This window comes from Magnolia sinica, chromosome 18 (assembly GCF_029962835.1).
Source record: "Magnolia sinica isolate HGM2019 chromosome 18, MsV1, whole genome shotgun sequence".
NCBI lineage: Eukaryota > Viridiplantae > Streptophyta > Magnoliopsida > Magnoliales > Magnoliaceae > Magnolia > Magnolia sinica.
The window spans coordinates 48,068,791-48,140,879 of NC_080590.1; the positions used below are offsets into that span (position 1 = coordinate 48,068,791).

Sequence of the window (72,089 nt, forward strand, 5' to 3'; positions counted from 1 at the left end):
ACATACCTAAACTCTCCATCTATCGGGTTCGGGTTGGGTCGGGCAACCCGAGACCTCAACCAGAGCCCGGCCAAGTTTTATCGGGTTGGTGTTTGTATAGCCCAAACCCAAGACTAGACCGATACATTCTGCCCGAGCCCAACCCAATGTCAGGTTGGTCACGGTCGGTCGGGTTGAACCCGCACAACTTTCAGCCGTAGCTCTACAGAGTTTCACGCTGGATAGGCTCTGACTCGTGTTCCACTGGGCTAGGCCTGAGCAAGCTTACTATGGGCTTAAACAAGCAGGTCCAACCTTTCCCATGATGTTTATCAAAGGCTCCAGCCCATCTGTCTACCTCTGTTCAAGATCTAAGCCGTTCAATAGGCAAACCCCTCAGATGTGCAAATGCAGAACCTACATGCAAGATCAGGCCCACTCATCAGGTGGATCTCACCATGACCACACCGTGGCAATCGTGACGGTTCCCTTTCTAGCACGTGCATGTAAAAGGGAAAAAAAAAATATCAGTCATGTACATAGGATGAATTAGAAGAATCTGGACTAAGTGATTTTATTAGTGCCCTTGGCTTTTTAAGTTTTAGATATGTGGGCCCATTGTTCAACGATCAGCAGTTTGCTTGGCCACATTGTAATGAGATTATGCCGAAAACATGTCTTCCATGGGACAATCCCAACCCTTCAATTGTTGATTGGGCCAGGGATCTTCCAATTCAGGAATTTTTTCAAGCATGGTCCATTTACAGTGGGGCCCAACAAATGAACGGTCTTGACATGAACCATGGGTCCCACTTGTACCATTTTAAAATAGCTGTTGGTCAAGGATATCCCCAACAAAGCACCACTTGATTTTTGTAATGAGTTATTATATTATCCTTTGAGTTTATTTAATTGAGAAACAAAAAACTATTTTTCATGGAATAGTCTTTTATTTGCACATATATTTACATTTCATTATCCAAAGCCACACATGCATGGCATGTATGTTAGACGACGACGATCATTGGGCAGACCTTGTAGGAAACATTCAATGCCTTAAAATAATTACCATTGCCATTTTAATAAAAGATTCTTGCTTGTAACTGATGATGAACCAAAAAGTATATTTCATTTAGATATGCAACTATTTTCTCACTCGAAATGAAAAATAATTAAAGCCACCTTAAGAAATATTATTTAATTTTAAATTTTGCAAAAGGAACTAAAAATGGGAATTGCGATGGATGGGTGCAATTGTTTATACTTATGTGATTGCTCACTTCCACTCCTTCCTTGAGTGTGTTCTTGTTCGATGAAAGTATGATTGGATGAAAGTATGATTGACTTGAAGTCACCGTTAGTTGGTGAAGCTCAGGATCTATAACGAGCTAGATACCATAAACATTGTTATAATTTCAAATTTTGATTATTCATTGACCTGATTGACTCCTATAGTTGGTTTAGGAGTCAAAGAGTCCAAATAAGGGTGCCACGGATGGAGAAAGAGTTAGGCTCCCTTATCTGCTGGTACCAAAATACAATATTGGCTTTACGAGATTTTATGATTTTCTTTAAGAATTATTTAATTTTAAAAGCATAAGGTAAAGAAATAAAAATCCACTTATTATGATCACAATCATAGAGGTGTGGTGCTCAACATTGGTATATGACCTAGTGGGTGCCCTCATTTTAACAAAGGGGAATAGCAAAGGGCTGTGGGAAAACGATTTTTTAGCAAATATTTAAGAAAGAAAAACTCTATGGTGTGCCGAAGATATGAGGAAAGAAATGGGAAACCCAATACTCTTAGGGGGTGTTTGGCGCATGGTATTGGGAAGGATTAGGTGGGATGGAATTAAAAAAATGTAATTATTACGTATGGTAGGGATTGTCCCCAATTACCATGGGATAAGCTTAATTTCACGATATGTTTGTAATACGGTGGTACATTGAATGGTTATACCCACCATCATTCGAAACTATTGAGAATAACACGTGTTATATCCAAACCATTCATCCATTTTGTAACCTCATTTTATGGCATGGGCCTAAAAATGAGGCAGATCCAAAACTTATGTGGCCCTAAAGAAGTTTTCAACGGTAGCTTTTCCATTCTTCCCAAACATTGAGTGGAATTGGCACGGGACTAAATGCAATTACATCCCACCTAATCCCATCTGATACCATGCCCCAAAAGAAAATGCATTTGTTGCCACAGAGATGACAATGCCAATGATGACAGGGAATAATTACTATGCGCGTAAGTAGACCTTGGATTTGCAATCCTCCCCGTGTGTTTGACACCCTGGAGTGTGAATCAACTTTAATCCAAAAGTACCTATCCGTAGTATATTTACAGTGATTTGAATTTAATTACTAAATCAACTTTAATATCTCTAATTAGTGAGATATATAATTTTTGATACAATGGTTCTGATAAGCTCGCTAAAATATATGTTTTGCCCGAAAATGATGAAATTCCAAGTCTCAAATGGGCCACAAGCACAAGATCATGTCTGAGTGACTAACCAATGATTTTTAATTGTTGATTTACATGGACAATGTTTGGATGGTGCTGGACAATGTTTGGACGGTGCTGATTTACATGGATAATGTTTCGATGGTGCTGATCATCATTAGTGGGCCATGTGCCCAATAGAATGATAGTGTATAGTGACACACATGTTACACTTGCAACTATTGAAATGATTTTAGGTGTAATCCAAGCTCACACCGTGGATTGCAAACCCCTTAAAGAGGGGATTGGAAACCCCCTGGATTTGAAACCCCCAGTTACTTTAGGCTGCCAAACAACCAGCCGATTGGAAACCCCCTCCAATCCACGATGCCAAATGACCCCTAAGAATAGGACCCTCTTCTTTTTTCTTTTCTTTTTTTCCTTTTTTTTACTTCCCTCATTTCCTTTCTCTTTTTTCATACACGCTTCGCTTCTCTCTCTTATGCACTTTTCTTTGAATCCCTTTTTATCATCTACTCTATTCCTCCCTACTCTTTTCTTTTCACACAAGGGTTTGCTTACATAGAAGTATAAGAGGAAATTGGATTTTCATCAGTTGTTAAACTAGTTCATTTCAAACTCCGAGGCCCCACTTACCAAATCTCAATGCATTTTAAATAATTTTGCTTACTAGGGAACAACATGGTAGCCACTGGTCGGAGAGTGGATGTTGGTGGAAATTTAATTTCTATTAACTCCCTTTTTCTATTACCTAGCCCGATTGGTGGCATGTGAGCTGTACAAGGCTTTCAAGCTAGCCAGGGATAAGTTCAGTGTGCTCCCAAGGTCTGCTTTGTTTGTCAATCCATATCAAGTGAAGTAGGTTTTCCTAGTCTATGTGTGATGGGGTTTCCTCCTTAGTTCAGGGAGAGACAGTGCACCAGGTTGAAAATTCAGAGTATTTTACCATGCTGCTTAACCGGTCGAGCGGGTTGTTCGACCGGTCGTGGGTGGCGCTCGACCGATCGAGTGGGGCTCGACTTAAAGTCCAACGACCATCTGATGATTTTTCTCCGGGGTGCTCAACCAGTTGAGGGAGGTGCTCGACCAGTCGAGGTTATGCAGATTCTAATCCGATTTTGTGCAAGATTCAGAATTTTGAGGCGGTTTTCACACCCATGCGAAAGGGAGTTTCCTAAACTATAAATAGGAGGTACCTAGGGCTTTCTAGGTAATGCAAGAGAGTTTCCTAAAGCTTTGCAAGGGTTTGCTAAAGGGTTTAGGGCTATCAAAGGTGTGAGAGAGAGAGAGAAAGAGAGAGAGAGAGGAAGCTTTTAGAAATGAGGTTATACTCGTGGAAGTGATCTACTGTGCAATCAACATCTCAGCACTTTTACATCCTCGTGATCGGTAAAATCTCTCTATTTTTCTTTTATTCCCTTATTATTTATCCACTCCTATGTGAGTGAAGAAGGTTGTAACGTTCTACTTCATAGTGGATTGTTGATCTGGACGAGGTCCCGTGGTTTTTACCTCTTGAAGGGTTTTCCACGTAAAATCTCTTGTGTCGTGTGGTTTATGCTTTGATTTATTTCATTACTTTATTATCCCATAATTCTGGTTTGTTTTGGGAGGCTAGATCCTAAGGTTTTGTGCAAGGCCCCCAACAAAGTGGTATCAGAGCGTTAAGTTCATTGAACGGAGTGGGATTGGTTTTGAATTATGGAAAGTGACTCATCAAGGATGATCAGTCTCAATGGTTCTAACTGGACCATATGGAAGGGTAAGATGGAGGACTTGATTTATTGCAAGGACTTATATTATCCAATTTTAGGCATATCAGCAAAATCCAAGGATATGTCTAGTGATGATTGGAAGAAGTTGGACCGGAAGGCGGTGGAGTTTATTAGACAATGGCTGGATGATTCTGTGTTCCACCATGTGTCTACGGAGACCTCAGCCGCTAGCCTATGGCTGAAATTAGAAGGGTTGTATGAGAGGAAGACAGCCGGTAATAAAATCTTCCTGATAAGACGACTTGTGAATCTCAAGTTCAAAGATGGTGGTTCTGTGGCTGAGCACATGAATGAGGTCAACAATATAGTGAACCAGCTCTCCACTATGAAGATGGTCCTGGATGATGAATTACAGGTTTTGCTATTGCTTAGTTCGTTGCTTGAGTTGGGAAACTTTGGTTGTGTCTCTAAGTAACTCCGCGCAGGAAAGATATCCATGAAATAGGTTACTACTGTCTCTTCAATGAGGAGACAAGGAGGAAGTCTCAGGGTCTACTCAACAAGAGGCTTTTGTGACACAGAATGAGGGAGAGGAAAGAACAGAAGGGAAGGAAGGCCCGAGATAAATCAAGAGGCAAGTTGAGTAACAAAAATGATGTTGAATGTTGGAATTGTGGTAATAAGGGCCACTACAAGCATGAATATCGTAAGAATAAGAATGACAAGAAAGGAAAATGAAAGGAGAAGGAAGATGAATCGGATTCCACGGTCGCTTCGGATGGCGACGTTGTAGTTATTCTTTCGAGATCATAATGTATGTCTCACTACGAGTTAGGACACCGACCGGGTGATAGACTCGGGAGCCTCGTTTCATGCGACTCCACGCAGGATTTCTTCACAAGCTATAAGTCGGTGATTATGGGACCGTGAAGATGGGAAATTCTGGGCATATCGAATATCATAGGGGTCGGTAATATTTGTGTGAAGACCGATGTGGGTTGCACATTGGTTCTCAGGGATGTGAGATATATCTCAGACCTTCGCCTCAACTTGATGTCAACGGGAAGGCTGGATGATGATGGCTATGAAAGCCGGTTTGTCTGGTGGGCGCTGAAGCTCATCAAGGGTTCGTTGATCGCAACCGAAGAAAGAAGTGTTGCACTCTTTACAAGGCAAGTGTCAGTGTGTGCAAGGGTGTATTGAACGCAGCGGAAGATTCAGATATTGACATATGATACAGGCGTCTAGGGCACACGAGTGAAAAAGGGTTTCAGATACTAGCAAAGAAGCGGCTCCTTCCAGACGTGACAGGTATACCTCTCAAAACCTGTATTGATTGTTTATCAGGGAAACAACATAGAGTTTCATTTGTTAAATTTGCTTATAATGTTAATAAAGTGTATGCATTATATTTGGTTTATTCTGATGTTTGTGGTCCTATGAGGACAAAAATCTTCTGTGGGGCATTGTATTTTGTCACTTTTATAGATGATGCATCTAGGAGGGTTTGAGTTTATACTTTGAAATCCAAGGACGAGGTCTTTAGTGTGTTTAAATTGTTTCATATTATGGTTAAAGAGAGAGAGACATGTAGATCATTGAAGTGCATCCGCACCGACAATGGTGGTAAATATATCGGTGACTTTCATGAGTATTGCAAGTCCCTGGATATAACGTATGAACAAACGGTTCTCAAAACCCCCCAGCATAATGGTGTGGCTGAGCAAACGAATCGCACCATTGTAAAGATAATCAGATGCATGTTATCCCATACGAAATTGCCCAAGACGTTTTGGGGAGAAGCGATGTACACAGCAGTGTATCTGATAAACACGTCTCCATCAGCCCCGTTGAATGGAGAAGTGCCTGAGAAGGTGTGGACTGGACATGATTCATTGTAGAATCATCTTAGGGTGTTTGGATGCAGGGCATCCGTTCACGTACCAAAGGACGAGAGGTCCAAGCTTGATATGAAGATCAGACAGTGTGTGTTCTTGGGGTACGGTGATGAAAAGTTCGGTTACAGATTTTGGGATCCAACCAAGAAGAAGCTCATCAGGAGCAGATATGTAGTTTTCTTTGAAGATCGGTGTATATAAGACATTGGTAAGCCAGAGAAGAACCAGCCTAGTTTAGGTGAGTTAGAAGACATGAATCCGATTATGCCTCTCGTGGTACCTAATTACGAGTGCAGCAAGGTGTAGAGGATGAGGGAGTTCCTACAGAAGATGGACCGGGGGACCAGTCCCTACTTGATCCACCTATTGAGCCATAGGTGAGGAGGTCATCTAGGGACAAACAACCATCTAAGAGGTACTCGCCGCATGAGTACATTATGCTCACTGATGGGGGAAAGCCAGAAGATTATTCTGACGCCCTAGCCGATGAGCATAAAGGGGAGTGGTTGAAAGCTATGCAAGAGGAGATAAAATCCTTGCATAAGAACCACACCTATGATATGGTGAAATTTCCTAAGGGCAAGAAAGCTTTGAGCAATAAGTGGGTGTTTAGAAAGAAGGCTGAGCAGAAGAATTCACAGACGAGGTTCAAGGCCAGACTTGTGGTGAAAGAGTTTGGTCAGAGGAAAGGCATAGACTTCGAGGAGATATTCTCACCAGTGGTGAAGATGATATCCATACGAGTGTTGCTTGGGTTGGTGGCTAGCATGGATCTAGAGATAGAACGGTTAGATGTTAAAACTGCCTTCCTTCATGGTGACCTGGAAGAAGAGATCTACATGCACCAATCAGAGGGGTTCGAAGTCAAGAGCAAAGAGCATGTGGCGTGTAGGCTGAGGAAGAGCTTGTATGGGCTGAAACAAGCTCCATGTCAATGGTACAAGAAGTTCGACTCGTTCATGTTACAACATGGGTATGACAGAATGGAGTCAAACACTGTGTATTCATGTGCAAGTTCTCAAATGGTGATTTCTTAGTTCTGCTGTTATACGTTGATAACATGCTCATCATGAGAAAAGACATCAAGAAGATTGACAGGCTGAAACAGGAGTTGGGCAAGTCGTTCACGATGAAAGACTTGGGCCCAGCTAAGCAGATCCTAAGAATGGAGATAACCCGTGACAGAAGAAGCAGAAGCTTGGCTATCACAAGAGCGGTATATTGAGAAAGTTCTAAAGCGGGTCAATATGAATGCAGCGAAGCCAATACTCCATTGGATGGTCACTTGATTGAGCGGCAGACAATGTCCCAAGACGAAGGCAGAGGTGAAAGAGATGCAGAAGATACCTTATGCGTCAGTAGGAAGTTTATGTATGTTATGGTGTGTACACGCCCGGACATAGCATATGCGATTAGTGTTATCAGCGGTATCTTGTCAATCCTGGTAAAGAGCATTGGGCAGCAGTGAATGGATTCTGCGGTATCTAAGAGGCTCATCCAGTTGACTATGCTATGGTGACGAAAACCCTGTGTTAGAGGGCTACACAGATGCAGATATGGCAGTGACATATACTTCAAGAAGTCTACATCGGGGTTCATATTCACATTTGCGGGGAGTAGTTTCTTGACAAAGCCGATTCTGAAGGTCATAGCATTGTCGGACGAGGCCGAGTATATTGCGATCATAGAGGCATGTAAAAAGTTGCTTTAGATGAAAAGGCTTCCTATAGGAATTTAGCTAAGCGAGGAGCAACACGTGGTCTATTGCAATAGTTAAAGTGCTATACACTCGAGCAAGAATCCAAGTCAGCACTCCAAGTCAAAGCACATAGAGATTCGATATCACTGGATTAGGGATACTTTGGAACAGAAGGTGTTAAAGCTTGAGAAAGTCCACACGAACGATAATGGGTCAGACATGATGACCAAGGCTTTGCTCAAGGGCAAGTTTGAGGTTTGTAGAAACCAGGCTGGCTTAAAGAAGGTGAATCCTTCCTGAGTCGACAAGGGAGAGATTTGATGGGGATTTTCTCCTTATTGCTGGATTCGATGAAATCGAACCATTTTCGAAATCATCGATAACGTTGACCCGAACTCGACCCGACTTGGTACCAAGTCTAGTATGCCTGACTTGACCCAAGTCTAGCTTCAACTTGGACTAATCCAGACCAAGTCCAACCTGGTCACAAGTATCAAGTCAGGTTGAGTCGGAACCGAGTTGAGCCGAGTGCAACAGGTATCCATGAGTTGAAATCACAACTCAAAACCTAGGTGCACTTGCTAGAATTGCAGCCTCTTCATCGGCCACACAACATCTCATATCTGAAATGTCAGGTGTGTGTGTGTGTGTGTAGAGAGAGAGAGAGAGAGAGAGAGAGAGAGAGAGAGAGGAAGCTTGTAGAAGGGAGGTTATGCTCGTGGAGGTGATCTACTATGCAATCAACATCTCAGCGCTTCTACGTCCTCGTGATCGGTGAGATCTCTCTGTTTTTCTTTTATTCTCTTATTGTTTATCCACTCCTGCGTGAGTGAAGAAGGTTGTAACGTTCTACTTCATAGTGGATTGTTGATTTGGACGAGGTCCCGTGGTTTTTACCTCTTTGAGGGTTTTTCACGTAAAATCTCTTGTGTCGTATGGTTTATGCTTTGATTTATTTCATTGCTTTATTATCTCATAATTCTAGTTTGTTTTGGGAGGTTAGATCCTAAGGTTTTGTGCAAGGCCCCCAACAAGGTGGGTATCTACACCTGGACTTAGTAGTTACCTATTCAATTCAAGCCAATGAGAAGGGAATAGTAGAAGATAGAAAAATGTAGCTTTTTCACCCGATACTAAAATTTTGAGTTTTTTTCTTTTCTTTTAGGAAGGGGGTTGTCATGAACCCATGGTTCCTAAAATTAGATTAGTTGAACAAACCTAACCTCTTCTTTGTGGAGACTTAGTGCATATCTTTCATTTTTAAACGTTCAATAAATGTCCATTAATCCAATACTTACTGCCCATTTAGCATCTCTAATCTAATACAATAAGAGCTTTTTAATTCATAGATATTATAATAAGACTTTCTTCTAGCTCTTGTTTTACAACAAGCTCGTTTTGTAAAATCACTTTTTCATAACTGAAAAAGTTATTATTTGAATAAGCACGTTTGGTAAAACATTAAAATAAGAGCGTTTTTAGCGTTAATTGTTTTCATTTTAAAAATTACAATAACTCCATTATGATTAATGTGGACTATTCATTTTTTTCTAGCTATTGATTGGATGGCTAAAATCATCCAATTAAGAGGAATGAGTAAAGGTGGAAGGTGTGGCCCACCTTCAATAAGGGTCATTCATCACGTGGGCCCACTTTCAATGTCAACCATCCATCACGTGGGTTCCCCTTCAATGTCCACCATCCGTCATGCGGGTCCCACCTTTGATGTGGTCCATCCATCATTTAAGGTCCATTATGTGGGCCCACCTTAACTTGGACTATTTATCACGTGGGTCCCCACCTTTAATATGGGTTGTTCATCTTGTGGGCCCTTTGATGTCAACCTTCCATCATGTGGGCTCACCTTCAACTTCCACCATCTATCATGGGGTCCCACCTTTGATGTGGACCATCCATCAAGTGGGGCCCAATTGATGTGGATCATCCATTGTGTGAGGCTACACTTTGATGTGGGTCATCCATCGATCATTTGGGGTCTACCTTTGATGTTAACCATCCATTATGTGGGCCCACCGTGATGTAGACCATTCATCATGTGAGGTCCCATCTTCAATATGGGTCATTCATCATGTGGGCCCGCCTACATTTGATGTCAACCTTCCATCATATGGGCTCACCTTCGTCCACCATCCATCATGGGGTCTCACCTTTGAGTGGACCGTCCATCAGTTGGGCTCACTTCATGTGTATTGTCCATTGTGCGGGGCCTTACTTTGATGTGGGTCATCCATCATGTAGGGGCCCACCTTTAAGGTTAACAACATGTTATGAGATCCTCCACCTTTCAATATGCAAAATTTGGAAAGGATAATGACGGGTGGATGTTGACCATGACGGAGGAGATGAAATCTCCACACAAGAATCAAACATGGGAGTTTGTGGAACTTCTTAGAGCTTAACAAGCTACGGGGTGAAAATGAGTCAACAGGGAAAAAAGAAGCATTAATAGAAACAGATGGTGAAAATTACGAGACAAGGTGTATAGCGAATGGGTACTCACATAGGAAAGCAGTAGATTATAATGGAGTTTTCTCTCTGGTCATGAAACACACCTCGATCAGGTGCTACTAGCGACAGTGGCATAATCCTTTGCTCCATCGTCTAGAATCAATCCAAACGTCTCCAGTCTATATAGTCTGGATTTGGAATATCCTTTGCTTTATTGACGACTATGCCTTCTAAAGTTGAGACGTGAGCTGCATGCATGGAATTTTCTCCATTGAGAAATCCTTAAGGGGGTGCTTAGAGCATCGTATTAGGACAAATTATATAGGATAAATTTTCTAATACCACGTTTTAAGCTGAAGCTTATGTTTGGTCAAGCAGTCCGTCAGTGACAATTTGAAACTTTGGAAATTGTGCTGAAGTGTTGATGATTAAAGAAGGATCTGCTGATGATTAAAGAAGGATCTGCTGTATCTATTTTGGATTTGCAATATCCACGACCATACTCAGTAATGAAAGTTAAAAGAGAATTTCGGTGACGTATTGCATGGTGTGCCATCATGACGAATGTGTTATATCCATACCATTCATCCATTTCACGAGATCATTTTAGGCTATGTGCCCAAAAAAAGAGAGATTCAGTGCTCAAGTGGACCACACCACAAAAGGCAGTGAGGATTGTATGTTTACTATTGAAAATGTCTTGGGGGCCACAGAAGGTCAGAAACAGTCTGATATTTATTTTTCCCTCTTCATACAGGTCTATGTGATCTCATGAATAAGTTGGATGACAAATAAGCATAATGGTGGGCATAATAAGTTTTAACGGCAAGAATCATTGTTCCCATTGCACTTTATGGTGTGGTCCACTTGAGCTTGGGATCTGCCTCATTTTTATCCTCATGATCTAAATTGATCTCTCCAAATGGATGGATGGTGTAGATATAATACATAAATCATGAGGGCCCCATAAAACTAGGTGATGTAAATGCACCATGGAGGTTGGTGGTGTGTGGCACTCCACGCAATCCACTTTGAAAAGGTTAGTCTGTGCAAATGACACATCCAAAACATGTATTCCTAATATCACTGGATTACGACTTTAAAGCTACATATTCCAAACACGAAGATGAGATTTGGGATATCACTCTCAATCCACTAACAATACCTAACACTCCATAATCCTTATACTGTGTCAATTTCATCCCACTTATTTCCATATAATCCATTGTACCAAACAGCCCCTGAAGGTCTTGGCTTTCATCCAAGGCATTTAGCTATGTTTTCGACAACAAGTAGTTGGATTGAGTAAGTTTTAGGAAGAAAATTTCCGACATTAAGAGTGATTGAATATGGGTATTTTTGAGTATGGGTTGACGCCATTCTGAAAATGAAGAAACGGAGTTGGATTTGACATAGGGTAAAAGGAGTGGATGAAAATTGTTGATGCAAAAATCTAGTTAGTCTTCTTTGGACCTTCGTGTACCTGCACAAGGAACAGATAAAGGAAACCCTCTGATGCCTAAGTTAGATATAGAATCTGGGTCTGGTCGAATAAAGGATTTTTGGCTAAAGATTGTGCGTACCTTTCATCATTAGAGGCGTCTCTATTTATAGATTAGGAAACGCGGTGGCGTAAGAGGGATTTCCTCATTTAGTAGGATATCGCACAGTAGGATTAAAATTCTATTGGGAATCGTGGTGATCGCCTTAGATTCTCGGCCGAGATCTTGGACGAATCTATATTGCGACAGACTTTTGGATCTTCGGCTAGGATCTCGGGTGCAGGGGGTTGGATGTTGATAGGAGGCAGTCAATACCGACCTGAAGTGTATTGGCCCCGGACGTGCTGACTTGAGGCCTGCCGACCTGAAGTGCATCGGCCTGGGACGTGCTGACCCGGGGACTACAGACCTAGGTTCGACTGAGCTGGGGTACGCTGAGCTAGTTCCTGCCGAGCTATTTCCTTAATCGAGTCTGCAGATTCCTTTCATTGGGGTTTGCGATCCCTTTTGCTAGTGGGACGTAGAGTTTGGGTTTGGAGTTTCTATTATTGTGCGGCTCAGCTGAATGCATCGGGTTCGACCTAACGTGTTCCCATTGGTCGGTCCGTTTTTCCCTATAACTAAAAAAATCTCTCTTTTCTCTATATTTTTTATTTTTTATTTTTTTATTAACCTTAATTCTCTGGTACCATTAAAAAGGTAAATATAATAGATGGATTCTCTCTCTCTCTCTCTCTCTCTCTCTCTCTCTCAAGTGAGATCTGAGAGCTCACTTCATATGTATTTAAAGAGAAGCAAGATTTTTACAATATGAGAATGATCTCCATGATTGAGGGATTTAAAGATTCTCTTCCAAATAGAGGAGAAGATGCACATAGATACAAAAATAGTTTTTCAAAATTTTAAAATTAAAATCTCTTAATTTAAATATTTTGACAGCTTGGTGTTGCAATTTTTGACACCTCATGTGATGGCCATGATTTTGACTCAATCTAGGTCATTGATGAGAAGTTGAATCTTTGACGGTTTCATCTTCTTTATCAATGATAAGCTTATTATCTTACATGTTACACAAGTATATCATGTTAGAGTATTTGAGATGTTTTTTTTTTTTTTTTTTCATTATATTTATTATCACGTATGTATACAGAAATTTATTTTTAAAATATTTCTTATAATTCATTCTACCAAATACAATTTTTAAACTTAAAAAATTTAAAAATTCAAAATGCTAAACACGACTACATGTGGACGCTCCTCGTACTCCGAGTTGTACGAACGGTTCAAAAGATATCAAAGTTACATGGCCCCACAGTTACGTATTTATTATATCCACAACGTTCATCCATATTTCGAGATCATTTCGGAGCATTATCCAAGCAAAAAAAAATTCATATCCAAAGAGCAACTGGACCACACCACAAAGAGCAGCAGAAAATTGATTTTCACCGGTGGAAACTTTTGTAGGGCCCACCATAACATTTATTTTCCATCCAATCTATTCATAATGTCACAAATACCTGGATGAAGAGGAAAAACAAATTTTGGAAAAACAAATTTTGTAATGATCCAAAACTTCTGGGACCCTAAAAGGGTTTCAATGGTAGACGTTCAATCTTCCACTGCCTTTTACAGTGTGGTCCACTTGATAGCTAAATCTATCTTATTTTTCTTTCCAAGTGTTAGTACGAGTTCGCCAAATAGATGGATAGTTTGGATATAACACATACCTCATAAAAGGACCCACAAAGGCGGTGGGGATTACAACAAGGGAAAAAAAAAGCTTGGTATCTATGGCTACGGATTATAACCGTAGAGATAACCGCAGCCAATGTGTTTTCAATATGTCGTCTACTATGCATCGAAGGTCTTTCGATATGTACTTCGATATATCGAATGTCTTTCGATTAATCGAAAAAGGCCCAAAACTGTCCAGCAACTTTGCATAAAAAATCCTGCAATTTTCGATTAATCGAAGTGTATTCGATATGTATCAAAGATATAGCTATAGATTATAGCCATAGCCATAACTGCAGTTCGTAAGAGTCTATGCAAATTTTTTTATTTTTTTATTTTTTATTTTTTACATGGAGAACTTTATTCTACCTACAATTTTCTCTAATACATATTTATATAAATATGTATATATAAGCATATAAAAAAAAAATTCTCTCTTTTTTTCATTTATTTCTCTATTCATTTAATAAGAATATCTTCTAAACCAAAATTAGTTACTTGATGTACCCTATATGATTTTGGGGTAGGAGAAGATACTTTAGCCAACTAACCTAGTTATTTTCCAAGATTCCATCAGGTCGATGGTCGAAAATCCATTTCATTCACTTTGTGGTCAATTTCAATCAGTTCGTGGTCATTTCCATGCATTTCATCGTCAATTCCCTCCACTTCATGATCATTCCCATGCATTTCAGGGTCATACCAAACTATTCAGTGTTGATTCAAGGTCATTTCGAGGCATTTCACGGTCAATTCCCTTCACTTCACGGTCATTTGCATGCATTTTGTGGTCAATTCGCATCAATTCGGCGTGAAGTGAAGGGAATTGACCGCAAATGCCTCAAACGACCGTGAATCAACACAATTGTTTGGGATGACCGTGAAGTCCATGGGAATGGATGATGGTTTGAAGTGAATTGATCGTGAAATGCGAATTGAATGTAAAGTGAAGGGAATTGATTGCGAAATGCATGTAAATGATCGTAAAGTGAAGGGAATTGTTTGGGACGATCGTGAAGTGGATGGGAGTGATCATGGTTTGAAGTGAATTGACCGCGAAATGCATGCACCTGACCGTGAAGTGAAGGGAATTGACCGCGAAATGCATCCAAATAATCGTGAAGTGAAGGGAATTGACCGCGAAATGCCTCCAAACGACCGTGAATCAACACGGAAATGTTTGGGACAACCGGGAAATGCATGAGAATGATCATGGTTTCAAACAATTTGACCGCGAAATGCATGCAAATGATCGTGAAGTGAAGGGAATTGACCGCGAAATGCCTCGAAACGACCGTGAATCAACACGGAATTGTTTGGGACGACCGTGAAATGCATGGGAATGATCATGGTTTGAAGCGAATTGACCGCGAAATGCATGCAAATGACCGTGAAGTGAAGCGAATTTACCGCGAAATGCCTCGAAACGACCGTGAATCAACACGGAATTGTTTGGGACGACCGTGAAGTGCATGGGAATGATCATGGTTTGAAGCGAATTGATCGCGAAATGCATGCAACTAATCGTGAAGGGAAGTGAATTGACCGCGAAATGCCTTGAAACGATTGTGAATCAACACGGAATTGTTTGGGATGACCGTGAAATGCATGGGAATGATCATGGTTTGACGCGATTTGACCGCGAAATGCATGCAAAATGACCGTGAAGTAAAGGAAATTGACCGCGAAATGCCTCAAAACGACCGTGAATCAACACGGAATTGTTTGGGATGACCGCGAAATGCATGGGAATGATCATGGTTTGAAGCGATTTGACCGTGAAATGCATGTAAATGACCGTGAAGTGAAGGGAATTGACCGCGAAATGCCTCGAAACGACCGTGAATCAACACGGAATTGTTTGGGATGACCGTGAAATGCATGGGAATGATCATAGTTTGAAGCGATTTGACCGCGAAATGCATGCAAATGACCATGGAGTGAAGGGAATTGACCGCGAAATGCCTCAAAACGACCGTGAATCAACACGGAATTGTTTGGGACGACCGTGAAATGCATGGGAATGATCATGGTTTGAAGCGAATTGACCACGAAATGCATGCAAATGACCGTGAAGTGAAGGGAATTGACCGCGAAATGCCTCGAAATGACCGTGAATCAACACGGAATTGTTTGGGACGACCGTGAAATGCATGGGAATGATCATGGTTTGAAGCGAATTGACCACGAAATGCATGCAACTGACCGTGAAGTGAAGGGAATTGACCGTGAAATGCCTCGAAACGACCGTGAATCAACACGGAATTGTTTGGGATGACCTTGAAGTGCATGAGAATGATCATGGTTTGAAGCGATTTGAGCGCGAAATGCATGCAAATGACCGTGAAGTGAAGGGAATTGACCGCGAAATGCCTCGAAACGACCGTGAATCAACACGGAATTGTTTGGGATGACCGTGAAATGCATGGGAATGATCATGGTTTGAAGCGATTTGACCGCGAAATGCATGCAAATGACCTTGAAGTGAAGGGAATTGACCGCGAAATGCCTCGAAACGACCGTGAATCAACACGGAATTGTTTGGGATGACCGCGAAATGCATGGGAATGATCATGGTTTGAAACAATTTGACCGCGAAATGCATGCAAATGACCGTGGAGTGAAGGGAATTGACGCGAAATGCCTAGAAACGACCGTGAATCAACACGGAATTGTTTGGGACGACCGTGAAATGCATGGGAATGATCATGGTTTGAAGCAATTTGACTGCGAAATGCATGTAAATGACCATGGAGTGAAGGAAATTGACCGCGAAATGCCTCAAAACGACCGTGAAATACATGAGAATGATCATGGTTTGAAGCGATTTGACCGCGAAATGCATGCAAATGACCGTGCAACTTAAGAAACTAGAAGAAGCACACTGTGAACACAACTTGGATAACATGGAGTGTGTACCGACATGGGTGTGTACTGACAAGCTAACCTAAAAAAGAAAAACAAAATATATATATATATATATATATATATATATATATATATATATAAAATAATAATAATAATAATAATATGTATGTATGTATGTACACTTCGATATATCGAATAGAACACGATATATCGAAACTCTTCGATATAATCGAAACCTAATCGATTAATGGTAGAGTAAGTTGTCGATTATATCGAAATCTAGTCGATATAATAGTAGTAAGTCATCCTTACAACCGACCGATATATCGACTATTATTCGATTGATCGAAAATGGTCACACACTGTCCAGCGACAAAATGCTTTTTAAATTGTATTATCGATATAATCGAGTAGATGTCGATATATCGGGGTATCGATATATCGACTAGATTTCGATATATCGAAAATTGTCAGAAAATGTCCAGCATCAAACTGTTTTTTTAGTGCAATTATCGATTATATCTCTGATATTTCGATATATCGAAGTAAGTATATATCGAGTAAATATCGATATATCGAAAATGTACCTCAATGGTCCAACAACCAGAATCTTATTGACTGGGGAAAGGTTTCAAGTGGAGGAGGTGGGCCACCATTCACTGATTGAGAAGCTCGATTTAAATGAAGAAGGGGGAGGAGATGGTGATGGAATCGAGGGTATGTTGTTGTATGGGTCAATTGAGAATGATTGTCCATTATCATCTGGTAAAGAATCTCTATTGATCGAAGTGCTCAAAGAAGGATATGATAATGGACTGGAGGATGTGATATTACATCGGTCAATAGCGAAATCATCAGGTGAAGGATTTGAAGTGGAAGTGGACCACCATCCACCGATCGAAAGGATTAATTTGCATGAACAAGGGGTATGAGATGATGACAAACGCGAGGATATATCATTTGATGAGTCAATAGAGAGAGGGCCAGTTTCATCATCTGGTGGAGGATCTGAAGTGAAGGAGGTGGGCCACCATCTTAAAATTGAGGATATCTATTTGCATGAAGGGGGAGAAGGAGATTGTAGTGATTTAGAGGGTGTGTTATTCCATGGGTCGATAGAGAACGAACCACTATCATCATCTCAAAAAGTATTTGAAGCGGAGGGAAGCCACCATCCACCAATCAAGGGTCTTGATTTACATGAAGGGGCAGAAGGAAATGGTAATGCACTGGAGGGTATGTTACTCCATGGATTCATAGATAAAGGGCCGCCATCATCTTCTGGTGAAGGATTCCAAGTGGCGGAGGTTCCCTACCATCTGCCTAACAAGGAACCCGGTTTACATACAGATAGGGGTACAAGAGATGTCAATGGGCGAGAGAGTGCATCATTCAATACATCAAATGGGAAAGGATCCCAACCGTTGCCTAGTACAGGAAGTGAAGTTGACAAGGTGGGCCATCATCAGCAGATCGAAGAACTTGGGTCACATTTAGCAACCACAAACGGTGTGGTAACACAACCAAGGAAATGTTCCCAATCTGACCAACAAAGGCATTGGATGACAGGAGGTAGTCGATCACAGACAATTTCGATTTCTTTCAAGTGTGGGAAGGTTGGACACTCGAAGTGCACGAAATTGTCGGAATTGACCATGAAATGCATGGAAATGACCGTGAAGTGAAGGAAATTGATGGTGAAATGCATGGAAATGACCGTGAAGTGAAGGGAATTGACGGTGAAATGCATGGAAATGACCGTGAAGTGAAGGGAATTGACGGTGAAATGCATGGAAATGACCGTGAAGTGAAGGGAATTGACCGTGAAATGCATGGAAATGACCGTGAAGTGAAGTGGAATCGTCAGAATTGACCATACATTGCATGGAAATGAGCGTGAAATGATATAGTAATTGATTGAAATACTTGAAAGAGAAGTGCCCAGTGTATATTCTCTCAAGTCAGACAAAACGTTTGCTAGGGTGATGCCGTTGAAACCAATATCGATATCTGTACAATTATTCTATAATCTTAAGAGAATAGGGGGAACGATCACCACCTACAACCAGTGGTACGCCACAACCTAGTTTCTACCTTCAGAAATTTGTATGTGCATATGTATCTCGGTTGCAGGTGATCAGTCCTCCAAAAATAAAGGGAATTGATCACGAAATGCATGCAAATGACCGTGAAGTGAGGGGAATTGACCACGAAATGCCTCAAAACGACCGTGAATCAACACGGAATTGTTTGGGATGACCGTGAAATGCATGGGAATGATCATGGTTTGAAGCGATTTGACCGTGAAATGCATGCAAATGACCGTGAAGTGAAGGGAATTGACCGCGAAATGCCTCGAAACGACCGTGAATCAACACGGAATTGTTTGGGATGACCGCGAAATGCATGGGAATGATCATGGTTTGAAGCGTTTGACCGCGAAATGCATGCAAATGACCGTGAAGTGAAGGGAATTGACCGCGAAATGCCTCGAAACGACCGTGAATCAACACGGAATTGTTTGGGATGACCGTGAAATGCATGGGAATGATCATGGTTTGAAGCGATTTGACCGCGAAATGCATGCAAATGACCGTGAAGTGAGGGGAATTGATCGCGAAATGCCTCGAAATGACCGTGAATCAACACGGAATTGTTTGGGATGACCGTGAAATGCATGGGAATGATCATGGTTTGAAGCGATTTGACCGCGAAATGCATGCAAATGACCGTGAAGTGAAGGGAATTGACCACGAAATGCCTCGAAACGACCGTGAATCAACACGGAATTGTTTGGGATGACCGTGAAATGCATGGGAATGATCATGGTTTGAAGCGATTTGAGCGCGAAATGCATGCAAATGACCGTGAAGTGAAGGGAATTGATCGCGAAATGCCTCGAAACGACCGTGAATCAACACGGAATTGTTTGGGATGACCGTGAAATGTATGAGAATGATCATGGTTTGAAGCGATTTGACCGCGAAATGCATGCAAATGACCGTGAAGTGAAGGGAATTGACCGCGAAATGCCTCGAAATGACCGTGAATTAACACGGAATTGTTTGGGATGACCGTGAAATGCATGGGAATGATCATGGTTTGAAGCGATTTGACCGCAAAATGCATGCAAATGACCGTGAAGTGAAGGGAATTGACCGCGAAATGCCTCGAAATGACCGTGAATCAACACGGAATTGTTTGGGATGACCGCGAAATGCATGGGAATGATCATGGTTTGAAGCGATTTGACCGCGAAATGCATGCAAATGACCGTGAAGTGAAGGGAATTGACCGCGAAATGCCTCGAAACGACCGTGAATCAACACGGAATTGTTTGGGATGACCGTGAAATGCATGGTAATGATCATGGTTTGAAGCGATTTGACCGCGAAATGCATGCAAATGACCGTGAAGTGAGGGGAATTTACCGCGAAATGCCTCAAAACGACCGTGAATCAACACGGAATTGTTTGGGACGACTGTGAAATGCATGGGAGTGATTATGGTTTGAAGCAATTTGACCGTAAAATGCATGCAAATGACCGTGAAGTGAAGGGAATTGACCGCGAAATGCCTCGAAACGACCGTGAATCAACACGGAAATGTTTGGGATGACCGCGAAATGCATGGGAATGATCATGGTTTGAAGCGATTTGACCGCGAAATGCTTGCAAATGACTGTGGAGTAAAGGGAATTGACCGCGAAATGCCTCCAAACGACCGTGAATCAACACGTAATTGTTTGGGATGACCGCGAAATGCATGGGAATGATCATGGTTTGAAGCGATTTGACCGGGAAATGCATGCAAATGACCGTGAAGTGAGGGAAATTGACCGCGAAATGCCTTAAAATGACCGTGAATCAACACGGAATTGTTTGGGATGACCGTGAAATGCATGGGAATGATCATGGTTTGAATCAAATTGACCGCGAAATGCATGCAATCGATCGTGAAGTGAAGGGAATTGACCACGAAATGCCTCGAAACGATCGTGAATCAACACAATAGTTTGGGATGTCCGTGAAATGCATGGGAATGATCATAGTTTGCGATTTGACCACAAAATGCATGTAAATGACCGTGAAGTGAAGGGAATTGATCGTGAAATGCATGAAAATGATCGTGAATCAAAACTGAATAGGGGATTGCCGTGAAATGCATGGAATTGATCGCAAAGTAAATGAAATGAATGAAATCGACCGCGAACTAAGTGAAATTGACGCGAAGTGAATGAAATAGATTTTCAACCATAGATCTAATGGAATCTTGAAAAATAACCAGGTTGGTTGGTAAAGTCGCTTCTCCTACCCCAAAATCATATAGGTACGTCAAGTAACTAATTTTGGTTTATGAGATATTCTTGTTAAATGAATAAAGAAATAAATAAAAAAAAGAGAGAAATTTTTTTATATGCTTATATATACATATTTATATAAATATGTATTAGAGAAAATTGTAGGTTGAATAAATTTATCTATGTAAAAAAATAAAAATAAAAAATAAAAATAAAAAAATAAAAAAATTCATAAACCAGCACGCTACGCTTATGGCTACGGTTATAATCAGTAGCTATTGGTCATATCATTTTCGATACATATCAAATACTCTTCGTATGTATCGAAAATTGCAGGATTTTGTATGCAAAGTTAGACGGTTCTGGACCTTTTTCGATTAATCGAAAGACTTTCGATACATATAAAAGAACATATCGAAGCGGCAAGGGCTACGGCTATGGCTACGGTTATAATCCGTAGTTATAGAAAACACCGTAGTCATAAGTTCCTAGCTTATTTATTTATTATTATTATTTTATTTTTTACTTTTGTAATCCCCACTGCTTTTTGTGGGTCCTATGATGAGGTATGTGTTATATCCAAACCGTCCATATATTAGACGAACTTGTATTAAGGCTTGAGACGAAAAATGAGATAGATCTAGCTATCAAGTGGACCACAATGTAAAAGGCTGTGGAGGATTGAACGTCTACCATTGAAACCCTTTTAGGGGTCATAAAAGTTTTGGATCATTATGAAATTTGTTTTCCCTCTTCATCCGGGTCTTTGTGACCTTGTGAATAGATTGGAAGGAAAATAAATGTTATTGTGGGCCCTACAAAATTTTTGTGACCTTGTGAATAGATTGGATGGAAAATAAATGTTATGGTGGGCCCTACAAAATTTTTAACGGTGAAAATCAATTTTCCCGCAGCTATGTGGTCCAGTTGATCTTTGGATATGATTTTTTTTTTGATAATGCTCCCAAATGATCTCGAAATATGGATGAACGTTGTGGATATAATAAATACGTAACTGTGGGGCCCATGTAACTTTGATATCTTTTGAACCGTTCGTACAACTCGGAGTTCGACGAGTGTCAGCGCTCGTCTTCGAGCACCGCCGATCCCTTGACGGAACAACCAGGGGCATTTTCGACCTTTGGCCAGCCATCCGTACAGCTGGGGAGTAATCTCGCAAAGGAAAATGAGGTGGGCTTAGTGTCGTAAATGGGCCATAAATGGGTTGTACAGTCGCAAATTTCTCGCCCCTTTATTATCACGTATGTATACAGAAATTTATTTTTAAAATATTTCTTATAATTCATTCTACCAAATACAATTTTTAAACTTAAAAAATTTAAAAATTCAAAATGCTAAACACGACTACATGTGGTTTGAATTCTCAGGTTTAATAAAATGAGCCTTGAGAAAATATGGATATTTTTAAATCATTTGGGGAATGATTAAGAACCAAACTCACTGGCTGTCTCTGCTAGGTGATCTTCACGATGGCCCCACCTTGTAGACAACTCAAATGTCTTACATGTGTCACGTAGGCCTGTGGGGCACCTGGGCCACTCAAATGTCCTACATGTGTCACATACGCTTGTAGGGCATCTTGCACTGTAATCTTTGTGATGGCCCCCCCTCAGGGAACAACTCTTCTATGACAGCTTGTAATGGTGGGGTCATTTAGGTTTGCAGGCATGGTTGGTAGGTGTGTCAATGGCCCGCGCGCTCGGGCCCGACAAAATCAGAATTTTGAATAAGCTTAGACATGAAACAGTTATATATCCAAGACGAGACAAACCGGATTGCTTACTGAGTATACCAATACACGTTATTGTACTAAGTAAACTCTCTAAGATCCACCATAAATGTATGTGGCTTATCCACGCCGTCCATTCACTCTTTCAGCTCATTTTAGAAATTGAGCCCAAAATTGAAGCATATTCTAAGCGCACGTGAATTCAACCATAGGAAACAGTGGAAATAATGATATCTACGGTCAAAACCTTCTTAGGGCCCACTGACTTGGATGAAGGAAAACACAAATATCAGCTTGATCTAAAACATTTATGGCCCTGGTTAAGATTTCAATGTTAAGTGTTCAATTCACACCGTCTCCTTTCAGGTGGTCCACTTGAGCTTTGGATATACTTGGATTTTGGGCTCATAACTTAGAATAAGTTGGTAAAACAGATGAACATATGGGATAAGATATATAACTTATGGTGGGCACCACAGTGTATGCGAAACACAAATATTAGCTTGATCCAAAACGTGTCCCTAGTTGAGATTTCAATCTTAACTAAGTGTTTAATGCACACGTCTCTTGTGATGTGGTCCATTAAGCTTGGATGTACTTCGATTTTGGGCTCATACCTAAGAATAGACTGTTAAAATGGATGAACAGAGAAGATAAGACACATAAGTTATGGTGGGCCCACAGAGTTCATGGGAAGACACAAATATCAGCTTGATCGAAAACATTTGTGGTGGGTTACTATGTCAGTGGTATCTGTTCAATTCACACAGTCTCTTTTAATGTGGTCCACTTGGGCTTTGTACATACTTTGATTTTGGGCTCATACCTTAAAATAAGCTGGTAGAATGCATGAACAGAGTGGATAAGACGTAACTCATGGTGAACCCCACCGAGTTTACCCCGTACGATTAAAAGCAATTCTATTTCCTCTTGGGGCTATCAACGGCTGGGCTCTGGGTTAGCTTCTGCCTAGATTTTTAACCCTTATCCGGGCTCGACAGGTCTATTAAAAAATTTGATTTTCTTGACCTGAGCTCGGCACCTCATGGGCAATGTGACGGAGCAGGTTGTCCAAACAAAGTTGAACTAGAAATTGATTTTCAGGACTACCGTTTCCAAAACACTTTGTGGATGGAGAGACATTCTAAATTCAGAATTTTTTTCTCCTTTTTTTTTCATTGTTTCTAGTTGAACCATCCATATGGGAAATCCTTAATGAACGGTCCTGATCATTACAGGTAGATAAAAAACGAAGACCCGATTGAGAGGGTCTTTATTGGCCAACCATGCTAGCAAGCTTGTTCCTCATTTTTTTTTTATTGGGAAGCTTTTTGGTACCCTGGCAGAGCATGATTCTTGCATTTCGGTTGAAATGAGATCAAGGCACATATTTACTTTTGACCGTCCAATAAATGTCCCACAATCTGATAATCGGATACTCAAATAATAGTATTTTTTTTTTTTTGGATTCATTACAATCTAAACCAGGAATACTAATTTTGACAGTTTAACTTTATTATCGCATTCCACCTTTATAACTTCCGCGTATCTTCCATCACTCTCTCTGCCAGAGTATTATAGTGTTTTTTCATTTTCATATATTCTTTGAGTGTTCCACGGACGATCGAAAGCCAGAGAAATTGTTTACCAGATTCGAATAAAACAAGAAAGAAAAGACACAGAGCCAAGGGACGCGGATTGCGACCTACTCCACCCGTCTGCATCTGGAACGGGCAGGAGCTTTGAGCGGCAACGGTGATGTATGGTCTTATCCACACTGTACATTCATATTTTGGTATTATTTTACGGCATAAACTAAAAATTAGGTAAATCTAAGGCCCAAGTTAACTACACAATGCGCATTAAACTCTTATTATTGAACTTTTTTTGGGGCTACATAAGTTTTGGATGGAGCTGATATTCATGTATTATCTTCATCCAGGTCTGTAACTTTACGAATAGATTGGATGAGAAATAAACATCACGGTGGGCTCTAGAAAAGTTTCAATGGTGAGAATCATTATCACCGTTGCTTCCTGTGATGTGGTCCACTTATCCTTAGATCTATCTCATTTTTCGCATTAATCCTTAAAATGATAAAAAAAAAATGGATGAACGGCGTGGATAAAACCCATAAATCATTGTGGCCACTCAAAGCTCCTCCCCGTTCCCAGCTGGAGACGAGCGGGGGTAGGACGCAATCCGCGTACTCTGTGTATACGGCGTACGCGAATTCAGCTCAGGAAGTGCGGAGCCGGGACTAGCCGCTCCCACGTGCGGAAAAGAAATATGAACTAGATCTAATCCGTTCATGATGTAAGAACCATCAGTTAGATGGCTGGGTAAAAAGGTCAGGTAAATCTGCTATTTAGGTGGGCTACATATGCTCCTCTAAATCAGTGGGCTCGTGCATCAAGCAGCTCGACTACCTCTCACTCACGGCACGTGTGCGCGCGCGTGCCGAAAGTGAAGTCACGCGGTCTCGCTAACGAGGACTCGGGTATCTCCGAAACATCTAGAAGAGAGGTTCCCAGCCGTCCGATGTCACAGCAACGGTTACGATATTCAAGAGCTTCTTCAGAGGTGGAGAGTATTCGAGATTCTTCTATTCTCCTACTCCCCATCTACGGCCCAGAATCTTTCCTCCCACCATGAATCAGTCTCAACCGTTGATATCCTATGTTGGAAAGGCGTTCGCCTCCTTATAATCGTCCGTCTCTTCGCGTATACCTTGCTTTGGTGTTTTCTAAGCAATAGGGGTAGCGGAGTTCCCTTCCGACCTTTCGTTTTCTTTGGCCAGGAAACATCTCAGCCGTTGATCTTAGGTGATCCGGTTAACTTCGTCGAATTAGGGGCGAGATCTCGATTTCTAGTCCGTAAATCGGTTGATTTCTGGTGGGCTTTTGAACATTCAAGCCGTTGATCTTGCTTGATCCGGGTTATCTGTCTTCAAATTAGGGTTGTTGGTTGAAATCTGCAAATATCTGCCATCTGGATTTCTCGTCCTTTAGATCGGTCGATTTCTTGAGGATTTTTAATCTTTTGTGAGAGAAAAGGAAGGGAGAAGATGTTCGGGCGAGCGCCGAAAAAGAGCGATAACACGAGGTACTATGAGATCCTCGGAGTGTCGAATACCGCGTCGCAGGAGGATCTAAAGAAGGCTTACAGGAAGGCAGCGATCAAAAACCATCCCGATAAGGGAGGCGATCCTGAAAAGGTATCTCTCCTTCATTGGATTCTCGAAGACAGTCGTTTGGCTTTGTTATTACTGAATTTTTATTATTATTCATTATTATTTTTATTATTATCATTTTAAATATAGTTCTGTGGAAATTGTAAAATCTGGTCTGTTGGAAATGGCCATTGCCTTCTTGAATCTTGTATTGATTTTCCAAGTTTTTAGGTTGCTTCTCTTGTTATCACGAATCTGTGAATTAATATGTGCTTCTGTTAGATAAACTGCAGCTTGTTCAATGCAAAAGGATGTTTTCTTTGATGAATTCAATTGCTTTGATGTCTGTGACGAGGGTTTCATGTAGAACGCCAAAACAATTAAAAAAGAACAAACCCAAATAGGATAATTTCTTGATTGCAAAGTACTTTGGAATCTCATACAAATTTTCTAGGACTCTATTTATACACCTGTATGCATGTATTAAGTCGTGAAACAATAACACACACGTGACATATAAAGATTGAAACATCCAATTGGGTACAGTCAATAATGGAATTTGTACAGGCAGGAGGTTATGGATGATCTAGGCATGCATTTTTGCATGCATTAGTATCCAAAAAATGTGCCTTTTTTGGGTGGGGCATTGGAGCCACTGCAGATCGAACACCATGGTTAGGAGACTTGATCCTGGCTGCCGCTTGGGAGCGGGTATGCTGCCAACTCATTTACCAAGCTTTGTTTAACAAAATTGGGCCTTTGGTCCTTGCAATCTTACCTCCCTCCCAATTAGCAGGGAGTTACACCATGTGTGGGTACGAAACGTGTGTGACCTTACTGAAAGTTTGGGTAAGATCCAAGTCATTCAGCATGCGGACCCACTCTTAACATGCACTGGCCCAGGAATCAGGAAAGGGTTGATAGCTTGTTGGCATTAATCTCAATGTCATGTTGAAGTGTGTGCTTGTATAGTTTGAGTACTTTTGTCGAACTAGGACATTGAACTACCTGTGAACACACCGCTTGAACAGTGCCCCCACACCCCAACTGCGTTAACAGGGTAAGAGAGAGCCGAAGAAGGACATCGAACTACCTGTGAACACACCGCTTGAGTAGTGCCCCCACACCCCGACTGCAGTACTGCACTAACAGGGTAAGAGAGAGTTGAAGAAGTAAGGGCACTGCTTGCGCGGGGCATTCACACTACCGAAACTCCATGTAGTTACTGACACACCCATTAGAGACTGAAGTGGTTACGGATAGAGATAGAGAGTTGAGGTGTTCTTTTGTCCAGAAATACCTAGGGGCTGTTTCAATTGGAGTAAATGGAGTTAAATGAGGTGAATTTGGAGTAAATAGAGGTAAATGGCCTTTGATGTGTGTTTGGATGTTAGTAAATGCATGGAAATGAAATGGGAGTAGACGTGCCTGTAACTGAATTTTTTTTTTTTAATTTTTTAATTTTTTAAGATAACAATTTATATATTAAAAGGAGAAGGAAAAAAAACAAAAGCTGGAGCAGCTTTCCGTTGAGAAGGCAGAAACAAACCAAACTCCAAGAAAAAGAAAATCAAAATCCTTTAAAACATCTACTTGAACAGCCCATTCTAACAACAAACGCTTTGCTTTAGAAGCAATAAAAACTGCAAAATTAGAAACATCCCTAAAGCATCTGCCGTTTCTTTCTCCCCACACAGACCACCAAATTGCAAGGATCGCCATTCTCCAAACTTGAGTCTTTTTCTTTCCTATTCTAATCCCATGCCAAGCTTTGAGAAGAAGGTCCGCCGATTTCGAAATACACCAATTAATCCTGAAGCAAGAAACAAAATCTACCCAAATACTAGCAATGTAAGGACAATGAACGAGAAGATGATCAACCGATTCTTCATCCTCCATGCAACATAAGCAGATATTTGTTAAGACCATCCCTCTTTTTCTCAGATTATCTGTCGTCAGGATTTTCCTTTTTCTGACCAGCCACCCAAAAGCCACAACCTTCGGAGGGGCTGAATATTTCCAAATATGATGATAAAGGTGATCTTCTGAAAAACTATGATTGGAATGAATCAGATTGTATAATGATTTAATTGAAAAGATGGAAGACTTTTCCAATCTCCATATGATTCTATCATCGCTCAACTGATTTGGATCAGATTTATAAATATAGCCAAGCAGTTGCACGAAATCAGCAACCTCCCAGTCATGGAGATTTCTCCTGCACGGTAGATTCCAAGCTGTCTTACCATTCATAACCGAATAGCAATCAGCTATAGCAATGTTTTGATTCAAAGCCAAACGAAACATGTTCGGGAACCTGTCTTTGAGAGTCATTTCTCCCAGCCAAATATCTTTCCAAAAAGGAATTCTATCTCCTTTACCCATCTCAAACTCTAAACCTTTGATCATATCTTTTTTCATATGAAGAATTCCCTTCCAAATGGCCGAGGCCCTGTATGAGGAAGAGTCTTTTGTCCACCATCCACCCACCGAAGTACCATACTTGCTTTTAATGATTTTTTTCCAAAGGCATTCATCTTCCGTCCCTAGCCTCCAAGTCCACTCTCCAAGGAGAGCCTGGTTCATCACCTTTAAATCTTTTATACCTGCTCCTTTAAATTGCTTACAAACCTGATTCCATTCAACAAGATGAAATCTCTTCTTATCCTCTTTCCCATGCCATAAAAAATCACGTCTAAGCTTGTCTAAGGAGGCCAAAACTGAGTACGGACATCTATATAAGGACATAAAATGCAAAAGTAAGTTGGAGCATGGTATTCAAAATCAGTTATGTAATGGCCGTTATGTAATGGTAACGGTCATAACTGTTATGCATTACAGGGTTGAAACGGCTGTTACAGAAAAATGGGCCGTAATGGCTTCATAACGGTCCCGTAATGAACCGTAACGGTCTGGTAATAACAATTTTCAAAAAATAAAAAACGGCCGTAACGGCTGATACGGAGCTGTAATGGCTGTTACGGCTCATATCATAACGGTAACGGTGGTAGCTGTTACGGCCACCGTTACCGTTTTGGAACACCTTGAGTTGGAGAGGGTAGCCTTGATACGGGTTAAACGGCCTCCAAGAATAGCGACATGAAATCTTCTTTGTAAGGGAGGATTTGGAAGTAAATGAGGTGAAATGCCTTATCGAGCTCCCTTGGAGGGTCGCACAAGTAAACAAAGCGCTACTATACACATGTCCACCATACATGTGGCATGCTGATGATACTCTGAAACAGTCCAATTATCAGCTATTTCGCTAAAATTACACCAATAGAATGATCCAACCCATCTAAAGGTTGGCCATTTAAATGGACGTCTTAAAAACGGTGACAAGTTGCTTGTTTGTGATCCTTACATTTGTGGCCCACCCGAGGATCATAATTTCCTCATTTTTGGTTGAAGTATATATTTCAATGGGCTTGTTACAAGCATTCTGTTAAATATCATATATGTATACTAGTTTGGGATATTAAAGCTGACTTGGGATGTTACATATGTTCCGGTGAATATGTTGAAAAATTCCAATACTTTCCAATTCCTCCCATTTACTCCCATCCAAACAAAATACTTGGATTTCAAATGCATTTCATTTACTCCCATCCAAACACAGCTGAGTAAGCCATTTACTCCCAATTCATTTACCTCCAATTCCATTTCCCATTTACTTCCATGTACAAGCTTCCGAATGGGCTGTTAAATATCACATATGTACACTAGTTTGGAATATTAAAGCTGATTTGGGATGTTACATATGTTCTGGTGAATATGTTGAAAAATTCCAATGCATTCCAATTCCTCCCATTTATTCCCACCCAAACAAAATACTTGGATTTCAAATGCATTTCATTTACTCCCATCCAAACAGAGCTGAGTAAGCCATTTACTCCCAATTCATTTACCTCCAATTCCATTTCCCATTTACTTCCATGTACAAGCTTCCGCATGGACTGTTATTATTTGGATTGGATTGGGTTAGGAGAATCTTTCTGCATGCTTCTGGTAAAGTTTAAAGTGCACATCTTTTGGCTGTTTTACTCTCCATTATTTCTTTATTTTTTCTTCAAACTCCTCGCTCCTTCTCAAGGCTCTCCATATGATGTAGGGCTGCCCTCCCTCCTTGATTGCTTGTGTGGTGTTCCAGTGATGCACAAATTCCCATGACATGATAGGCATAAAATGTCTTGGGGATTGATGTTGTTTCCCTCCAGTGCAAGGAGGTCCTGTTATGGATTCCACCTGATAGTGGCCAAATATTGGTGTATGTAACACGTGTTCCCTCTATCTGATTTTGGAACCTTTAGTCTCTGTATGCTATCTGACAATCTTTCTTGCAGTACCGTCTTCATTGTCTTTCTACTCACAGTGGCTGTTCAGTGTTCACCTCCCCACCCATGAGCTGCCTGTTTGCACTGTATGATTCTGCATCTCTAGCTTTCTCACATGATTGAGTTGTGAATCCGGGTATAATTCTGCCTCTCCAGCCAATTGTCCTGTAGTGCATCAGAGGAGTCAAAGGGGCCTGGCCTGGGTCAGGTTGTGTTCAGCTTGAGTTTAAACAAAAAGACAGGCAAAGCCTGAGGCTACTAAATGGACTGTCTTTTTCTAATTTTGTTTTGACTAGGGCCTGACACTTAAATTTTTTATTTTTTTTTCACTCGAGCTGTAGCCCAACCTGTTAATCAGTTTATAAATTTATAACATATATAATGCAAGCAGCTTTTTGACACTTTGCCCCCACAATTAGTTCCTTAGGGTGGGAAAATATGAATGTTCAAAGGATATGGGAAACATTTTAAATGAAGTCAGGGGTATTGCAGTTCAGATTTCACCTGCAAAAGGTGTTTGAACAGCTTAGGTTTCATCTGCAACCAAGTTTTTTTCTTTTTTCTTTTCAGTTCTAATTTTTTGATGACAGTGTGAGTGGAAAGAAAAGAAGGATGATATGGCAGTTGCCCTTTTTGGTCATCACATGGTCAATTTGGTGAGAGCACAATTCTAGAACCTTTAGGGTCTGTTTGGACGGGTAATTCAGGCCATAAATAAACGTGAGTAATAAATGCTATTTTCCATACTTGTCCCCATGGCGTCAGCAGAATTTGACCAAAAAAAAATCTGTTTGGGAATGCGGGGAAAAATGCAAAATTTACTTGTTTTCGTACACTCCACTGTTTAGACTGACCAGGGTAAATCAATTTTTTTTGACCGTTACAGTTCCGGTGCTCCACACAGACATGCAATGAGCTTGGTCATGGACAGCTAATACAGATGACTTCTTCAGGCCTAACCATAACCACTTCCACTACTTGGACGAAAATCATCTATCGGCCTTTGGATCATAAAAACTATTACGATATAAACATGTTTAGCATTGTCAAGCTTTTAAACATAACAAAGCGAAATATATATCCAAAACTGATAACAACTATTCAAAAGAAACACGACCTGAAATATTTAATCAGGATAATATTAACCATCCAAAATAATTCTCCCGGACAAGAAAACCAAATCCACGCTATACAGTAGGAGGTAGAAGAGACGGGATGCAAGAACCAAACATGCTAACCATGTGTGATGAAGCTCCATGAGTGCAGAAGACGGATGCGCTGGAAGGTTTGGGGAAGGAAATGGATAGTGGAGTGAAGGGATCGCTCGCGGGTAGTGAGGATGGAAATGGGAGCATGAGAGCTGGAGCGAATGGGGTTTTTAAGCAGAGAGTAATGGGTAACCATGTGCACTGTAGTCTTGTAGAATACTATAATGTTTTCAGAGCCATTAATGCAGCTCTCCCTTGTCAACCGCGCCATATTTCTCTTGGAATTCAGATAATTTACCCTGATGACTGTAGGTGGTATTTGATGAAACAAATTTCGTATTCTCCCACACATTGCACAAACACGGCTTTTGTATGGTAATGAGGTATTTGCTGGTAAATAAAGCGTTAATTACCTGTCCTTTGGCTCTCCAATTTCCTAGGAAATGCAAAGTAAATGAGCCATCATTATCATTATCATTATCATTTCCAGGTGTTTGTTTAAACATGAATTATGGCTCGTAAATCAAGGGTCAAATACACTTGTAAAAGAAGCATATAAAGTAAATTGTGATCATTACATTTTCACAATATAAAACTACCATTTTTATTGTGATTTTTGGGTGAAGCAAACAAAGCAGTAAAATCATCATTGCAATCAATTGTAAGTGATGTCACCACAATTACGAGAGTAAATAATCATTGCCCATTTACAGCCATTTACCGTTGTAAATAGAAAACCAAACAGGCCCTCAATGACAGGGTGCATGCCCAAATCAAGTGTTCCACAAGGCTAAATGGTTAGTCACTGAATGGGTTGGAGCTGAAAAAATATTCAAGGGTTGTCCATTAGAAGATTTTCAGAGTACTTGGCATGGTCCCTTGTATTAACTGGATGACTCGTCATCATCATCTCTCTCTCTCTCTCTCTCTCTCCTGCTTCAATAAAATCTTCAATTACCATTTAAAAAAAGATTTTATATATATATATATATATATATATATATATATATATATATATATATATATTGATCTTGGATGCGTGCTTGCTCAAACTTCTCTCGTCTTTGCATGTTGCCGACATGGAGCATAGTGGTAGGGAGAACTTGCAACAAAGGCTTTGTGAAGCTCACCATGGCGAATGTGTGAAATCCTTAGCATACATGTGTTGTGCTGGCTCATACTGGGATGTTAGTACATCTAAAGCTCGAGTAGGCCACACAACACACGAAAATGTGGAAATGGATTGACTGCCAAAGAAAACATGAGTGCCCTTCTCACTCTTTCTCTATACTTGTGACTTTCACTTTTTGTACAATAGCTCCCCTTTTTCTTTGCCTTACCAATTTCTCGCACTTTGACTCTCTCACATCCTCGTTGTATGTGCATTGCCACTTCCCCTGGTTTATATTACTGGGATGTAATGCATGAACTTATATGTCCAATACACAGCAGTGAGACTGGCCTGAAACACACAAAGCCTGAGCCTGAGCCTGAGCCTGAGCCTGAACTGAAACTGAAACAGGCCAAGTATTTTAGATCCAAAATTTACCCTATAAAAAAATGTTGAGTCTGTGCCTGGGCTGTTATGAAATTTGCACACATGATAATGGTATATAGTTACATGTAAATATATATCATTATGATCATCATGGCCTAGGCTTGGCCTAGGTCGACCCAACATGACCAACCAACGAGCTTGATCCATGCCTGAATGTAAATATATATCATTATGATCATCATGGCCTAGGCTTGGCCTAGGTCGACCCAACATGACCAACCAACGAGCTTGATCCATGCCTGAATGATGACTGATCGGAATGTTCATTAGGTCCAGCTCACACTTCACAGGTCACCATTCAATAGCAGATTGGTTGATTCTAACCAGCTGATTGAGAACCTATAAAATGTGCAATCAGGATTCTTTATGGAGAAAAGGATTCAATCTACAGTTTGAACTATCCATTTGACAGGCCCATTATGGATTGCATATTTTGGAGAATCAGTTCGATAAGATCCATACTAACCAGTTTTCCAGATCAGTTGATGACTAGAGACAAAGCAATTCCAACTTTTGGATAGCAAGATCGCGTTATTATTAAAATATAATAAACATGGTTCTGGATCCATGGACCCAATAGACGGTTTGGGTTGCTTGATTGGGCTATCCGCATGTCCCTATGCAAGTAGGAGCACTCTTAACTTCTAGTGCTCTTGGTCACTGGATCGTCTCCCTAGAAATAAAAAAGAAAAGGAAAAAAAAGAGAAATGCAAAACCCACCTAATGAAAGTTTAATTAAACGGCTCCAAGCCACATGTAAGACCGAAAGGGTACTAATTTGTTATCCAAATAGGAAGCATGATATGGCTCAATTTCTCCCTAGTTGTTTAGAACTTCTAATGGGTAATCATATGAAGTCCAAATAATGATTTGCTATGTGCATAATTACCATAGTCAGAAGTTTGGTTGCATGCATCTGCATCATCATGTTTTGATCAATCTTTTTTGTTTTTTTTCCTAAGCATTCTATTTGAGTTCTGCAGATGCCTGTTGGAGTTGAATATACTGTAGAAATTTCTCTACATCTCTGTTGCCAAGTCTCTCTTTCCCAGTTGAGCTGTCCATGTATATGAGCTTGTCATGATGATTAAATGATGTTGTCCAATTGTGTTTAAAATTTGTTAGCTGGATCGATTATTTTGGTAATTAGTGCATGCAGTGGAAGAAATGGTTTGTTTTAATAACATCAAATTTGTTGTGTTTTGAATGTCATAGACCACTCTTTCTTGTCGAAGTTGAATTGGACCTTGACGCATTGCACATTTGTTTATGCAGTTCAAAGAGTTAGCTCAGGCTTACGAGGTTCTGAGTGATCCTGAGAAACGTGAAGTATATGATCAATATGGGGAGGATGCCCTCAAGGAAGGAATGGGTGGAGGAGCAGGAGGCCATGACCCATTTGACATCTTCCAGTCATTCTTTGGTGGCAATCCCTTTGGTGGTAATTTTTTGGCTATACCAGATCGTTTTTTCCACTCTTATATGGACAGAAACTGCTTATTTTCCATCTGTAGCTGCTGGTATCTTCTAATGCATGGGCAGGTCTCTCTTTTTCTGTTTTCTGTTTTCTTTCAATCCCATTGCTGTTGCGAAAAAGAATCCCACGAGTCCATCTTTCATGTTGAATGTTTGCTGTTGCCAAAAAGTATCCATTGTTGTTGCCAAAAAGAATCCCAGGATTCCATCTTTCATGTTGAATGTTTGCTTAGATGATGACAAGCCAGTGGTCAATGTTAGTCTCTGAGCCCATTCTTCTTTTTTGGCTGGCCAGGAGGTGGAAGCAGCCGTGGTGGCCGAAGGCAGAGAAGAGGAGAGGACGTGATTCATCCTCTTAAGGTTTCACTGGAGGAGTTGTACAATGGTACATCGAAGAAGCTTTCGCTCTCACGAAATGTTATCTGCTCCAAGTGCAAGGGGTATTTTATATGCTGTCATGCGTTCTCCACAGTTCTGTTTGATCTATATAATTCTGATTGGTCATAGCTAAAAATGTGCTGTTTATCAATGGCAGCAAAGGGTCAAAATCGGGTGCTTCTATGAAGTGTGCTGGCTGTCAAGGCTCTGGTATGAAGGTCTCAATAAGGCACCTGGGTCCTTCCATGATCCAGCAGATGCAGCACCCTTGCAATGAGTGCAAGGGGACTGGGGAAACCATCAACGACAAGGACAGGTGCCCACTATGCAAAGGTGAGAAGGTTGTGCAGGAGAAGAAAGTACTGGAAGTTGTAGTTGAGAAGGGAATGCAGAATGGACAGAGGATAACATTTCCTGGGGAAGCTGATGAGGCGGTAGGTTACCAACATTAACCTTGTCTTTCTTGAGTCATTTAAACTCCGAAAGGTTACAAAAAAATGTCATTACTATAACACAAATAAATACCCATCTAGTAATGGCCAATATTTTCTCAATGATGGCTTCTATATGATGGAATGATGGCTGTCTTCTACTCTCTATTTTGTAAGTATAAATACTTTATGGTAGAGCCTTTTTTGGTAGAAACAGCCATTATCTTGTTGGCATGAAATTTTCTGCTTATACCTTATGTTTTCTGTTTCATGGTAGCCCCTACAATTATAGGGTCATTTCCCACTATGACAGCAAAGCTTCTCTTCCTCCTTTTTCTTTGTTTTTTAATAGAAGCATTTTGTACAGTTATAAGTTCAGACCTTCCTATAATAGAAGCCTTTCTTACTGCTGTAAGTTCAGACCTAACTATACTAATGGAGGACTTTCTAACTGCTGTATGTCCAGAGCTTGTTATAATAGAAACATTTGATAAAGCTGAGTTCAGTCATTTTTGGACTGCGGTGGTCTATGCCTTGTCATACAAGGGTGTGCCTACAACTAACCAAGCACCATGTGAGGGAGAATGTGCAACAGATCTATGCTGTCCATCAGGTACACTGCCACATATACACCACCATTGATCCTGAAAATCAGTCCAATCCAGGACTTAGGTGGCCACACATATGGAACAGTGTAAAATCATGTCCAAAAACTGAATTCACATCCAGTGAATTTCTTAATGTCCTATTTTCAGGGAATCCATTCATCCTGGCGTGTGGCACATCAGATGAGTGGATTGGACACACCATGTGGATCCCCATGGTGCAGTCTATCTGAGTTTTGAATTGGCCTGATTTTTGGGCCTCAGTCCAAACACAGGGTGGTGGCCCGAAGGACGGGTGGATCTCATCCACATGGAGTCCTCCCATGTCAGCGAATGGTTACACTCCCAAATGACTGCACGTAGGCACATAAAGGGTTTTCGAACTTTTTTAGTAGAAGCGTTTCTTACAGTTGAGTTCAGACACTATTATAGTAGAAGCATTTTGTACAGTTGCTACTTCAGATCTTAGTGTAAATATAGATGATAAAATAGAAGTTCTTGTCTGACAGTGTGCTATTGTGAAAAAATTGCAGCCGGACACCATCACAGGGGACATCGTGTTTGTGCTGCAGCAAAAAGAGCACCCCAAGTTCAAGAGAAAGGGTGATGATCTATTCGTGGAACATACCTTGTCTCTGACCGAAGCACTCTGCGGCTTCCAGTTTGCATTGACCCACCTAGATAACAGACAACTGCTGATCAAATCCAATCCTGGGGAAGTTGTCAAGCCTGGTAAGATCTCTTGAGCACTTGTAGCCCTGGGAGACTCATGGCAGACGTTACAAGATCCAGATTGCCCATCTGGTAGACCCTCTGTAGAAGTATATTGCCCCATGGCCCCTTGCTAGGCATATGAGCCATGGCCACTTTGCTGATCTGCCTACGATCATTCATCCATTTAGCCTAGCTTTGGGCACAGGTGGTGGGCCAGCCATATGATGCGTGGTTTGGATCTTCTATAAATGTGCCCGCTGTTGTCATATGGGTCTCTGAAAGCATATTTGCCAAGTTTGTCATCAGCATATAATGCTCATGATCCAAACATCAAAATTTCCAGTTTCAACATTTCTGTCAAACTGGATTGTCAGCAACAGCATCTTGCCAAAGAAGGGACCTGTTTGGTGATCCTGTAGAAAATGTTCATGCTGATGGTAGGATGGGTTAATGGCCCCATCTGGGTAGGCTGTCTGGTTGGCAGGGCATGGGTTTGGCTTTGGCCTGGATTTTGGATTACTCATCTAGGCCTATTCAAAATTTTGATTTTTCTTGGTTCTAGGTCTGGTCCATTGACAGTCGCATCTGGGCAGTCTGTTATATCTTTAGGGCCCGTCTGGATGCATCCTCTTGAGGGGGCTTTTGAGGCTAAAACACCATTTTGATCTAAATGTCAGTTGATTTCGTGCGCTTAGATGCATGTTCCTGCTTGACAAAATAGGTGCTAAAGTGCTGGCAAGGCAAAGACCAGTTCTCTTGAGATGACAAAAAAAGCAGGCCGAACCCTCCTTTTTGTGACACCCCCTTTTGAGGAAGTGTGTCCAAACTGGCTCTTACCAAGTTATCTGAGAGAATTGGTTGAGTTTTGATTCTGCTGGGATTTCAGTATTTCATATAGGTGGACAACTATTTTCATTTGTACTGACCTGCTGTGAAATCTGTGTAGATCAATTCAAGGCAATTAATGACGAAGGGATGCCAATGTACCAGAGGCCCTTCATGAGGGGGAAGCTCTACATCCATTTCACCGTTGATTTTCCTGAATCGCTTACCCCAGACCAGTGCAAAGCTCTAGAGACTGTCCTTCCCCCGAGGACCTCAGCCCAGCTGACGGACATGGAGCTGGATGAGTGCGAAGAAACGACCCTCCATGACGTCAACATTGAGGAGGAGATGCGCCGGAAGCAGCAGGCCCAAGCACAGGAGGCCTATGATGAAGATGAGGACATGCCGGGTGGTGCGCAGAGGGTGCAGTGTGCCCAGCAGTGAGCAAGACAGACTTTAACTTCAAAGCTGAAGCTATGGAGCAAAGTTTCCGCTATTTTTCAGTGTCACCTGCCTGCCTGCCAGCCTGCCGGAGCACATCATTAATACTTATAAAACATCTAATGCTGGTTTAGTATATGAACTATGCTGCCTTTAGAATTTTAGGTGGTATATATGATCTCAAACTGGAGTAGTGGTGCTTATGGCATTCTTGGAACTTCATATATGTATTGGACTCTTTTTTCTGCTTGCCGTTTCCTGGATCCTCTTTTTTCTCATTCTGGTTTGGATCTATTTTGTGATCTTGTCTGACCATTCTAGTACGACAGTTTACTGGTGTGGCCCACCCAATGAGTTTATTGGTCAGATTGTCATATCAGGTGAAATGTTGGTGAGAAATGATGACTGGCAGCTTTGTAGTACATATTCCTAACAACCCCACCCCCCCCCTCCTGAAAGTTAACAGAAGCTGCTCGCATAAAAACCAGTTGAAAAAAAATTAAATCGCGATGAGTTTACCACTAAGCCATGAGCAGGGACGGTGCTGCTAACCTGATGGTTTTTTTAAATTATTTTTTAATTATTTATTTTAATTTTATTATTATTTTAATTTTTATTTTTTATAGATGTGGTTGTTGGGGCATCCTATCATCACGGGACTCACTCGATGCTTGTTTTGAATGGCATATACAGAACACGGTGGATCCCCGCACATACAATTGAATAACATTTGTGCAGGTTTGCAAGTGTCTAAGCATATTAATAACTTTTAAACGCTAGTGAATTATAGTTGTAGCAAATGCTTTTTATTTTTTATTTTTTGCAGACACCCTGCACATACAATTGAATAACATTTACACAGTTTTGTGTCTAACCATGTTAGTAACTTTTAAACTAATGTGAATAATAGTTGTAGCAGATGCTTTTTAATACAGACGTTATAGAGGATTCAACCTCAAAGATATGAAGAAACCATATCTGTACTTTTTGTTTTTTTATTTTTATTTTTATTTTTATTGTTTCCTTTCTTTAAGTTTTGAAGTTCAACTTACAAATGAGAGTTGATAGGTGGTCTTCTATAGGTGCCATTTAGTAAACCGAAAAATTAAGTTCTGAAAATTATTTTAAGTGGTGAATTTTAATACTTTTTGAGTACTGAAAAATCTGTTTGGTAATGTCTAAAAAAAGCTATGATATCTGTTTATTTTCACAAAAATCTGTATGGTAAACACGAATCATAAATGTTTGAAGTTGATAATTTGTCATATTTGCCTTTAATGTCTTAATTTCTATCTTTTGTAGATTATAAGATGAAAGCTGCAATTGCTATGCCACAAAATTTGGCACACCCATCCATATACTTGTCACAAGCATAACTCTTTAATTGATGAACCATGTACTATTCTTTTAATAGAATAATCAAACTCTTTCAAATGGTGCCTTGAATGGGATGACTAATAAGAAAAATATTGACAGCATCTCAAATTTAATTGATAAAAGCCAATTTAAAGCTTATGATCATTTACTGTTTTTTTTTTGGGTGCACAATCCATCCACAGCAGACCCTACGTGGACAGTATTATAGATAATTGAACCAATGTGCCCACCTGTATGAACAAAACTGGAGATATGACCTTTACTCAAGTGGACTATCTTGTCTGCCTCCAAGCATTGGATTGGCATTCAAAGAATGCAATTAGCACACTTGCCAACTTTTGTGAGGCCTTAAGAGTGCAACTCAAATTATATCAATGGGACTATCATGCTTGGGCCGTAATGGCCTCACCGAACATTTCTATGTGCACTGTAGGTTCTGACTTAACAAAAGCTCATATGGCTATAGAGTGATTTTTAGCCCAATCCAACCAAAATCGAATTCAATCTATTGGAAAACAAGATCAAATAGTCACGATCTCATCTAGCAAAAAATATGAACATGCACGGTCCAATTCGACCAAACCATCTCGAAGAGCACATCGCCAAATCTGCTCAAACCAAATTTTGTCCAAATCCGATTAGAAGGAGATATGACCCACTGAAGGAAAATGTTATATCGAGCATCTGTTTCTGTTGTGATCTGTGCTCCGATCTGATAAGTGACCTGTTGATTTTGAAGAGCCTGAAGTGTCGGGCATCATTGATGTCTCAGATCTTCGAAAGGAGATCAGAAATTCCTTAAAAACTGGGCTACAAATTCAAAACGTCACTTCCAAACATGTGGCCTGGATCTTTAACGACACACCAACTTCAATGTCTAAGATCTCAGTGCTTTGATCTCCATTCAAAACATCCAACCTCCTGTTTCAAAGCTATCAATGAGTACTATGAGATGAATGGTTTACATCTTTGATCAGGTTACATCTAATGAGCCAAAAATCAACTGCAAGTTGTTGACACCAGATTCACTGTTTGTGTTTGCTTTTATTGTGACACATAATCTTCTACATCCAAGATCCCATCGATTCAATTTCTCGTTTTGAGCGAGTGACTACTCATTTTGAAGGGATTGACAGGTTCTTTGAGATGAACGGTTAACGTCTCCGATTAGATCTTATATAAAAAAGAGGTCAAAAGTGGTTGCCTCTAAATGTTCTAAGGTCCGACCGTCACGTTTTGATGTTAAAATGTGGACCCCATTGCTCGATCCAAGGGAGTCCAATTGACGTGGGGTGCCTCCCACTACAGGTCATTGGTGGGCCCCACATTCCTAGATGATCATATAGCCAGATCTGGGCTTGCATGCATCAAGGGAACTGCACACATGCAAAGATGCAATCAATGCATAACAATGTACATTCAACAGACATGTAAGCAGGCCATTTGTTTATAGCAATTTTATTTTTTTTAAGAAAATTTGAAATCCTCTTAAATCCTAGATTTTATAAGAATAATATTCCTTTTATGTGATTGAATATAGGATCCTAAAAAATTGAAACTTAAGAGGAAGTAGGAGGGAAGAAATAGAAAACAAGAGGTGGATTTCTAAAACTTGCAAGGGGATGAGGCAGTGCTATATAATAGTCTGCATTTTTTGCAAACATCCGACGTCCGTACGGTGCATAAGATCCATTCCACTCATCAAATTCTTCATACTTGTACACCTCTTTTCCATAACCTTTTTTTAACTACTAGGTGATCTCATAGACCTTATCAGATGGTGTGAAGGGGCCCACCGTAGATCTAGTGTTTATACCATCACTCTAGTCAATACAGGTCGTTTATGGTGATGCACATGAGTTCTAAAGCGTGTGATTGTTGCATGGCAATGGATGCCCATAGGATTTTGGGGAAGATGGAGAGAGAGGCGAACGAGAAGATGGGGAGAACGTAATAGTTTCAGAAAACATAAAAGGGCACTGTTGTCATTTTGAATAATTGGTAGGAATATTTTAGTAAAAATTGACGTAGAAAGTCACTTATTGCATTTGACAATAAGGGACTGTTTGTTAACATTGAATTTTTTCACTTAATATTGAATTCAGAAAATGTTGCATGTTTAGTGGTGTTTATTAACGCGGATAAAGGAAAGCACTCTACCATTTTATATCGAAATTTTTCTGTGATTAGAGTCTAGCTTAATGGGGAATCAAGAATGCACTCCCTGATTATTTTTTAAAATCCAAAATTGTCCTTTGCAAACTTTTAACATGAGGCACTTCTTTGAGCCCACCATGATTTATGTATTAGATCCACACTGTCTATCAAATTTTCTATATCATTTTAAAACACGTTCTGAAAAAAGATGTACGTACAAAGCTCAAATCAACCATACCACATAAAGTAGTCGGACAAGAACAATTACGGTTAAAACCTTCTTAATGTCCATCGTGAAGCTTGTTTGCCATCAAATATCTTTATAAAGTCACATAGGCCTGAATGAAGGAAAAACACAAAAATCAACTTAATCAAAGCCTTATGTGTTTCAATGATAGGCACCCAATTCCTACATTTTCTTGTAGTGTGGCCCACTTGAGCCTTATATTTGTCTTTTTTTTTTGTCTTAATTTCTAAAGTAATATGAAAAAAATGAATGGATGGTATAAATAAAACATATATATCTGGTAGGCCCCACAAAGCCCTTAATTGTCCATATTTAGGTAGATCTTGGTGGGGTAGTATGCAATCCCATTCCAGATTTGGGGTGCAAATGCCTTTCGTTGGAAGTTCCTGCACTGGAATCTTAGGTGGAGCTCACTGTTATGTTTGTGATAAATCTAATCTGTCCATCTGTATTTTGAGATCATTTTAGGACTTGAGACAAAAAATGAAGAGGATACAAGACTTAACCAGGTTGCACTAAAGGAAAAGGTGTGTAGGAAAATTTCTATCATTGAAACCTCCTCGAGGTCGACAGTGATGTTTACATGCCATCAATACTGTTCGTACTATCATTCCTAGTGAGATGAACTCAAACCACAAATATTAGCATGATTGAGAACTTCTGTGGCCCGATGAATATTTTAATTATGGGTGTCCAATCCTCATATTTTCGGCCCATTTGAGTATTTGTACGGCTCATTTTTAGCACTAAGTCCTAAAATGATCTTACAAAATAGATGGATGAGGTGGATTTCACACAAACATCACGGCGGGCCCCACTTAGATTTTCGGTGGTGGACTTCCTACGAAAGGCTTTCCCATGAAATCCGGATCACACCTGGGAATTACTGTGGTATATGTGACTACATTCATACTGTCCATATATATTGAAAGCTTATTTTAGGGCATGATCTAAAAACTAAATTAGCTTCAAATCTTAGATGGACCTTTGTATAGGAAATAGTGGTGATTGACCATTTAAAAATTCTTTTGGGCCACAAAAGCTTTGAATCATGTTGATATTTGTGTCATCTCTTCACCTAGCTGTTTGTGACATTTCAATAGGTTGGATGACAAATAAACATTTCAGTGAAATTCACAGAGTTTTTAAAGGTAGTGATTCAATCACAATTGTTTCATATGGGTAAATGTGTCAAATTAATATATTTCAAACATTTCGGACGTTGGTTAACAAACAAGTTTTTCTAAATTCACTATTAGTTTTCCGACTTCAGATTTACACTTCGGATTTCAAATTTAACAAAAAGGCCCTAAGTGATAAATAGAGGTTTAGTAACTAGAAAAAATTCATAAATTTTCAGTAATAAATAAAATTAAGTGCTTAATTTTTTGTATTTAGCAAATGGTTTGAATTGTAAAAATTCTGTATTTCCAGTGATAAGTGTTGAAACTAAGTTTTACCAAATGACTCCTTGTATTATGAAAATGTTCTTGTATTAACGTAAAATTTTTAAACACAGCTAATTCGTTTTATTATAACATAGTAAATATTTAAAAAGTATTTATTAATTTATAATAAATATTTGTATTTTTATTTTGATAAGATTTTTCCATGAAACACTCCAAAATTTAAAAATGTCTCAAGAAATACCTAAATCAAGAAATTCCTAATAATGAGATTTGTCACTATGGTCACTATATGTGCTTGACTTTATCACCATGGGCTAAACACAAGATAAACACTCACTCTAATGCTCCCCTTCAAGGTGGAGCATACCCAACAGAAACAAAATCTCATGAAGATGAGAAGATGAAACTACCTTAGGAAAAACACCGACAAGTTATTCCTTAGAAGAAACATGAGAGGAAGAAATAAGATTTGTAGTAAGCTTTTCATGAATAAATGACAATCAACCTCAATATACTTGGTTCGATCATGAAATATATAATTGAAAGCAATGCAAATGACCACTTGGTTATCACAAAAAAAGAGAGAATAGAGTAGATTATCTACATTAAAGTATGAAGTTATAAGCATTTATAGCAAAACAACTTCACACATTGCCTGACTCATTGAGTGATATTCAATTTCACTAGAGGCAGACAACTAAATATTGCTTCTTATTTTTCCAAGAGACTAAATTACTACCAACAAAGGTACAATACTCAGTGGTTGAGAGACATTCATTGGAGGATCCAACCCAATCGATGTCACAATATGCAAGCATATGAAGGTGCCCCTGGTCACAGAAAAGAATTCCCTTACCTGATGATAACTTAAGATACTGGAGAATACGACAAATCGTGTTAACATGGTGAAGGCATGGAGGTTATACAAATCAACTCACCAAGCTAAGGTCGTGTACAATATCTGGCCATACCATGGAGAGATAAATTAGTTTACCCATCAGGCGCCTATATCGTCCAAGGTTTGTTAGGGGATCGGACACGGTAAAGTGAAGGTGATGATTTGCTTCAATAGGAGTTCTAATTGGTTAGGATCCCAACATCTCCTCCTCACAAAGAAAATTAATCATATATTTATGCCAGAAATGAAAATTTCATCTTTGGATAAGGAAACTTCAATGCTAAGGAAATGATGAAATAGCCTAGGTCCTTGATTGCAAAGAATGAAGTAAACAACTTCTTGATGTCCTTGATATCATCTGCATTATCTTATGTAATAACGATATCACTAATGTAAACTGTTAAAACAATTGTTTGAGATGGTTTCTTTTTGAAAAAAATACTAAGTGATCACTATTATAGTGATCGAGAGAAACCCCAAGTGCAGGGTTGCGATGTAGTAATAACTTGGTGAGACCGATGTCAAATTGACATGAACTTATAGTTGTGTAATTTCTGGAATACTTTAAAACTGTAATTAACTTATGAAATTTGATGTAAGAAGTAATGATGTAATTGAGAAGGAAATCAATTAGATAAATAAAAAGCACTAAAGCGCCAATGATTCAATTATAGCCTTTCTTAATATTTAATTCACTTGATTCAATCATATAAATCAACCGGAATCGAAGTCCTATCTTATTCAGCTGGATAATAGCGCGGTTAAATTATCATTCACATATCAACATAAATTTGAAATTCAATTGAATTGTTTCCCACATAAAGAATCAAAATATTTATTGCAAGAAATTCAAAGTATTTATCATGCCCTTAGTCTATGATAGATCAATGGATTTTACAGATCAAACACTTGCGAAATAGATAAGCAATTACTCTTAACTTTCGTAAGCATCCAATGTCCTCGGAGTTGACAATGGATCAAAATAAACTAAAAATAAATCTTCATTCAAACTAAATATTAATGAATTGTTCAACATTCAAGCTAATAACATGAATCAAAGTAAACTAAGATATTAAAAATAACTACAAGCTTCATCACTTAGCCATGGCTAAGAGGTTTAACCAATCATAATAGACATGATTAAACTAAAAACTCTTAAGAAAAATATAAAAATTGAAGAAGAAACAAATGATTGAAGAAAAAGGATTTCGTAGAAGCTCCATAATTCCTTATTATATCTCTTCTACCTTAATTCGAGTTTTGGAAGGCTAGATACACTCTTTTATTTTAAAAAAAATCACACTAATTTGAAATTGATTTCAAATTTATGTACTTTTATTACGTTTCAGTTGCACCGACTGTAGCCTTTGGTCACACCGAATTTTCTTTCGGTTGTAACTGAATTTCACAAAAATAGATCCAAAGTCTCTGTCTCTCTTATGTCACACCAAACTATCCTTCGGTGGTATCGAACATGGCTTCGGTCAGACCTAAGTGTCGAGTCAAATTTCTTCTAAAAATCATGGTTTCTTACTGGACTATTTTGTGCACATTTGGTCGGACTGAACCAACCTTAGGTAGGACTTTTGTGATTTTTCTAGTCTTTTCTCTCTTTTGCACTTGATTTTTTTTTTTTTAATCTTTGGCACTTGAAATTTTCATTAATCACCTCTAAATCTCTAAATATTTTCTTAGTCATTCTCTGAGCATTAAATCTTCTCTTTAATTGTTCTTTTCATCTTAACTCTCCAAATCACATCGTATAGGAAAATATATATAATTAGATAAATTAAGTGCATCTATGCTTATAAAATTAATGTATAATAAGGGAGAAATATACAATATTTCACATTTAACATACTACCAACTAACATTTTGCTAATCCCAAGCAAAACATATGAAAAACTAATATTTAAAACCTAACTTTCAAACCTCTCTCAGAAAAACAACATTCTATGCAATCTGATACATGTAAATAAAATTCAAATATACAAGGATGAAATATCGTCAGTATACAACCTAATATCACTGATAAACTATTTAACTAAATTCCCCTTCATTAATTAGTTAATAAAATATAATTAAACATCAAGTTCCTAGTGTGCTCAGTGAATTCTAACTTATAATTCATAAGAGTTAGTCTTTTCTATATAATGTTAACCATGATAATTACCTTAAAGTGGACAAATAAACACAAGTTACTGATTCTAAATCTATATAATTTTTCACTTATTTTTCTGTCTTTTAAATGTTTTTCATCGATGACTTTCACACTATTGCATCTTCTTTCCTTTAAAATAATAAAAAAAAAAAATTGTTTCTCATTTAAGCACATGCAATAGGTAACTATTTTTTAGTCTAACTATTTTTTTAACTGGTTCTTTTCTTCTCTTCATACCAATGTAGATGAGGCTTTCCGGACTTGGTTCCTAAAACTTTTAAGTAATCATCAAGTTAAACATTAAGAGTTCAAGTTAACTTTTAAAAGAATATGAATTTGATGTAAATTATGAACTAGGCTCAATTGATGTTTAAATTTTCCTATTCATCAATTCATTAAAAAAATTTGTTTAAAAATCAATTAGATTTTAGACTTTCAAAAATTACTTTATATTTTATCGTCTTACACTCAAATATATTCAGATACATAGAATTTCAATATTCACAAAGAGTTTTGAAATTGAATAATTTAAAAAAATAATATTTTTTTAACTAAAAGTTAAGAAAATACTGATTAATTCCATCTAATTTCACCCCAACCTAAAATCTACATTGTTCTCAATGTAAAAAGATTTGCAATATGTTGTAACATAAGATAATGAAAATAAAATAGGAATGAGTGAGAGAGAGTACCTGAAGAAGATCATTAGGATGGCATGAGGTCTCCACCATCTAAGGGGTTAGCACAAAATAAAGCAAATTAAAACAACTGTATTGTTCTTACCTAATCCTAAAAAAAATAATAAATAGATAGATGAACTTCCATCAGACTAGAAGGTTAGTTCTGATAGATATGTTCATTCAAAAGAATGAACATATCTTCTGAATCGAATTTCTTAGAAAATGGTTTAAGGCGGTGACTGCTCACTTTGAAAATGTTACCATTCGCTGGATTTTGTATCTTGACAATCCCATGAGTATAAACAATTTTGACTTTAAAGGGGTCGGTCCAACAAGATCTAAGTTTATCGGGAAAAAGATGAATTATCAAATTATTCAGAATGACTTTTTGGTCTGATTTAAAAATTTTCCAAAGGATATTTTTGTCGTAGAACACCTTCATCCTGTTCTTGTATATCCGAGAGTTCTCGTAAACCTCGTTCCGGATTTCTTCAAGTTCATTAAGTTGTAAATTGCGCAGCGAGCCAACTTTGTCGAGATTCAAGTTAAAATTCTTTATAGGCCAATACAACTTTTTGTTCCAACTTTATAGACAAGTGGTAAGCCTTCCCATAGACAAATTTATAGGGTGACATACCAATATAGGTTTTTGTTAATGTATTGATTTGTGCATCTTGTTTATCAAACACGTGAGTCCTTGTGTCATGTAGCCGGCTGAGCCTTTAGAAGCTAAAGATCAAAGACATAAGAGTACAAGAGCATCAACGAGCGAAGAACATGTAAATGGGGTACCTCGGTGACCCTAACCCTTTACCCAAAACAACCATTGAAACTCTATATAATCTTAGCTTAATAGGTAAACCTTATCGATCATCCTTTAACCTTAGGAACTTAATTGAAACATGATAAGTATAGCTAGAAGAGGTGCGTAGATACTGTGAAAACATACGCCCAAAGCAGCAGAGTTCGAGTGGTGCTCGATCCCATTGAGCAGACCTCGAGGAGTCTTCGGTGGCATCGAAGAGCCCCTCGATGTCATCGAAGGGAAGTCAGATATGTCCAGCAAGAACTTCACATTTTATCTAATTTTCTCGATGGTATTGGGGTCTCCTTCGATGACATCGAATACCACTATATCACATTGAATAGAGAGTCAGATATGTCTAGTAAGAAATGAACATTTTATCTGATTTTCTTAATGACATCGAGGTCTCATTTGATGGCATCGAAGACCACTCGATGACATCGAAAGGTAACTCGGATATGTCTAATAAGAAATATATCATATTATCTGATTTTCTTGATGGTATTGAAGGTCGCTTTGATGGCATCGAAGACCTTTCTATAGCATCGACAGAGCCGTTATATGCTTATTTTCTTACTGTTGGAACTTGAACTTCTTATAAAGGGCATTCTGTTCTTAGGCATTTATATGGATTTTTAGTGTAATAGAAGCTTAGGTGATTCCATGATCATATCCCCCATCCTAAGCTTCTAAACTAAAGAGTTCTATGTCATATTTTTAGAAATTAACACTCTTATAAAAATTCCAACTTCCACCTTGAAGATGTGCTTGAAATTCTCCATTTTCTAGTTATTAGACTCAATTTCTATAAGCATACCATTTTCTAAATCCTTTAGAAGACCCATCTAAGTGAATCCCCTAGGAAATACAAATTCCCATTAGTTGTAGGAGATTTAACAAACCTCCCATCACCTTGTTCACCTTAAAAGAGCATTACATGCAAAGTGTTTAATCTTGGAGATGAAGCCTTCGTCAAGCGTCAACATTATAATTGGAGGAGTAAAAAAGATCTAATTGAAGTATGAAAGAGCATAGATCAAGCTACCCAATAAGGCGCTATAAAAGGGGTTCAATCTGACAAGTAAGTTGTCAAGTGTAAGAGTTTATATACTCGTAGGATTGATGATAAGAGTTTGTAACCCAAACTTGAATAAGTTCTTGTGTAGGACATTGAATATTATGTAGGGTCTAAATTCAGGTTCTTGTGTACAACCTTAGCTCTTGTGTAGGACTTAAATTTTAGATTTTTGTATAGGGCCAAAATCAAGTTTTTGGACAGGCCACCAAACACGGGTGTGTACATGTCAGTCTTCGTGGGAGCCGCAGGCGGGAGTAAACCTAGGTCTACGGACTAGGACCTTGGTTGTTGTTTAGCTTGCGAAAAACTAACTAAAGTCTCTTGTGGGAGACTCTGGCAAGAGTGTACGTTAATAGGTACTTGTGTAGAACCGAGGTTTGTGAAAAGCCAATAGAAAATCATATAAAGTCTCTTGCGGGGGTCCTTCCTTGTGTAAGATTATAAAAGTTAGAGATTAAACTAATTTAAAACCTTCCATAATGAAATTCGGTCTACTCATGAGTTGAGTGCATCCGTTGGGAGTGTAGTAGGGAAACCGAATCACTATACATGCTTATGTTTGAGATTGTCATTTGTGCATTTATTTAATTATTCTTATGTGATTAAATGTTAATTATTTATATACATGATTATATGAATGCTAGGACTTGATAGTTAGCACATCCTACACACACATGTACACTATCATGTTATAGAAAAGTTTCTTAATTGGTATATCATTTGTAGTCTATGTGATTGGACCCTCAAATGACTTGAAAGCCTTAGAGTTAATTGTATATTAGCTTAAGTAGACAACTGTGGTTTAAAAAGATAAAAAATTTATTTAGTCCTAATCATCCTCCCTAAGACAACTTTCATTCCTTATCTCCGCCAAGCTTCTACACGCGCAGTCGTGGTAATCTCATTACACTAATGGTGAATTTTTAGTTTTATATGCTATATGATAAGCCCATAACGTATCGATTAGTCAAAGTGACCAATCTTTGTGATATGGGTTAACCGTTTTCTCAAGAATCTGTTTAATCTCTCTATTTGATATTTTAGCTTGACTGCTTGTCTGAAGATGATAGAGGGTGCTCACTTTATGCGAAATACCATATTTCTTCATCAATGATTCAAACGATCTATTGCAAAAGTGTGATCCTTCATCACTTATGATGGCTCGAGGTGATCTGAACTTAAATAAACTATTTTCTTTCAAAGACTTAATGGTCATTATTCCGGCACGAAATTGCTTCAACCCCTTTGGATAAATAATATATGGCGAGAAAAACATCGAGAGTTTCGAAAGATGAGGGGAATGGTCCCATTAAATCGATGCCCCAGTAGTCAAATGCTTCAATGATTAGGATGGAGTTTAGAGACATATTTCTATGAGATAATCTTTCCAATTTCTGATATCGTTTGCATACTTTTCAGGGTTCTGTTACACCAAAATTCTTATTCAAGAACGGTTGAAAACCGTTCTTAAATCATTAGGAACAGTTTTCAATTATGGTTAAGGAGGGCGTTGCAAAAAATTAGGGACGGTTGAAAACCGCTGCAAATTATCAATTTCGAAACGGTTTACAATCGTTCTTGAAATAGGGCATTTCAAAACTTTAGGGACAGTTAAAAACTGTCACAAATTTTCAATTTTGGCTCACTTCCAAATCCTACTTAATTTTTGTGAATGGTTTTTTTTTTTTTCATTTTGAACCTGTATTTTTTTTTAAAAAATATTTGAAACTCAAAGAATGTTGCACTACAATTAAAAATCAGAAATGACTTTAAAAATATATGATACAAAAATCAAATCTTTATTAACCAAAAATATTCCAAATATCACAAATCATATAAGATAAATCTATAAAAATATAAGCTAGTTCGCACTTTTCTTAATTAAGATAACGATTACATTCAAACTAAAGTGTAAAGCAAAGTTAGATCAAGAAATAAATTATAGATAGTTTGGATTAAACCACCAAAATTATTAATGTAGTTGAATTCTAGGTTTTGAATGAGCCTGAGTTGAATTCTAGGGCTTGTGAGAGACGTCTATCAAACCACTCATTCACATCACAAACATAAACATATCAATATTCAAATAAATGAAAGTTTGTTCGTATTCCCTGATAAATCTCCTGATGTTACCATACTAGCCTCAAGGTCCAAGTCAATTACTACACCTAACGCCTCTAATACTTCAGCACTTCCACAAGACGAAGAATTGGAGGTTTCCTTGTTGCAAGGAAGATACAATGTCATTCTTTATCTTATTTAGTCATTCTGGTCTTAAACAATTGCTGATTGGTCTCCTGCTCGTTAAAGCTGGTAGGGACAGTGTAGTGTGTGAGTGATCCAGGGTTCAATCCCTAGTAGTGTTATCTTTCAAATTATACACACACACACACACACACACAAAAACAATTGCTGATTGTACTAGAACAGTTTTAGCTAAGTGAAATGACCAACGCACCTTTGCGCAACTTTTGCACCAAAGGCTGCAGCTAGAATAGATGCCCCTGGCGAGATGTTAACCGTATTTACCCCATCGCCACCTGTTCCAACAATGTCAACTACATCAGCCAGTCCTTCAACCTTTCCTACAACATTTAATCATCGCCCTTGCCAATACCACAATCTGCACGTAGAAAGGTTGATAAGTCTCTAGAAGAATATAGTACATGATTTTTGGTAAATGTTCACAATAGGCATTGCCCATTGAATGGCCCAGACCTACAAGGCTACAACAGTTCTGCCATCCAACATGTGAACCAAGTCACGCATATTAGCTCTCATGCGGGGCTCCGCATTCCATTTTTAAAAAAAAATGCTATAAGTGAAAAGCCATTCTTCAGAATAATAAACCACGCCTTCTTCCATCCTTTCCGGCAACGCTGTAGACATGGATCAGTAACACCAGATTGCTTGAAAGATCTGTATATATATATCTGTGGATGTAGTTCCTGATTGGTGTGACCACTACAAACAGGAATAGCCAGTGAAACAACATACAGACATACATATTACAATCATATTTAAGAACTCAAAAATGTCAAACTCAATAGCCAACTAGGTTGGGTTGAGTTGGAGACTTGATTCAACTCAACTCCACTCTATATTTAATTATTAAACTAGGAATTTAATCACAATAATAATAGACAGGCCCAAGATTGATGGAACATGTCAAGATAGGCCCTTTAAATCATGGGGACCATAGCACTATTCCATCCTTCCTGATTCTCAATGGAAGAAAACTTTAAATATGGTTGTGATATTTGATACTAATTTCAAGTGCTCAAGGCACTCGCCGAAGGATGAACCGAAGATAGAGAAGTCATCCATGAATACCTTTAAAAATTGTCCCATATTGTCAAATAAAATACTCATCACGCATCGCTAAAATGTAGCGAGGGCATTACACAATTCGAATATCATCATTCAGTAATCAAAAGTGCTAAAAGGACATGTGAATGTGGTATTTTCTTAGTCCTTTAGAGCTATCTCTATCTAGTTATAGCCCAAATACCTATCAAACAAGCAATAACAGGAATGACCCGCTAACCTTTCTAAAATTTGATCAACAAAAGGCAAAGGAAAGTGGCCATTCCTCGTGACAATATTCAATTTTCGATAGTCAATGCACATTCTCCAACTATTAGTGACTCTGGTTGGCACAAGTTCATTATCCGCATTGGTTATGATGGTAATCTTAAACTTCTTAGTACCACCTGCATTGGACTCATCCATTGCCTGTCGGATATAGGTTATATGATAGCCACATCCAATAGTTTTAACACCTCAGCTTTAACCACTTCCTTCATATTTGGGTTTAGACGGTGTTGTGACTGTTTAGATATTTTTATATTATCTTTGAGGTGAATGCGGTGAGTACAAATTAGAGGGTCAATTCTCTTGAAGTCTGCAATCGTCCATCAAAGGGCTCTTTTACGTTCTTTAAGAGTAGAAATCAACAACTCTCTTGTTCCTCATCCAAGTGGGAAGAAATCACCATGGATATATCTCATCTTGACCCAAATAGGCATATTTAAGATTAGTGGGCAACGATTTTAGGTTAAGATTTGGTGCCTTGATACTAGACGATAGAGGCTTTGAGTTAGTTAAATGTAATATTTCAAATTTGGACTTCCGCTGGTTAGTTTCAAGTACCGGCGTAACATCAAGCAAGACATTCATCTCCCTAATCATGTCATCATCTAAATTAGTGGAGTGAGCTAAACATATCTCTAAGGTGTCGGAGTATAAAGTCAAAAGTAACTTTTCTTCCACGAATGAATCTATCAAGTTAATCTCATGGACATCATCACTATCCTCCTATATATTGTTTACACATGTTGAATACGTTAGTTCAAGTGTCATATTCTTAAAGGAAAGTTTCATAATCTCATTCCTACAATTGATTATGACATTTGATGTGGCTAGGAATGGTTGTCCAAGGATGACAGGAATATAAGTGCTAGCATTAATAACGGGCTGTGTATCCATAACAATGAAATCTACTAGATAGTAGAGTTTGTCGACTTGGACAAGCATGTCCTCTATCATCCTTCTCGATATACAAATCAATCGATCAATGAGTTGGAGTGTGGTCTTGGTGAGTTTTAATTCACCTAGGCCAAGCTGTTCGTAGACCGATTATGGGATCAAATTCATACTCGCCCCCAAATCAAGTAATGCATGTTTAATCCGGTGGTCACCAATTACACATGAGATGGTTGGGCTATTGGGATCTTTGTATTTTTAGGACACATCTTGTTTAATGATGACACTCACATCTTTTGTCAAAAATATCTTTTTCTGGACATTGTGTCGTCTCTTGGCCATACAAAGATCTTTCAGAAATTTGGCATATGATGGAATTTATTTTATGACATCTAATAGAGGGATGTTGATTTTCATTTGTTTTAGAACCTCTGAGATATCTTGAGTATTGGGTAGATGTTTTGGTGAGATTAACCTTTATGGGAATTGAGCAACCGGCTTGTATTGTTTTTTGATTCTTTTACATGTATAGTGCGCTAGGCCTATAATCTCCCTTAGATTCTTCTAAGTCCTTAAGCTTCTTAGCCCACATCAGGATATTTTTGTTGATTATTTTTCCATTTCTAAGAGTGGTGAAGGATTTTACTTGCTCCACATGTTGAGTCGAAGAGTCAGGGTTACTTATCTGGCATTGTGGTTTTGGGTTAGGTAGATGTTGGGCTGGAAGAGTCCCCTTCTCCCTAATAATAAATTGTGACTTTAATATTTAAATAGACGATGTAAACACTCCCAAGGATGTTTTAATATCTTGGAATGCTTGTAAGGTGTTCTGATTGAACTGCTTTTGATCATGTATGAATTTTTGAACTAGATCCACTTGGGTTCTTTTCTGAGTTAGTAGTAGAATGACGATCGAAGGGAGAGACCCTTAAGGATTTTGTCTTCATTAGCCGTTGGCCTATTCCTCTAACTGAGGTTCGGGTGGTTCCTCCAACTAGAATTATACGTATTTGAGATGGAAACACTGAACGACCTTACAAAATTGTTTATGACATTAGATTACTTATGTAAAAACTCTTGGAATGTAGGAATTGTGGGACACTCTTGCGTCAAGTATATATTACTAGCGCAAATACCACAAATAATTTCAATGGTCGCGTCGGGTTTGGCCATTTCTACTCTTTTTAATTCCATGACTTCGACTTTTGTCGTAAGGTTAGCCACCCTGGTGTTGACATCGTATTCTTCTCTTAAGACGTATATTCCTCCTTTTTCTTTTGACTGAGTCGACTTAAGGTTCATGGATTTAGATGAAGTATCCCATGACTATACCTTTTCAGCTAATATGTAAAATAGTCACGCGCATCATCAGAATCTTTGTTCATAAATTCTCCATTGCACATCATCTCTACGAATTGACGCATGAACGAAGTCAGTCAATTATATAAAAAGCTTATTACCTTTCAAACTTTGTAGCCATGATGTGGGCAAGCACTTAGAAGATCCTTAAACGTCTCCCAACATTAGAAGAAGTTTTTTTTTTTAAATCTTTTTGTGAGAAGTTCATGATAACCTTTCTAAGGGTATTAGTCTTATGAACTGTGAATAACTTTTTGAGGAACTCCTGGGTCATCTTAGGCCATGTCCCAATTGATCTTGGTCTCAAGGAGTGAAGCCAAGACTTGGCTTTCTCCTTTAATGAGAAATGAAACAATTTTAGTCTAAGGGTGTCATTTGACACATTGTTGAAGCGTAATGTCACTACAATCTTATCAAATTCCTTGAGATGTAGATATGGACTCTCATAATCTAGTCCATGAAAGTTTGGAAGTAGTTGGGTCACTCCCAACTTCAAATTCACGTTTCCTACATCATGTAGGAAGGCGTGCTCATCCTAACTGGTTGTAAATAGTTATGTAGAGTTCTTGTCGGGGTTTCACTTCGCTTTCATTTTGTTGCTCAATGGGAGAATGATAAGTTTGATTCTCTGCCATATTCTCGGCCAAATCAGAGGATCTTTGGTATTGTCTAATTCAGCGATGGATAGGCAATCCTTCAACTAATCCTCATTCACTTTATAAATGGAGTGTTATTATGAAGCCACTTGGGTATAGATAACTCTCAAACCTAATTTAAAAAACTAAACCTACTAAAATTAAAACTACATCAAAATAAAAATTCTGAAATAACTAGAGTAAGAGAGTTGAATAGTACCCGATCGGTGATTCTAGGTTGGATTCTACAAAATAAAAGAAACAATAGCAAGGTTAGTATCTAAAAATTTTAGAAAAACTAATCTAAAAACATTACGAAAGCTACTCCTAATCCTATACTAATTCTAATACTAAGATATTTCAGAAAGACACAGCTAAAGTCCTCAACAACAGCGCCAAAAAACTTGATCGAGACAAACCCCAAGTGTAGGTTTATGATGTAGTAATAACTCGGTGAGATCGAGGTCGAACCCATAGGGGCTTATGATTATTTAATTTGTGGAACACTTTAGAACTATAACTAACTTATGAAATTTGATTTAAGAAGTAATGATGTAATTGATAGGGAAATCAATCAGATAAAGATAAAACACTAGAGCGCCAAGGATCAACTTATAGCTTTTTTTAAACATTTAATTCACTTAATTCAATCATATAACTCAACTAGAATCGAAGTCTTATCTTATACAATCAGATAATAGAGTGGTTAAATAATCATTTACATACCAATATATATTTAAACTTCAATTGAATTCGTTCTCACATAAAGCATCAAAGCATTGATCGTATGAAATTCAAAGTATCTATTGTGCCTTTAGTCTCTGATAAATAAATGAATTTTACAGAACAAACTCTTGCAAAATAGATAAGCAATTACTCTTAGCTTTCCTAAGCATCCATTGTGTCTGGAGTCAACAATGAATCAAAGTAAATTAAAAATAAATCTTTATTCAAACCAAATATCATTGAATTGTTCAACATTCAAGTTAATAACATGAATCAAAGTAAGCCATAATATTAAAAATAACTATAAGTTTTACCTCTTAATCATAGCTAAGAAGTTTAGCGAATCATAGACATGATTGAACTAAAAACTTGTAAGAAAAACATAAAAATCGAAGAAAAATTAATGGATTGAAGGACTTTATAGAAGCTCCACAACTCATTACTCTATTTCTTCTACCCTAATTCATCTTTTAAAAGGCTAGATTCACCCATTTATATAAGAAAAATTTGGACTTCAAATTGACTTCAAATTTATGCACTTTTATTATGCTTCGGTTGCATCAACTGCAGCCTTTGGTCACATCAAACATCACTTCAACTATATTGAATTTTCTTTCGGTTGCAGCTAAATTTCACCAAAATAGATCTGAAGTCTTTATCTCCCTTAGGTCGCACTAAACTCTTATTCGCTGGCACCAAACAGTGCTTCGGTCGGACCTAAGTGTCGAGTTGAATTTTTTCTAAAAATCACAGTTTCTTGTTGGATTGTTCTGTGCACATTCGAACAGATTGAACCAACCTCAGGTTGGATCGAATTGTCTGTTACTTTTGTTAAGTACTTTGTGATTTTTTTGGTCGTTTATCTCTCTTTTGCATTTTGGTTTTCTTGGATATTTGGCACTTAAAATCTTTATTGATCAGCTCCAAATCTCTAAACTTTATTTGGTCATTCTTCGAACATTAAATCTTTTCTTTAAGTGTTCTTTTCATGTTAGCTCTCCAAATCAGACTGCATAGGAAAAATATACATTATTAGACCAATTAGTGCATCTTTGCTTATAAAACCAATGCATAATAAGGGAGATATATACAAGATTTCACACCAAAAAAGTAGTGCCTTGGAAAGCCAATGTGAGCTCAGACATTGGGCATGTGGATGTGAAAAAGATGATCTCAGTTATACATCATGATGACCAAGTGTCTTAGGTGTCATAATACTATTATGCCTTAGCTAATATGTGGTTTTAAACATATATAGACATGGGTCAAGTAGAAGGGTATACGTCTCATGGATGTCCTTGTGAATTTAAGATTGGACACAGTGGTCACTAATCATGGGAGAACCGTGGTCTATGGGTCTCAGTGCCATGTTATACCATGGTCATCATAAGTTTAAGATAGATCGTGGTCATCACATGAAGAAAGGAAGGTCATCCTATGTGAGTGGTTTGACTTGGGTCGGGATAGACAACCTCCGCCGTCATGAGTCAAGTTGGGGTTGGAGTGAATATGCTATGGATTTAGGATATTATTGGAGCTTGCGACACATACATTAGTGGATTAAGATTAAGTCAATAGTCTAGGGACCCATCGCATGAACTTTGATAAAACTTTATAATGTATGAGAGGTTGATTAATACTAAGGCCCAAGGATGTGTAAGGGCCATCATCTCAATTGTATGGCTTTGACTTTCTTTACAAGGCTACCACATGGCTATTTAAAGTGAGTGTGGCTGGGCTCATTTTTCAGCATCTGTTGGTTTTTACATGGGCTAATAAAGGATCTACTGGTTTACTTAGCAATATGTGTTTATGGAGAGATGTAATAAATTATAGACTCATTAAGTGGTTTTTTTGCTAGTTTCAATATTTGAAAGGTTTTTAAAGGCTTTACGATGATTACTTTTAATGATTAAAGTTTTGTTTTATCATTAAAACTATTTTAATCACAGTTGCTGATAATTTAATAGCCCAAAGATGATGATCTATTCTTTGATCAATATTGGATATAGGTCTTTAGTAGATGATTATGAAGGTGGAAGGATTGGATCATAAGCATATGCATGAATAAGGTGGGTTATATGTCTTATTCGGGTGTAGATGGTAGAGTACCATAATTAGTGTACCCTAAAAGCTCTAAATTTTTCATTGTATAATACATCTTATCCTAGAGGGGAGAACTATAATATAATATCTTGAAAATCGAGGGTCGAGTAGAAGCTCAACTCCCGAGTTTCAACGCATCACTTATGCAACATAGATAATAATGTTTAAATGTTGTCTATATTAGTGTATTAAACATGAGTGAGATTATACTAAAACAACAATATTATACTCCAGAGGCAATTAGATTACGCAAGCGGAAGACTGTGATAACTATATAAAGCATATAAGTGGTTGTAAGTCCCCAGAGTATGAACATGTCACTAAGTTAAATAATTACATGTATAGTTTCAAAATTTATAAAAGGATACAATGTAATGACATTTAATCCGTATCCCTGTGACCCCGTCGACACAACTCCAGGTCTACATAGACCCGCTAGAGAGTTGTATGTAGGAGAACTCCTCCTCGTCATCATAAAAGTCAGGCTCCGCCTCGTAAGCATCACCATTACCTGTAGCTACAACAAAGTCTGATTGGTGTTTTAAAACATCGTCTCAGAGTGGGAGTGAGTGATCAACTTAGCGGGGCTATAAGGCAAATGTTAACATGTTATCAATTCAGTCAAGCAGTAATGACAATGCAATACAACAATCATATCTTAAGTACTCTTGTTAATGCAAAGATGATATGCGATAATGATGCATGCCCTCGCCTACACTCCCTCAGCGACATTATCTCACGATCGCGGCATGCACCACTCCAGACATGTACGCTTCCTCGCCTAAGCACTGCGATGTGGTGCATGATCGTGTTAGCCAATACTTAATTAGGTTTATTCATACCGTAGGTTCGGGAAGCCAAGGTACCTACCTTTATATCATTTACCCAAACGATGATCCTTATAGGGTTGTCAATCGTAGTTAATCACATACAATAGGCAAGTTATAGGGCAACGTCACTCCTGATTTAAGAGCAGTGGACATGTAAGTTCAGGTCGCTACGGAAAGCTCGTCACCTCGGCGTAGGCCTAGTTTATACTCGAGGTTACTATGGGAAAGGCTCGTCACCTTAGCGTAGGTCGACAGCTCGAATGCAGTATCTCATACTACCGTATTCAGCTCACGAGTTTGGGTTGCTCACTGGTTACTACGGGGAGGCTCATCACCCGAGCGTAGGCTGACAGCTTGACCACGGTGTCCCATATTACCATGCCCGGGTCATGAGTCTTAGTAGATTGTGGTACCAAAGTTAAACGGGCTTTTCACTGGTAAGTGGTACCTTAGATTTAAGCAGTAGCGTCCATACATGGTGAATACACATTAGGCCAATCGGGTTACTTGAAAAGTTTGACCGGTACGAGTGCACGTTGAATTAATCGACATGGAGCGTATACGCACTTCTTGTGGCCTAACCACTATCGATAATCACCGTACGACTCGGATTCATCGAATGTATCCGTTATGGTGAAACTAGTTCGGCCACTAATTGAAAGCATTACCGATTGCTTGGACTATGTAGTAGTTTTAAACCAACTCAAACACAGCATGTGGATACATGTGATATACATAACAACATTTAACAAACAAAACCAACATAAATCTCATTTAAGTATTTTAACAAAACATAAAGCATATTATCATATATATGTACTTCATTCATGAATTATGTAGTAGTAAGATAGATTACATGTACGAAACTATAACTATAGATATGGTAATTGAGAATCCTATCTCAATGCCTTTATTAAATACATTTCAACCCGTAATTTCTAAATAAGACATTTTATCAAACACTTAGACTACACATATCCACATACATGTAATAAATTAGTCATAACTTATATTATAGCAAATCCTTTCACAAGGGAGTTGCCATACATACAATCATGTATTCTCAACCAATAATCATGGCAAGCACAAATCATAATTTCATTTTCATTCAGATATTTCAACAAACACATGAAATGTATTATATTCAACATAGTTTATATATATGTGTAATATATGGAAAACATCGCATCTAAGCACATGTGATAGTAATCAAGTCAGTCATAAATCATTAATTGACATTGAAAGCCTTAAAAACCATAACCTAAACGTTTAGTCCGCACCTTTCGTCGGTATACTCGTATCGAACTCAATTTAAATCCTATATTCCTGAATACGGAATAACGGGTACCTATACATTGAGATAGGTTAGCTATTTCATAGATTCTTTTATTTGGATTCCTAAAACGAGATTAGGGTTAAGATTTCTTACGAAAATCACAGTTGAAACGAGTTGAGTAGTGTAGCAAAGAGGCGATCTGGGGCATGTAGTTGTACGAGAGAACCACCGCCTCGATCTCCCTAACATTCACTCTTCTCCTTACACTTTTCTCTTCTTTTCTCTCTTCTCTCTCCTAGGGTTTGGAGGAAATTCGTATGGAATGAGAGAGAGGTGGCCCAGAAGTGATGTCAATGGCCCCAGGGCCATGGTATACTTAGGGTATAGCCAAAGGATGACTGTTTTGGGTCAACGGAGTTTATCTGAAAATCTATTTTTTGCATACGGTCCAGAGAAAATTTCCTAACAATGGATCTATGTCATGTTAAGATTTCGATCCGATCGGATTAGTAGATCGACCGCGGAGGATCGGTTTCAATTCAACGGTCATCGTCACTCGATCAGGGCCACAAGTATACTGACATGTGTAGGGAAATTTTCCTGATCCAAGGGTATAGTTGGGTTAGAATCTGACGGTCTGAAACCTTAAATTTGGTCTGCAAGCGAACGGCCCAATTCACTTAGGTTTGAGTTCATTTTCTAAAGATATTCGCGTTTCTCACACACTTCGCTCCAGGCATCAAGTCGTGCGTTTTTGGATACTATTTAGACTCGTTTTCCGCGATGGTTGTCAAGCCCATTATGGCGGTCATAACCTTATAGTTTCGCGTTAATCGGACTTTCGACGCACGGTCCAGGTCCGATACGGAGTTTCAATGTGCTCCCGAGAGCAATTGAGTTTTGAGACTGATCCTAGGTTTCTAGGTAATGTTGGGTTAGCGATCCTAATGGTTTTGGGTTTTGCAGTTCGTATAGAAAGTGGTTCAAGCTAATTCCACTGATGATTGAGTTTAGTATTTAATTAATTCTCATCTAATTACTAAAGGATTCGTTCATTAAAGATTCCTGCCTGAGGTGGTACTCGGGTCTTTGTACGGATTTTTCTGAGACGTTACAATATAAGTAAAGAGAGGCCTAAATATCCCCTATTGGGCGCTAGTAAGAGAGCAAATTAGAGATCAATGGTGTGTGTGAGAGAAATTCTCTTCTTTGCCTCCTTGCTTCTTCATCACACATGCGTATGGGGTCCACCTAGTGAATAGTAGCTGCATCATCTTAGCCCTACCATGAGTCTCTAAGGTGGGATCTCTCACTCTCTCTATCCGTGATAAATCAGGGAGAGACCTTAGAGGAGCAGGATTGACAAGTAGTTCAGGATATCTACATTGCGATCACATTTAGTTAAGGTATGCTTTACACAATTCATCATTTGTTTAGATGTTTTAAAAATATGATATTACGAAATAAGAGATCATAATGTTAATTAAAAGATAAAATTTTGTAAAACCACTTACATTTCACTACATTTTCTATTACGAATTCAACAAATGGTATAAGAGTGGTCTTATCTTTCAATAATCATTGGTTTCTGAATTTTTTCTATTATGTTGATGTGGTCTCTTTTGTGTCTTGAGTAGTCAAATGAAAGTATCTTTGATGAGGAATGGCCATTGAAAATTTGAGCATAAACAGATGAATAATCTAAGAGATTCAGTTAGTTTGAGTTAACATATAGTTAACAGTCAACATTAACCAATTCACTAATCATGATCAATTTAAACACAAGAGAGGGGTAAGCTGATTAACATGAAATTAATATGGATTGCATATTATATGATGCTATGATGATTTGAGGGTGTAGATTGGATAGTGAGGTTTTGATGGAAATTGTAGTTTTTAAGAGTTATCATTTGACTGGTACGATTGAATTTTCGTTTCTTATAATTTGACGTAATTTCTTATTTTATTATAGATTTCCAATTGTAGGTTTCCATATCACGGCTTGATAATTGTGTATAGGGACCACGGTTTAAACGTCTTCGTCCAAACCTATTTATAATGATTACAATTGTAGTATGGCCCACTGAATTACTTAATCTGAATAATTCAATAGTCGGATTTAAATCAAAGATCAAGTGTGGCTCACTTAATAAGAGTCTTACATGAATGCATACCTTTATAAACTTTTTAAGGCCCAGCGTAATGTTTACCAGCCATCTAACCCATACGGAAAGGCCGCATAAACATGCACCAATGGAAAACACAAATATCAACTTGATTAAAAAAAATAGCTCCTCTAGAGTTTTTAACAATGGACATTCAATCAGCACGGTTTCCTACCGCTAGCTTCACTTGAGATTTGAAAGCCCTCCTCCTGGAATGATCAGTAGAAATGGATGTACAATCTAAATATAGAACAAATACATCAATGAGGGCCACGGTCACACTCCACTGAAGGACGCAACACCATATGTATAACTCTTGCATTTAATGCAACAGTCATTTTAATGATTTGTGTATTAAATGCAACCAAAGTTTATCATCTGGTGTGTTCCGCTTAGGCATTGGATCTACCTCATTTTTAAATATATGTTTTAAAATGATATGAGAAGAGGGATGAACGGCTTGGATGAACAGATACATCATAGTGGGCCCGCCACAGAACTGCCCGTTCGAGGCTAAAGACGGGCGGGGTAGGACGATGTCCACGTCCCACCTCCTTCAACCGAAGTCGGTGTTTGCCAGCCTCCACGAATTCGCCTTCACCGTTAGCAACGAAAGCTCACCTGCGCACCTTCTTACTTGGGCACCGTGCACACTTTTGTATACGTGTTTTGAACACAGAATCTGAACGGTTAAAGTGATGAGCCACCCATTGAAATCTCAAAATACCAATTTCATTTTGATTCAAAACTTTGGTGGGCCATTAAAAAAAGAAACAGTTTCCTCTTTTAATTATCATTTCTCTTTGCCATGACTCATTAGAGTTTTGAATCAGATTAAAAATTAGAACTATAGAGTTTAAGGGTGCCGCATCACGTGGACAGACCCACATACGTGTGAAAACATGAATGCGGTCATTATTGCCTCCGTGGCGACTCAGGATCCAGCGTGTGTGGCCGATAACTGTGGCCCACATGCTGAGTGATCCTGTCATCGGATCTGTCCATGTGTTAGAATCCATGACATATGCACCACGGCAGAAAAATGATCATGAAAGGACGGTTGTGATTCATTTATATACGTACTCTGTAGACGAGCTTGGAACAATGAAAAGCAAATTTGAATGGCTCTCATTCAACTCTTAAATAAATAGTGGGATCATCAACGATGAAGGGTGATTACATGAAAATAGCCAATCTATAGTACTAGTGAGGAAATGGACGGTTCAAGTCATCGGACCATGGAAGCATGTGGGCTCCACTGGGTGGCGATACACAGTAGATCCCAAGTCCCGACAGAGAGTAAACGAAATCTCACAAGTCCCAGCCATCAGCTCAGACTATTCTAGATTGTTCTACCGGTCTCCTTTCGTCGAAGAAAGCTCCTTATAAATAGGTACCCTTCCTCCCCTCACAAACCTATCTCAGAGAGGGTTTGTTTCCCACTAGAAAGAATTCGTAAAATCTTAGGTCTGCTGCATATCGAATTTAGGTTTTCTTTTTGGTCTTTGCACAGATCGAAATTAGGGCTTTTTTATTTGCCGCATATCGAAATTAGGGTTTTTGATCGAGAGAGGGAAGGGAGAAGATGTTCGGGCGAGCGCCGAAGAAGAGCGATAACACAAGGTACTATGAGATCCTCGGAGTGTCGAACACAGCGTCGCAGGATGATCTGAAGAAGGCTTACAAGAAGGCGGCGATGAAGAACCATCCTGACAAGGGCGGGGATCCCGAAATGGTATCCATTTTCTCGATATCTAAGCCCCCCTTTTTTAATGGATATCGAATTTCTCCTTCGTTGAATTCTAGCTTGCGTTTGGTGGGGTTATTTCTGAGGTTTTGTTGTTGTTTGTTTTTTCATGAATAGTTCTTTTTATTTATTTCTTTCTTTTTGTGTGTGCGTGTGTTGGATTGTTGTTAATATTGAATTATCTGAACATTGCCAATTTTTTTTTAGAAAGAGAGAGTATTTGGAAGGTTAGCTAAAGTTAGTAAGACTTTCTCCAAAGCTGCTAATGTTTTCGTGAGCCTTTCCATGACTGGGTCACTCCCTCCCTATTGTATTAACTCCAAGCAGACTGCCTAGGCAAAGCATGGGGAGGGATGCAGATTGGGTACTGCCTGTCTTCACTGAAGTTGGTGCCGGGATTTGATTGGATGGCAGACTGCTGTCAGGGATGGTGCCGGTCAAGTGTGTACTCGGACCAAATACACTTTTAAACATGCTTTGCGTAGCCCATCTCTGACAGAATCAAATCCTGCCATGTTGTGCCTGTACTGACTTGGGTACTGGTAAGGGCAGTACCCAATCTGTCTCCCATAGGGAGTGAGACTTGCTTTGCAAATGGTCTCAGTCTGATTTGCTGCTATAATTTAGCTGCATTTTTTTAAAAAAATGTCCTTGCATCCCTGAGGGGGCCCATTAATGTTTAGCGAAGTGAACTTTCGTTCTATTTTCAACAAGCCATCTACAATTCACATCATCGATGGTCATTTTATCCAAGCATAAAAAGGTGGAACCCCTGATTTTTGATGTTTGCTGGTAGGCCTAGCATAGAGGGATTACCACCTCATCATCTTTCCCAATTTTCCAAAGAAACAAAGAAACCCTACAGATGCGAGCTCAATTCCCCTCCCTGTGCTTTACCCGATGCATGTGGCTTTCGGGTGATTGCCTCATCTGCGGGGACTAGTCCCTCCTTAAAAAAGGGGCGGGGCACCCTGTCTTCAAAAACAGAAGAAGAAGAAGAAGAAAACCCCCTACTTTTGTCCATTCCCACAAAGCTTCCTACATGCAGGGGGAATTGATTCTCCAGTTTGCAACTCTCATCCTCTCTTCTGATAAGAGCTTCTTGTGCCTTTGTGCTAAGGACCAGCCCTTATCCATGGGAAATCCCATCTCAGCTAGAAATTTTCAATTTAAGGCATTAAGTATCTACTCCAATTTAAGGCATTAAGTACTTCAAATATGCACACCCCTCCCATATGCAGTAGCTCAACCAAATGGACTCTGGGGCTCCTGGTTCTAAAAATGTGAAACAGGAAAATGGGGGATTTTAATTTTTTAATTTTAATTTTTTTTTTAATTTTTTATTTTTTAAAGATTGAGCCACAATGTATGCTGTTATGGTTGAAAATGGCTACCATTTCAGAAATTCCTTCTGTATTTTTACAACGGATGTTACTGAAAAAATATTGGTTGCTTTCAACAAACTTTTCTTTCTTTGAAACACAAGACAAATTAGTAGAACTTCCTAAGACTTTGCTGTGCTAGAAGTGGAAAGGAGATGGAACATTAGTATCGAAAGTGGAGGTAGCATTTTTATGCCTAAAAAAGGGAGGTATTTTTCTTGGAAAAATCTCATTCTAAAAGAAGTCCATTGCTCCTGCTGCAAACAGTTATTACCCCTCAAATCGTGTAGGTTTTCCATCATTGTGCTAATACCTTTTGCACCTTGGAAACATTCTCAACAACTGATGCAACGTCTGACGGAAGCTTGTTCTTGTAATGTTGAAATCTCATCTTATACTCTAGTTAATATCTTGAAGAGATGTTATCTGCAAAGTCCAACATACCAAGATGGAGATTTCACTTTGAGTTCATCCAAAAGTTAAGGTTATAAAAAAAAATATATTATTAAATTGAATGATTCACATTACCTGTTGATTGGCGTTTAATGCCTCTTCATGAGCTTTCAAGCTCTTCCATCAAGGAAGCTTGCAATCTATCTCTTTTGCATGATAGATTGTTGCCTGGATTTTAAACTTCAAGGAAGAAAAGCACAAAGCATCAAGAATGAAAAATATCATAAATAATCTCACTTCTTTGAATTCCCAAAAATAATCTTTTTTTTTTTTTTCCTTCTGTGAATTCATCTTGTAGATCATCACGTTTTCTCCTTAGCTTTGTGATCAACTCATTTAATTCTTCTCCTGTTTCTTTTTCATTTGAGCCTCCTCTTTGCAAATACAGAGCAAAGAAAAACCATTTTATCTCATTGAATTTTACAGAAACTTTGAAGATTGAAATAAGCCCATAAATGTGTACTTATCTCATTGCATTTTGCAAAGATCAAAATTAACCAGCCAAAAAAAATCATTGAAAACAAAACCCACTTTTATCATCGAGGTTAGCAAAATTAAAATAACCCCACATGATTTAAAGATTTAGAGTTAACCTGACCCTTTTGTTTTGAAAGGTGTTAACTGGACCCATTCATGTTATCCAATTTTGGTGAAAATTTTGGAAAAATCCCAAAAGTTTTCAAGGGCTTGTTTATTTGAAAGGACCCAAAGAATTGTTTCAAGGAAGAGATGGTATATGTCACATTTGGATACTAGGAATGTAATTTTATGAAATGCAGAAGTGGTGTTTGGGTACTGGGAAGGGTTGACTGGAATTCTACTACGTATGTACTGTTTATAAACAATTTAAAAAAGTGACCTGTGGGAAGGAATCTGTTTCCTTGAAATTTGCAAGCCAGCCACTGGCCAGGAGTAAAAAGAGCAGCACAAAAGCTTGAATATGTTTCCAATCGGAAACCATTTCTAAGCTTTTCTAGGGCCCAAAACACAGGAGTTTACCCCTACTTATTATGGATTCCATTTCCAGATAGGTACTTTTCTAAGCAGCTAAATGACCTCTTTACTAGAATTTCATGAAATCAATAAATCATGGAATTATACTTCTGTTACCCAAATGCAACCTGAGTTCTGTTCAGTTTGGCTATGCTGTATACATTTCCTTTGATTCTAACCACGACATTGATCTAATGGTTCTAAATTTGAAGGTCACATTGTTTTGAAGTTATTAAGAATGCATAAAACACCGAATTACTCTGAGAAGAGATTTTGGCTGGTTATAAGTTATCACATATTTCCGAGATGTAAAATTAAAATTTTCTGAAGTTGGGTGTTGTTTATTTTCTGCTAAGCAAGTTCTTGGATGAATGTGGTAGAATTATGGTTGTGAGGTGCCAGCAACCTGTTGTAGTTAAATGTTACATGGGAATATATCCCACTGCTCATCACTGAGTCTCTTTTCTTTTTCTCAAACAGAGCCGTTCAGCATTCCTGAACGTCCTGTGATGATGAAATGGGCCATGCCAAATTCTATGGCAATGAGGTCTATTATCCATTGGTGAAGTTGAATTGGACCTTGACATGCCGTTCATTTGTTTATGCAGTTCAAAGAGTTAGCTCAAGCTTATGAGGTTCTCAGTGATCCTGAGAAACGTGAAATATATGATCAGTATGGAGAGGATGCACTGAAAGAAGGAATGGGTGGAGGAGCTGGAGGCCATGACCCATTTGATATTTTCCAGTCATTCTTCGGTGGCAATCCCTTTGGAGGTATATTTCAATTGCCATGTAGCATCATTGTGGGTTATTGTTTTGTACTTTCCTCATGTTTATGCAGATTGGAAGTGCATAATTTTTAAAAAAAACAAAAAAACAGCTGCATGATTGTATTTTAACTTGTCTCATAATGCATGATGGTAGCCCATCTTTGCTTCCATTACATTTCAACCTCTGGTATTTATTTATAAGAAAAATCAATGCCATTCTGACTCATAATGCATAACCCTTAACTACTTGTCTCATAATGCATGATGGTAGCCCATCTTTGCTTCCATTACATTTCAACCTCTTCTATTTATTTATAAGGAAAATCAATGCCATTCTGACTCTTGAGTATTCTTGTGTTTTAATGCGTAGTTTTTACTCTAAAGGACGAGCTAATCGGCATGTTATTCTAATTATCTCTCACTTCCTCTCCTTTTTTTATTGCCTGGTCAGGTGGGAGCAGCCGAGGTGGCCGGAGGCAGAGGAGAGGAGAGGATGTGATTCATCCACTCAAGGTTTCTCTAGAGGAACTGTACAACGGAACATCTAAGAAGCTTTCACTCTCTCGAAATGTAATCTGTTCCAAGTGCAAGGGGTGAGTTATACCTGTTATGAACTTTCCCTGGTTCTGTGATTGTTTGGGAGTTGCTAACAGTGCCCTCTTTACCAATGGCAGCAAAGGGTCGAAATCAGGCGCTTCCATGAAGTGTGCAGGTTGTCAAGGCTCTGGCATGAAGGTCTCTATAAGGCACTTGGGTCCATCGATGATCCAACAGATGCAGCACCCTTGCAATGAGTGCAAGGGAACTGGAGAAACCATCAATGACAAGGACAGGTGCCCACAGTGCAAAGGTGAGAAGGTTGTTCAGGAGAAGAAAGTTCTGGAAGTCATTGTGGAGAAAGGAATGCAGAACGGCCAGAAGATAACCTTCCCTGGAGAGGCTGATGAGGCGGTATGTGCCCTTATTTTTTTGCCCTTAGGTTTCAAACCCTTGCCAAACTATAAATGTTTCGGCATGCTGGGGTGTTCAAGGCTGACAGGGTGTGCTACTTCCAAATCATGGTAGCTGCAAGAATGTGAACTTCCTGACTCCTGTTCTTGTGCATCATTTTGGGGCCGTAAAATGAGAATAACAGGACCATATGTTTTCCATTTTCCGCCCACTCCAGAATGCCAAATGTATCAAGGTCCCTTTTGGATGCACCCTCAAAAGGGTGTTTGAGGCCTAAACCCCGTCGCAGTTGGTGTGGTGCCTTTATATGCACTTTGCAAACTGCCCATCTCATCCCTTGACAAAATAGGTGCTAAAAAGCTGACCCGGTGAAAAACAATCAGATAAACCCCCTTTTATGGAAGTGCATCTAAACAGGCCCTAAGGTCATTCCAGAAGACCTGCTAGCCACAGTTTGTGTGGTACACATGAATGCTACCTATTTAAGACCTTGTTGCGGATGAAGTTGGAAGTTCTTGATAAAAGCTGTTGGAAGCTGTTGCCTGACCATATGTTTTTGTTGCAATATTGCAGCCAGAGACCATCACAGGGGACATTGTATTTGTGCTGCAGCAAAAAGAGCATCCCAAGTTCAAGAGAAAGGGCGATGATCTGTTTGTGGAGCATACCTTGTCTCTGACTGAGTCACTCTGCGGCTTCCAGTTTGTATTGACCCACCTGGATAACAGACAACTGCTGATCAAATCAAACCCTGGGGAGGTTGTCAAGCCTGGTGAGTTCAGTTTTTTCCCGTCTCCTTCATAATCGCCTTTTTAACTGGTTATTTTCTGAATGACAACCATCTCCGTGTCTGGAGCAATTCCTAGGTAGCATAGATGTGGACAAGTTCCAGGTTACACATCTGGCAGGTCTCATAATGTATGGGCCATAGCCCCAACTCAGGCCAGTCAGATGATGAGAACACCCTCTGATTTGGTGGGGGGAAAAACAAAGAAAATTTTTATTTATTGTTTGTATTGAAAGCCTATGGCCATCCCCATCCAATTAGCCAGATTTTGGGCCATGACCAACGTATGGTGCAGCCTGCAATATGATCTGGATCTTTTATGTAATCTGCTGATTGGATGACCAATTGGATAACCAATAGCCCTTTCGATAACGAGGGAGGGAAAAAAAGCACCATTGCAAAATTTGGGCACTGTTTGGACTAAACATCTGGGATCATTGAGCCAAAAATCCTGTTTTTTGGGCCAATGAACTGTATATATGGTGGTGCAGCCTCTGCCATATGGGCTGGATCTTGTATGCATCAGCATCACCCTGCTATGCATCATCCCCATGGGAACCAGGGAGTTGAAATTGTCTGCAGTTAGGCTTCTATTGGAACTGTACTGCTTATGATTCAACAAATCAAAATGCAATTTTTCTGTTAAACTACAATAGGGATTGGTCAGCCTATCCCACAGAAGTGCTGTGGGTACGAGCTAACTGCAATGTGGATTGCTATTCATCATCACATATCATTCTTTTGTCTGCATTCGGTGGCAGACAATCCAAAAGAGCATACTGGGTTCAAAACATAGATAAAAAGTCTAGTAGTTCAGTTCTGAGTGGACTTGGTTTTTTGTCTTTATTAAAATTTGGATTGTGATTATCTTATAAGAGAATCTATTTTTCATGGGCTGTACTTGAAACTGCTATGATGTGTGACAGATCAATTCAAGGCGATCAATGATGAAGGGATGCCAATGTACCAGCGGCCCTTCATGAAGGGGAAGCTCTACATCCATTTCTCTGTTGATTTCCCTGAATCGCTCACCCCAGACCAGTGTAAAGCTCTAGAGAGTGTCCTTCCTCCGAGGACCTCGGCCCAGTTGACAGACATGGAGCTGGATGAGTGCGAGGAGACAACCCTCCATGATGTCAACATTGAGGAGGAGATGCGCAGGAAGCAGCAGGCCCAAGCGCAGGAGGCTTATGATGAGGATGAGGACATGCCAGGCGGTGCCCAGAGGGTGCAGTGCGCCCAGCAATGAGCAGATGAAGGGAGAAGGAAATTTCTACGATCATGATCTGCTATAACAATGAGCAGAGGGTGCAGTGGTACGACCAATTGCTACTTGGCAGGCTTCTAGTGTAGGTATAGGATATATAATGCGTCTTGGACGTATGATTCTCTATGCATTTTTACTTGTTTATGTATTTGATGAGCCTGCATGGATTCTGTTTTTATTTTTTCTGGAGCCATATGATTTTATTTTTTGACTCATGTCGAACTAGAAATTTGAAGTGATTTAATTTACAAGATGTAGATGTGAGTTCACAATCCACCTTAGTGTTTACAATTCCAGCAACTACTGTCCAGATTGAGGACATCAAGTTCGCCAATCTCGACGACCATGTTGATTGTGGGGATGTTCCTGTTTCCATCGGGACAGCTGCTGTGTTTTTTGTTGTTTGTTAGCCTCAGAATGAGAAGGTTGTTATGATTGCCCTAATTAAAAAAAGAGTAGAAAAAAAGAAGACTGATCATGGTCCATCCGCAGTAGCATGGGGCCACAACCAGGGATCGTACCCCAGGAACATATGCACACCCTGTATGGTACGAACTAGATCTACAATGAACTGGAGATCAGGTGATCCAACGCCCACAATTTGTGGCCACAACTCAGTGAATAATATAAAATCACGCCTAAAAAACTTTAGGGCCTGTTTGATTTCTCATTTCTCCACCAAATACACACTAAATGAGCTATATGATGACCAAATTTCAACGTTTGATTTTCTGGAACTGGAAATGGAAATGGCGCTAGCCTTCCTCGTATTTCCCCTGCCAAATTTGCTTAGGACTCTTCATTACTTCTCTGCCTTAGCGAATGACCACCGAAAAACGGCGGATAGACTGGGTTGGTCCTTGTCTTCAGCAACAGATAAGCAGCTCATCTCTTCATTTCACCCGCCGTTCTTTGAGATTTATCTCCTGCTGCTGCTTCCCATGATGATTAATGTGGGTAATCCCCGTTACCTGATAATTTTCTGTTTCCGTTCTTGTAACAAGTTCCTATTCACCAGGATACAGTCAACGGCGATGAAGAAGACGATCCACTCTTCAGGATTCTAGGTAGGGTGACGTCCCTTCTCCATTGGTAGGTTCACATAGACATGGGGGCTAAGGGAAAACATGAATACCAGCTTCATCGGAAAGGGCTGTTAGACCCTGAGAAGTGTTGCATAGGAGTACGATAATACTGATTTTTGGTTCGTCATCCATTTGTGATTTGGATGAATAGGGCCCATTGTATAAATTAGTTTGGAAACATAGATGGACAGTATGGATTAGGGACACACATCACGGTGGGCCTTCACCAGCGTCCATTAGCAACGTATACGGTGGACCATTACTTGGTTGTGCTGAACCACCGGACGGGGGTTGCCTTCAATTCACTGGAAATACTCGGTAAAAAGAAAAAAACAAAGAAAAAGAAAAAAACAAACAAACAAACGGTGAGAAAATATCATGATTGCATATTTTCTAAAATTTGAAAAAATTTCAAACAACAAGAGCCTAAAATGATGAGTTATGAAATTGCACTAGTATTTACATTTCATTTACAACGGAGATGAGAAATAAAACAGGCCCTTAAGGAAATTTTACATACTAATTTCCATTGAATTTACATTTTGGTACCTTTTTCATCTAAGCCTTCTAAAACGCACCTCATAAATCCAAGTATGCCTTAGTAATGAAAGTATTATCATCCCACTATCTTATGTTTAGATCTAACCCCGGATGGTTGGCAGCTCGGGTGGGCTCCACTATTATGCTTATGTGGAATCCACTCTGACAACAAGGTGCGTCGT

At 39.0% G+C, this 72,089-nt stretch overlaps 2 protein-coding genes across 2 annotated transcripts; both read left to right on the top strand.

Annotated features, from left to right (window-relative positions):
• The first annotated feature begins 25,082 nt into the window (after window positions 1-25,082).
• On the top strand, window positions 25,083-37,801 carry LOC131233697 (dnaJ protein homolog). Its single transcript, XM_058230485.1, has 6 exons — window positions 25,083-25,613; window positions 33,944-34,109; window positions 34,440-34,584; window positions 34,680-34,956; window positions 36,092-36,290; window positions 37,219-37,801. The coding sequence occupies exons 1-6, from the start codon at window positions 25,464-25,466 to the stop codon at window positions 37,539-37,541; spliced, it is 1,260 nt and encodes a 419-aa protein (XP_058086468.1). The 5' UTR covers window positions 25,083-25,463; the 3' UTR covers window positions 37,542-37,801.
• A 25,534-nt stretch (window positions 37,802-63,335) lies between these two features.
• On the top strand, window positions 63,336-70,556 carry LOC131232231 (dnaJ protein homolog). Its single transcript, XM_058228436.1, has 6 exons — window positions 63,336-63,667; window positions 67,116-67,281; window positions 67,729-67,870; window positions 67,952-68,228; window positions 68,802-69,000; window positions 69,942-70,556. The coding sequence occupies exons 1-6, from the start codon at window positions 63,518-63,520 to the stop codon at window positions 70,262-70,264; spliced, it is 1,257 nt and encodes a 418-aa protein (XP_058084419.1). The 5' UTR covers window positions 63,336-63,517; the 3' UTR covers window positions 70,265-70,556.
• Window positions 70,557-72,089: the final 1,533 nt, after the last annotated feature.

What these genes read in the sequence shown, in the direction of transcription:
- LOC131232231 (XM_058228436.1), top strand. Translation starts at nt 63,518, where the DNA reads ATGTTCGGGCGAGCGCCGAAGAAGAGCGATAACACAAGGTACTATGAG. An exon ending in ATCTGTTCCAAGTGCAAGGG is followed by an intron (nt 67,871 to 67,951) that starts GTGAGTTATACC and finishes TACCAATGGCAG; the next exon opens with CAAAGGGTCGAAATCAGGCG. An exon ending in CTGGAGAGGCTGATGAGGCG is followed by an intron (nt 68,229 to 68,801) that starts GTATGTGCCCTT and finishes GCAATATTGCAG; the next exon opens with CCAGAGACCATCACAGGGGA.
- LOC131233697 (XM_058230485.1), top strand. Translation starts at nt 25,464, where the DNA reads ATGTTCGGGCGAGCGCCGAAAAAGAGCGATAACACGAGGTACTATGAG. An exon ending in CTGGGGAAGCTGATGAGGCG is followed by an intron (nt 34,957 to 36,091) that starts GTAGGTTACCAA and finishes AAAAAATTGCAG; the next exon opens with CCGGACACCATCACAGGGGA. An exon ending in TGGGGAAGTTGTCAAGCCTG is followed by an intron (nt 36,291 to 37,218) that starts GTAAGATCTCTT and finishes AAATCTGTGTAG; the next exon opens with ATCAATTCAAGGCAATTAAT.